Source organism: Triticum aestivum, chromosome 1D, assembly GCF_018294505.1.
Source record: "Triticum aestivum cultivar Chinese Spring chromosome 1D, IWGSC CS RefSeq v2.1, whole genome shotgun sequence".
In the NCBI taxonomy this organism is placed as follows: Eukaryota; Viridiplantae; Streptophyta; class Magnoliopsida; order Poales; family Poaceae; genus Triticum; species Triticum aestivum.
In genome coordinates, this window is record NC_057796.1 from 363334607 (window position 1) to 363406695 (window position 72089).

Below are 72089 nucleotides of genomic sequence, written 5' to 3' on the forward strand. Positions count from 1 at the left end.
CTCCACACCGCTCCAACGGAGACGTACTTCCCTTCAAAAGGAAGGAACTTCGGTAACACAACCTCGTCTTCACCGGCTCCACTCTTGGTTATCTCGTTCCTTTACTTTCGCAAGTTTACTCGGGTTATATCTCTTACTTGCTTGCGTGCTTGTTGTCATTGCATCATATAGGTTGTTCACTTAGTTGCATATCTAGACAACCTATTTTGATGCAAAGTTTAATTTGGTAAAGAAAAGCTAAAAATTGTTAGTTGCCTATTCACCCCCCCTCTAGTCAACTATATCGATCCTTTCAGCGCCGAATCAAGATAAGACTAGTAACGGCAAGTAAATTGACAAAATCGACGCCCACAACAACTTGTGTTCTACTCGTGCATAGAAACTACGCATAGACCTAGCTCTGATACCACTGTTGGGGATCGTTGCAGAAATTAAAAAATTTCTACGCATCACCAAGATCAATCTATGGAGAGACTAGCAACGAGAGAGAGGGGAGTGCATCTTCATACCCTTAAAGATCGCAATGCGGAAGCGTTACAAGAACACGGATGAAGGAGTCGTACTCGTAGAGATTCAGATCGCGGTTGATTCCGATCTAAGCGCCGAACAACGGCGCCTCCGCGTTCAACACACGTGCAACCCGGTGACGTCTCCCACGCCTTGATCTAGCAAGGAGAGAGGGAGAGGTTGGGGAAGACAACTCCAGCAGCAGCACGACGGCGTGGTGGTGTTGGAGCAGCGTGGTACTCCGGCAGGGCTTCGCCAAGCACCACAGAAGGAGGAGGAGGTGTTGGAGAGGGGGAGGGCTGCGCCTTGGATGTGTCTCGGCTGACCTCCCTTCTCCTCTCTATTTATAGGGCGAAGGGGGAAGGGGGCCGGCCCCTCTAGATGAGATCTAGAGGGGGGCGGCGGCCAAGGGGAGGGGGCTTGCCCCCCAAGCCAAGGGGGGCGCCCCCCTTAGGGTCCCCCCCCAGCCCTAGGCGCATGGGCCCTAGGGGGGATGGCACCCAGCCCACTTAGGGGCTGGTTCCCTTCCACATACAGCCCATAGGGCCCTCCGGGGCAGGTGGACCCCCGGAACCCCTTCGGTGGTCCCGGTACAATACTGGCACACCCCCGAACACTTCCGGCGACCGTATGATGACTTCCCATATATAAATCTTCACCTCCGGACAATTCCGGAACTCCTCATGACGTCCGGGATCTCATTCGGGACTCCGAACAACATTCGGTAACCACGTGCAAACTTTCCCTATAACCCTAGCGTCATCGAACCTTAAGTGTGTAGACCCTACGGGTTCGGGAGGCATGTAGACATGACCGAGACATCTCTCCGGCCAATAACCAACAGCGGGATCTGGATACCCATGTTGGCTCCCACATGCTCCATGATGATCTCATCGGATGAACCACGATGTCGGGGATTCAATCAATCCCGTACACAATTCCCTTTGTCTACCGGTATGATACTTGCCCGAGATTCGATCGTCGGTATCCCTATACCTTGTTCAATCTCGTTACCGGCAAGTCTCTTTACTCGTTCATAACACATCATCCCGTGATCAACTCCTTGGTCACATTGAGCTCATTATGATGATGTCCTACCGAGTGGGCCTAGAGATACCTCTCCGTCACACGGAGTGACAAATCCCAGTCTTGATTCGTGCCAACCCAACAGACACTTTCAGAGATACCCGTAGTGCACCTTTATAGCTACCCAGTTACGTTGTGACGTTTGGCACACCCAAAGAATTCCTACGGTATCTGGGAGTTGCACAATCTCATGGTCTAAGGAAATGATACTTGACATTAGAAAAGCTTTAGCAGACGAACTACACGATCTTGTGCTATGCTTAGGATTGGGTCTTGTCCATCACATCATTCTCCTAATGATGCGATCCTGTTATCAACGACATCCAATGTCCATGGTCAGGAAACCGTAACCATCTATTGATCAACGAGCTAGTCAACTAGAGGCTCACTACGGACATGTTGTGGTCTATGTATTCACACATGTATTACGATTTTCGGATAACACAATTATAGCATGAACAATAGAAAATAACATGAACAAGGAAATATAATAATAACCACTTTATTATGACTCTAGGGCATATTTCCAACACATAGGAGGGTCATAATCCTCCTGGTCCTCCTCAAGGCAGCAAGATCCTTCTGGAAATAACCAAAATGGCAAAAATAAAATGTCACGTAACACATTTAAATTCACTAGAAATTCTAAACAGCAAGCAAACATCTCAAAATTTACATGTTGATAGAGGAGCTTAAGACAAAACCAATGCAAAAATAATCAACTGATTTGGACTTATAGAATAAAAGTTATAGCTGGTCAAAGTTGGGTCAAATTTCTGAATTAAAATGAATTTACAGAAAGGATGACGTCGAAGGCTTATTTTGGGTTTACGCCTCCACTTATACCGCTTCGGGAGAGTGAGAGAGAGAGAGAGTGAGAGAGAGAGGGAGAGAGAGACTGACGGGTGGGTCCCGCTGTCAGGTTTAGAAGAGAGAGAGAGAGGGGGATACAAAGGACGGCAGCTCTGTCGCCGATGGTTCTCTGGTGAGGAGGCCACGGCGGCCGCCGATTAAGGGATGGCTAGACACGGCTCACAGAGAGGAGCACATATGTACCTGGGATGGACGGACGGTGTCGCGGCGATCTTCTCCAAAGACGGCGGGCAGCAGAGCTCATTGGAGTTGGCATTCCCGGCGAGCTAGCATTGGTCCAGCAGCTTCGTCTCGATCAGAAGGATCACACGAGCACAGGTAAGCAGATGGGAGGGTGAAAGGACATGCGGTGCCCCCATGTGTGGTTTTGGTAATTGATGACAATCTCTATGGACTAATGGTTGTCTTGAGTTATATTTGAAGGACTTGTCCATAGGCTTTTCTTGAGGTCCATTTGTTGGTTTCAAGGAGAGTATGTGATGACCAAGGTGCTATTCAAGGAATTATCTAAAGATTGGTCATGTGAGAGGTTGATCAAGACTAAGTCAAAGAGTGAATCAAGTTGATGAACTCACAAAGCGTGCAAGATGTACCAAGAGGGATCAAGTGATCCCATGGTATGGTAAGCATTGTCCATTACGCTTTGTGAACTAACCCATGGTCTATGTGAGAGTTCTGTGTAGGGTTAGGTATGTTTCCATGGGCTTGTGTCAAGAGGAAGATATCATACAATCCATGGAGAGGATGACATCAAGTGGTGATCGTCATCAAGATTGCGGTATGCAAGTTCAAGTAGAGCATCATGAAGAGATCACGTCCTTGATGCTTGCCATCCATTGTGGTGACAATGTACTTGTGAAGATGTGCTAAGGAGTGGCTCACCCATAGTGGAGTATGGGGGAGCAATCTACTAGTATTCATCAAGCTAGCGCAATCAAGAAAGGTGGTACAAGTTGAGGAGGTCAAGATATTCATCATCTAGCTCAAATGAATTATGCACAAGGCAAAGGTTTGTCCTTGATAGGTTTTTAGTTTACCGGTCTCATGGTGTTAGTTGGGAGACCGGATTATAGGATCGATAGTCGTACTATCAAGGGGGGCTCTCGAGTGAGTAGCTTATTCGTATCGTTCGTAGAGAGCTCAAACCTTTGCATCTTTGGCATCATATTTCTTGGTTCTTATTTGTCTTTTATCTTTGTGAGGTTTTAGAGCTTGTGGTTATCTTCGTGACAAGCTCTAGTTCATCGAAAACCGACTTCCTTTGCATCTTCTTTTGCGTTTTCGGTGTTGGAGTTTTTACCGGTCTTATTTGAGAAAGGGTTCTCACCATTTTATTTTGGGTATTTTCTTAATTACTATTTCTTGATATTTATATCAAGATTGTGTTAGCCCTTGTCTCTAGCTTTCCAACAAACTTGGTTTCATCAAATTCGGAGTTCGTTTGCAGAAGTTGTGGCCGTTTCAATTTTACCGGTTCCCACATCTCTCTGCCTAGTGCGGGTGCCCGGGGTCACCCGAGCCCCACCATTGTGACCTCTCTGGCCGGTCCGGGCGCCCGGGGTCTCGCCCCCCGGGTGCCCGGAGTCATCCGGGGCGCTCCCTTTCCTCCTCTGATCACCCCGGGTACCAGGGGTCTTGGACCCGGGTGCCCGGGCTCCTCCGCCTCCTCCTCTCGGCCCCCTCCGGGTGCCCGCCCCCCTGCCGCTGTGCTTCCCTTGTTCGTCCGGGTGCCCAGAGTTTAGTGGCTTTTTCTCTGGGTTGTCCGGGTGCCCGGACCCCTTTTGTCCGGGTGCCCGGGGTACAACGGTTATATTTTTCTTGGGGGTATTTATACCCCCTTCTTCCTCCTCCAACCTAAGAAAATCTGAGCAAGTTTTCCCCACCATTGTTGACCTCTTGGAGCTTGCTATCTCTCAATCCCTCCATGGATTCTTGCTAGTTTTGGGGGGAAAAGAGAGAGGAGATCTAGATCCACATTTCCACCAATCACTTTCTCCTCTATGTGAGGGGAACCCCTTGGATCTAGATCTTGGAGTTCTTTGTGTTCTCCTTCTTGTTCTTCCTCTCATTTTCCTCCCTAGCATTAGTTGCTTCGGTGGGATTTGAGAGAGAAGGACTTGGGCACTCCGTGTGCCCTTGCCATTGCATTTGGTGCATCGGTTTGAGTTCTCCACGGTGATACATGGAAGTTGCAAGTTGAGAAGCTCATTACTCTTGGGTGCTTGGTACCCTTGAGCTTGTTCATCTTGGGTGCCTTGGTGCCCTAGACGGTTGGTGGTGTTCGAAGCTCAATCATTGTGGTGTAAAGCTCCGGGCAAGCGTCGAGGTCTCCAATTAGGTTGTGGAGATCGCCCCGAGCAATTTGACGGGTTCTGGTGACTGCCCCCAAGGGTTGCCAAAGTGTACGGGTTCGGTGACCGCCCCCAAGGGTTGCCATTTGTACGGGTTCGGTGACCGCCCTCAAGGGTCCCTTAGTGGAATCACGGCATCTTGCATTGTGCGAGGGCGTGAGGAGATTACGGTGGCCCTAGTGGCTTCTTGGGGAGCATTGTGCCTTCACACCGCTCCAAACGCAGATTAGCATCCGCAAGGGTGTGAACTTCGGGATACATCATCGTCTCCGCGTGCCTCGATTATCTCTTACCCGAGCCTTTTACTTATGCACTTTACTTTGTGATAGCCATATTGTTTCTTGTCATATATCTTGCTATCATCTAGTTGTTTATCTTGCTTAGCATAAGTTGTTGGTGCACATAGGTGAGCCTAGTCATTTTAGGTTTTGTGCTTGACAAATTAAACGCTAGTTTTATTCCGCATTTGTTCAAGCCTAAACCATAATTATTTTAAAGCGCCTATTCACCCCCCCTCTAGGCGACATCCATGATCTTTCAGAGGGGTCGAAGAGCGCCGGAGGGAGTGGAATGTCGAGGGGAATCCGCGGCGAGCTCCGGTGAGGAACGGCGGCCAGAGGCCAGCCCGGCCTTGCCGCAGTGCTCTACTACTCGATTTGTGGCCTGTGGATGAGTTTGGGATAGTTGAAGAGGTTCGGGGAGTGCGATATTTATAGGAGGGTGAGGTGGCCGAGCTCGGCTCCACCGGGAGGTTCTGGAGACGGCGAGAGGCGCCGAGAGGAGCTCTGAGTGATGGGAGAGGTCATTGGTGATCATGCAGACACAGTGGAGGAGTGGCGCCAAGCACATGACGCGGGGGAGGGACAACACGGTCACGCGAGTGCACTGTGCTCTCTGCTCCGCCGTGTCCGCAGCGTGCCGCCGGCGTCGGGGAGCGCCAGGGAGTAGTCGGGAGAGACGAGTCGAGGCAGCAGAGGGTGAAAGACATGCTGGGTTGGCTTGGGGTGGGCGCACGGGCGGAGTAGGGGCGTTGCCGACGCGCAAAGTGCGCCGACCGCATGCGAGGCGCCCTGGACACACGCGGTCACCGCATGCACTTGTGCAACGCGATGCACCAGAGCTGCAAAACCTTGTCAAATCACAAGTCCTTGCAGAGCTAGGTCACATTGAGGTGTTGATCCATTGCGAGGTCGGCCAGAAGTGACTTGAGCTTCCTGACAAGTTTCTGGATAGGAATTGTAGCACTCCTTTGGGAGAAATCTAGAAGGAGTTAGGAGCTTAAACTTGGAGGTTAAGGCTTTGCTTGGAAGGTCATTAAGCAATAAAAACTTCAGCTAAAAAAGATCAGGCAAAAATACACTTCCTTCACATAGTGCTTTTCCTGATGAGAAGAGAAATGATTTCTACAGCAAAAATTCCCAACATCACCATAGGATATTTTTGCATAGGAAGTTGAGGCATGATTCAAAGAATATTCGTGAATTTCTCAGATTTTTAGGAGCAAGAAAAATAGGGGTTGCTTTGGAGCAAAAGTGAAAACCGTTCATTTTCAAAGAGAAAATGAATACTATGCCTTTGAGAGAAATATTCCCATGGCATTATTTTGGGAGATATGAGGGCAAGAGATGTTTTTGGGAGTGAGGGGAGTCACTTGGGTGAAAGCCAAAAGAATGTACAAGTGTTATGTCCAAATGAGTTAATTCAAAAACTCAAATTCAAACCAAATATGCAATAAACTCCAAAGAAAGAAAGTGGTAAAAACCAGGGTGTCACAAACCTCCCCCCTTAGGATGAATCTCGTACTCGAGATTCGGTTGCTTGGGAAACAATTCAGGGTATGCCGTCCTCAAAAAGTCATCTCTTTCCCAAGTGGCTTCATCCTCGGTATGGTGTTCCCACTGCACCTTGTAAAACTTAACTGACTTGCTGCTGGTGACTCTTTCCATCTCATCCAGTATTCGGAAAGGTTTCTCCTCATAAGTCGGATCCTTAGCAAGCTCTATCTCTGTCATATCAGTCCATTTCTCTGGCGGTGACATACACGTTCATAACTACGATACGTGGAAGTAATCGTGTACTTCCGACAACTCAGGTGGAAGTTCTAGTTGAGATGCCACTGCACCAACCTTGGACATGACAAGGAACGGGCCAATGTATCTTGGTGCAAGCTTTCCTCGAGTCTGAAATCTTTTATCTCCTTTCATGGGTGTGACTCGGAGGTAGGCATATTCCCCCGGTTCAAAGCTGATGTGTCGATGTTTGGAATCATAGTAGCTCTTTTGTCAGGACTTGGCCACTTGAAGTTTGTATCGATTTCTCTTACTTGTTTCTCAGCTTCCATCATCAAGTCAGTCCCGAAGATGCGGCTATCTCCGGTATGAGACCAGTTTAACGGAGTATGACACTTACGTCCATACAGGGCTTCATATGGTGACATCTTGAGACTGGTCTGATAGCTGTTGTTGTAGGAAAACTCCGCGTAAGGCAGACTGTCTTCCCATTTGGGTCCTTGAGCAAGGGCACATGCTCAGAGCATGTCTTTGAGTATCTGATTTACTCGCTCTGTCTGTCTGTCTGTCTGAGGGTGATAAGCCGTACTATACTTCAGGGCTGTTCCCAAGGCTTGATGAAGACGTGACCAGAATGCCGAGGTGAAAAGAGACCCTTGGCCAGAGGTGATGGTTCTCGGAACTCCGTGTAAACTGACAATTCTGGACACATAGAGTTGAGCTAGTTGATCTTCCTGGTACATGGTCCTGATAGGAATGAAATGGGCTACCTTGGTCAGCATGTCCACCACGACCCATACGACATTGTTTCCTTGAGGAGTTTTGGGGAGTTCAGTGATGAAATCCATGCAGATATCGTCCCATTTCCATTGAGGGACGGGTAAAGGTTGAAGTAGCCTGGCGGGTTTCTGATGTTCCGCCTTTACTTTGTTGCATATGTCACAGCAGCCAACAAAATATGCAATATCCTTCTTCATTCCATCCCACCAAAATACTTGCCTGAGGTCTTCATACATTTTGGTACCGCGTGGGTGAATCGAGTACGAGGATTCGTGGGCCTCCGTTAATATCTTCTTTCTCAGATCTTCTGTGTCTGGTATGCAGATTCGCCCTCGAAATCTTAGGGTACCTTGGTCATCCACTAGGAAATCTTGAGTCTTGCCAACTTGCATCCGTGTGACATGGTGTTGCAGAAATGGGTCCTCTACTTGGGCCTTGCGAATCTCTTCCTCAAGAGTGGGAGTGACATCTAGCATAGCGGTGCAGTCAGCCTCAACAATGACCAGGTTGAACTGGGCCATCTCTTCGTGTAGCTCGGCAAAGATTCCATTAGTGCGTTCAATGTGGCTGGTTTGTGGCTGAGAGCATCGGCAACCACATTAGCTTTACCCGGGTGGTAATTTATACCGAGGTCATAATCCTTGACCAACTCAAGCCATCTTCTTTGTCAGAGATTCAAGTCGAGTTCAGTGAATATGTACTTGAGGCTTTTGTGATCGGTGAATACTTGGCACCGCTTGCCGTTGAGATAGTGCCTCCAGGTTTTTTAGGCATGCACAACTGCCACTAACTCCAAGTCATAAGTAGGATAGTTCCCTTCATGTGGTCGTAGCTGTCTGGATGCATAGGCTACAACCTTGTTGTCTTGCATGAGCACACACCCTATACCTCTTCTGAATGCATCGCAATACACGTCAAAGCTTTGATAAATATCTGTAAGCGTCAACACAGGTGCTGAGGTTAAACGACTCTTCAATTCATTAAAGCTCTTCTCACAGTCTTCATACCATACGAACTTTTGGTCCTTCTTGAGCAGTTCTGTCATTGGTTTAGCAATCTTGGAAAAGCCTTCAATGAATCGACGATGGTAACCAACAATCCCCAGAAAACTCCTGATCTCGGTTACTGTCGTTGGTGCTGGCCATTTTAGCACATCCTTGACTTTACTTGGATCCACTCCTATCCCTTCAATGGATATAATATGCCCCAAGAATCCTACTTTCTTAAGCCAGAATTCACACTTGAATTTTGCATATAACTGGTGATCACGGAGCCTTTGCAATACTGCTAGGAGATGTTGTTTATGCTCTTCTTCTCCTTTAGGATATATAAGAATATCGTCGATGAAGACCACCACGAACTTGTCTAAGAAGTCCATGAACACTTTGTTCATCATATGCATGAAAAAGGCAGGGGCATTTGTCAGACCAAAAGACATGACTGTGTACTCATACAGACCATAGCGAGTGGTGAATGCGGTCTTAGGAATGTCTTCCTTCTTGATTTTGAACTGATGGTACCCGGTCCTTAAATCAATCTTGGAGAATATTTGGGCTGCATTCAGTTGATTGAACAAATCATCAATCCTGGGGAGCGGGTGCTTGTTCTTGATGGTGACATCATTAAGCTGGCGGTCGTCTACACACATTCGAAGACTACCATATTTCTTGTCCACAAATATGGCAGGTGATCCCAATGGCGAAGAACTAGGGCGGATGTACCCTTTCTTGAGCATCTCATCCAGCTCCTTCTTCAACTCAACTAGCTCGGATGAAGTCATCCAGTAATATTTCTTGTATATGGGTGTTGTCCCTAGCACGAGATCAATAGCAAACTCGAGCTCACGATCTGGTGGCATTCCTGGCAATTCTTCAGGGAATATGTCTGGAAACTCGCTGACCACTGGGATTAATTCCATGCCTGAGGTTACAACTATGAAAATCATATCCTTTTCAGGCATGGTTCTGCGAGCCACAAACTGCACTGCTTGTCCTGCCGGGTTTATTAATGTAACTTCTCTTGTTGCACAGCTGATACAAACTTGATGCCTTGTCAGCCAATCCATTCCCAGTATGACATCCAACTTTGCGGATTCAATGGATACCAGGGTGCCAGGGAAGATAACTCCATGGATATTTATCTCCAAGCCACGACATACCACATTTGTTTTGAGTAGGGATCCCGGGGATTGTATCACAATGAATTTCTCAAGAAGAGAGCAAGAAAACTGGTTTTGGGCAACAAAACTCCGCGAAATAAAAGAATGGGAAGCCCCAGGGTCAAATAAAATCGTTGCATGTATGTTGTTAACAGGGAACATACCAATGACCATTTCAGGGTTTTATTGGGCTTCTTCGGCGGAGAGGTGATGCACTTGCCCTTGGATAAGCTTCTACGCGGGGAAAGATCCCATGTTGTTGACTTGTGGCTTGAGCGGGGTGTTTGGCTTGCCGTTCTTGGGACACTACATTGCATAGTGCCCGGCTTGTCCACATGTGAAGCATGCGTTGCTACGCTGACGATCCTCTCGTACAAAGTTGGTTACAATATTCTTGACTCGGTTGTCGGTCTTGTTGGCATTCTGTTGCCATGTTGGCTTGAACTCAAACTGAGGTTGCTGTCAGGTATGAGCCTTCTGAACTGTCTGTCCGTCTTTCTTAGGCTCGAACTTGCATTTGCTGTCTTCATAAACTGGCTTGTTGTCATGGACGAGCTTGTGCTCCCTTTCTACGATAAGGGCCTTGTTCACCAAAGTCTAGAAATCCGGAAAGTCAAGCATGCTGAGCGTGCATCCGAGGTTCTAGTTGAGTCCTCCAAGGAATCGGTCTATCTTCCTTTCTTCGGTGGCCACATCATTAAGAGAATAACAAGCCAAGTGATTGAACTTGTTTAAATATTCACTTACTGACATATTCCTTTGTGTGAGGGCTAGATACTCACGCTGCTTGACCTTCATGAAACCGCGGGAATGTGGTACTTGCGGAACTTGTCCTTGAATTTATCCCAAGTGATTTCATCGTCCGCGGGCCACATGGATTTAGTATTATCCCACCATATAGCAGTGGCTCCTTCGAGATAGTGAGTGGCGAATGGAACCTTGTCAACATCTTCGGTACGAGCAATCTCTAGCTTCTTCTCAATGGTTCGCAGCCAATCGTCAGCTTCCATAGGGTCGACAACTTGGTTGAAGCTGGGAGGCTTAGTCCTCTGGAAATCTAATAGTTTGGAGTGATTACCATTTTGATTGCTATTCTGACCCACCATAGCCTGTACACTCTTCAATAGTTCAACCAAATCTTGGTTTCTTCTTTCTTCGAACATTTGCATAATCTCCTCTATGGTAGGTCGATGCGGTGGAGGAGGTGGTGGTGGTTGATAACGTTTTGGGGAATGTCCTGCTTGTCTTGCGGAACGACGCACAGGAACATCGTCACCACCATGGCTGCTACTACCGCATCGAGTCATCCTAATTTTTTCCCAATATGAAGCATCGAGATGGGCAACATCCATAAATAGGGAAGAAAAGCAAGCGACAAATCTTAAAGAAAAGCGATGAAAAACCAAGGTGAATAAAAAAGTTCCAACATAATTATACATAGACTCATACATGAATGGAAACACCATGATAAGTACGACTACACTCATACAACCAAGCATCATGACAACCTCGTCTACTCCTGAAGAATGTGACCGCACTAGTGCTCCGCAGATCCTGCTGGGGTCTCCTCCGACTCGGTCTCTGATCCTGAACTCACGATGTTAACAAAAACCTCCGGATCAAAGGAGATGCAATGACGCTGCATCGAGGAATCTCCCTCAGGGGCAGGTGCTGGGTGAGACTGAAGCATAGGGGCGACGGGAGTAGCGAGAAGTAAATCCCACTCGGTAGGAGACTCGTGGGGAGTCACTGTTGAGGTGTCCGAGTTACTCTGAGGGGTAACCGGAGTAGCTGGAGAAATAGTGGCTGACGAAATGAATGGGGTAAAACCGATACTAGGTGGAGCGAAAGCCGATCTAGCAGCAGCTAGAGCTGCACGCGCACGAGTCAGCTCCTGGGCCAAGTTGAAAATCAGAAGGTAGCTACCGGTTATGTAGCGAGAAAGGTGGTGGAGGTACGGTCGCACGCCGGATCAATGGAAGGGAAGCGAATGCGTCTATCATCGAACATAGGCGGGTAGAAGTGGAAACCTGGATGAGTCTGCATCCGGATCTCGTTGTAGCGCAGGTCAACGAGAGCCTCGAACGTAGCATACTGAACCACCTGATCGGGGTTAGAAGCAAAACCACTCCTAGAAGAATGAGTGTAGGTGTCGGTCAGAGAACTGTTGTGCATGGTGACCTCCACGTGGTACTCGTACACCGAGTCCGCCAGTCGCTCCCGATACACCTGGTACACCGGGTCATCACCGTCGGGGTAGAATCGACACCACATGTTCCAAAGAAGGTGCGGAGAAGTGAAGGGTGCTGGCTCAGACTGGTACGCGTACGTCACTGGAGCCATCTACACTCACAACTATTAGTCGGTTAGAAAAATAATCAGAATGCATGCAATGCAACAACCAGATGCAAACACACACTACCGACACTCAATACTACTAACTGCCGTTTAACTAGCATGTTGGCTGTCTAGGGCGTCCTACAGTCAGTGCGGCTCTAATACCAGGCGTTGTGGCACCTCGGCTCAGAGCAACCGGTTTATGTTGTATTGCCAGCCCAGAGATCATGTCTTCTGGCAACACATAACAACTTGGTATAGAAAGATAACCGCTTTATTGATCTCTTGCGGATACATGGGCCTGATGAAACATGAGTTACCGAGGCCAAGCGGCACACATGGTGCTGCTGCACATATGCATATTATTTAGTAGACATGTTGGGGGCCTCGACGATAGCTACCCGGCAGCGGAACGACGATGAAGAAGGACTCCATCTCACAGGGACACTGATGTGGACACGGCCTAGATTGCGATGCACGATGCAACTCCAACTTCGGTACGGCTTCTCCTGAAACTGACACACAAACAATGCAACAATGACAAACAACAACATGATATTTAAGCAAGTTATATGCAAGAACATGTCATACTACTCATGAAGTGAAAGTGCTTGTGGTACGTCTTCAACGTATCTATAATTTATGAAGTATTCATGCTGTTATATTATCTATCTTGGATGTTTAATGGGCTTTATTATACACTTTTATATGATTTTTGGGACTAACCTATTAACCTAGAGCCCAGTGCCAGTTTCTGTTTTCTCCTTGTTTTAGAGTATCGCAGAAAAGGAAAACCAAACGGAGTCCAATTGACGTGCAACTTGACGGAGATCATTTTTGGACCAGAAGAAGCCCACGGAGTACCGGAAGTAGGCCAGAAGAGTCCTGGGCTGCCCACGAGGGTGGGGGGGCGCGCCCCCTGCCTCGTGGACAGCCCGGAAACCCCCCTGACGTGAAATCAACGCCAACACCTCTCATATATACCCAAACTTCCAGAAAGAAACCTAGATCGGAAGTTCCGCCGCCTCAAGCCTCTGTAGCTACGAGAAATCAATCTAGGCTCTCTCCGGCACCCTACCGGAGGGGGCCATCATCACCGGTGGCCATGGAGGAGTATCCCGGAGAGGCTATCATCGCCATGAAAGCCAAGGACCAGAGGGAGAACCTTTCCCCATCTAGGGGGAGGCCATGGAGGAGGAAGCACAAGGGGGAGAACCTCTCCTCCTCTCTTCCGGTGGCGCCGGAGTGCCATCAGGAGGGGAATCATCGCCACGGTGATCGTCTTCATCAAAATCACCATCATCATCACCATCCTCATCTCTTTTACGCGGTCCACTCTCCTGCACCCCGCTGTAATCCCTACTTGAACATGGTGCTTTATGCTACATATTATGATCCAATGATGTGTTGCCATCCTATGATGTTTTGAGTAGATATCTTTTGTCCTTGGGTTGATTGATGATATAGATTGGCACGAGTTGTATGTTTTATTTTGGTGTTGTCCTATGGTGCCCTCCGTGTCGCGCAAGCGTGAGGGATTCCCGCTGTAGGGTGTTGCAATACGTTCATGATTCGCTTATAGTGGGTTGGTGAGTGACTGAAACACGAACCCGAGTAAGAGGGATTGTTGCGTATGGGAATAAAGAGGACTTGATGCTTTAATGCTATGGTTGGGTTTTACCTTAATGATCTTTAGTAGTTGCGGATGCTTGCTAGAGTTCCAATCATAAGTGCATATGATCCAAGTAGAGAAAGTATGTTAACTTTGTTGGGGAACGTAGTAATTTCAAAAAATTTCCTACGCACACGCAAGATCATGGTGATGCATAGCAACGAGAGGGGAGAGTGTTGTCCACGTACCCTCGTAGACCGAAAGCGGAAGCGTTAACACAACGCGGTTGATGTAGTCGTACGTCTTCACGATCCGACCGATCAAGTACCGAACGCACGGCACCTCCGAGTTCAGCACACATTCAGCTCGATGACGTCCCTCAAACTCCGATCCAGCCGAGTGTTGAGGGAGAGTTTCGTCAGCACGACGGCGTGGTGACGATGATGATGTTCTACCGACGCATGGCTTCGCCTAAGCACCGCTACGATATTATCGAGGTGTAATATGGTGGAGGGGGGCACCTCACACGGGTAAGAGATCAATGATCAATTGTTATGTCTATGGGGTGCCCCCTGCCCCCGTATATAAAGGATCAAAGGGGGGAGGTGCGGCCAGCCTTGGGGCGCGCCAGGAGGAGTCCTACTCCCGACTCCCCCCTTTTCCTAGTTGGATTAGGACTTGGGAGGGGGGAAAGAGGAGAGGGAGAAGAAGGAAGGGGGGTGCCGCTCCCATCTCCTTGTCCTATTCGGACTAGGGGGGAGGGGCGCGCGGCCCAGCCCTAGCCGCCTCTCCTCTCTTCCACCTAGGCCCACTAAGGCCCATTATGTTGCGGGGGGGGGGGGTTCCGGTAACCTCCCGGTACTCCGGTAAAATCCCGATTTCACCTGGAACACTTCCGATATCCAAACATAGGCTTCCAATATATCAATCTTTATGTCTCGACCATTTCGAGACTCCTCGTCATGTCCGTGATCACATCCGGGACTCCGAACAACCTTTGGTACATCAAAACATATAAACTCATAATATAACTGTCATCGAAACGTTAAGCGTGCGGACCCTACGGGTTCTAGAACTATGTAGACATGACCGAGACACGTCTCCGGTCAATAACCAATAGCAGAACCTGGATGCTCATATTGGCTCCCACATATTCTACGAAGATCTTTATCGGTCAGACCGCATAACAACATACGTTGTTCCCTTTGTCATCGGTATGTTACTTGTTCGAGATTCGATCGTCGGTATCTCAATACCTAGTTCAATCTCGTTACCGGCAAGTCTCTTTACTCGTTCTGTAATACATCATCTCGCAACAAACTCATTAGTTGCAATGCTTGCAAGGCTTAAGTGATGTGTATTACCGAGAGGGCCCAGAGATACGCCAACCCAACAAGTACCTTCGGAGACACCTGTAGAGCACCTTTATAATCACCCAGTTATGTTGTGACGTTTGGTAGCACACAAAGTGTTCCTCCGGTAAATGGGAGTTGCATAATCTCATAGTCATAGGAACATGTATAAGTCATGAAGAAAGCAATAGCAACATACTAAACGATCGAGTGCTAAGCTAACGGAATGGGTCAAGTCAATCACATCATTCTCCTAATGATGTGATCCCGTTAATCAAATGACAACTCATGTCAATGGCTAGGAAACATAACCATCTTTGATCAACGAGCTAGTCAAGTAGAGGCATACTAGTGACACTTTGTTTGTCTATGTATTCACACAAGTATTATGTTTCCGGTTAATACAATTCTAGCATGAATAATAAACATTTATCATGATATAAGGAAATAAATAATAACTTTATTATTGCCTCTACGGCATATTTCCTTCAGTCTCCCACTTGCACTAGAGTCAATAATCTAGATTACACAGTAATGATTCTTACACCCATGGAGCCTTGGTGCTGATCATGTTTTGCTCGTGGAAGAGGCTTAGTCAACGGGTCTGCAACATTCAGATCCGTATGTATCTTGCAAATTTCTATGTCTCCCACCTGGACTAAATCCCGGATGGAATTGAAGCATCTTTTGATGTGCTTGGTTCTCTTGTGAAATCTGGATTCCTTTGCTAAGGCAATTGCACCAGTATTGTCACAAAAGATTTTCATTGGACCCGATGCACTAGGTATGACACCTAGATCGGATATGAACTCCTTCATCCAGACTCCTTCATTTGCTGCTTCCGAAGCAGCTATGTACTCCGCTTCACACGTAGATCCCGCCACGACGCTTTGTTTAGAACTGCACCAACTGACAGCTCCACCGTTCAATGTAAACACGTACCCGGTTTGCGATTTACAATCGTCCGGATCAGTGTCAAAGCTTGCATCGACGTAACCATTTACGATGAGCTCTTTGTCACCTCCATAAACGAGAAACATATCCTTAGTCCTTTTCAGGTATTTCAGGATGTTCTTGACCGCTGTCCAGTGATCCACTCCTGGATTACTTTGGTACCTTCCTGCTAGACTTATAGCAAGGCATACATCAGGTCTGGTACACAGCATTGCATACATGATAGAGCCTATGGCTGAAGCATAGGGAACATCTTTCATCTTCTCTCTATCTTCTGCAGTGGTCGGGCATTGAGTCTTACTCAACTTCACACCTTGTAACACAGGCAAGAACCCTTTCTTTGCTTGATCCATTTTGAACTTCTTCAAAAGTTTGTCAAGGTATGTGCTCTGTGAAAGTACAATCAAGCGTCTTGATCTATCTCTATAGATCTTGATGCCCAATATATACGCAGCTTCACCGAGGTCTTTCATTGAAAAACTCTTATTCAAGTATCCCTTTATGCTATCCAGAAATTCTATATCATTTCCAATCAGCAATATGTCATCCACATATAATATCAGAAATGCTACAGAGCTCCCACTCACTTTCTTGTAAATACAGGCTTCTCCAAAAGTCTGTACAAAACCAAATGCTTTGATCACGCTATCAAAGCATTTATTCCAACTCCGAGAGGCTTGCACCAGTCCATAAATGGATCGCTGGAGCTTGCACACTTTGTTAGCTCCCTTTGGATCGATAAAACCTTCCGGTTGCATCATATACAACTCTTCTTCCAGAAATCCATTCAGGAATGCAGTTTTGACATCCATTTGCCAAATTTCATAATCATAAAATGCGGCAATTGCTAACATGATTCGGACAGACTTAAGCATCGCTACGGGTGAGAAGGTCTCATCGTAGTCAATCCCTTGAACTTGTCGAAAACCTTTCGCAACAAGTCGAGCTTTATAGATAGTAACATTACCGTCAGCGTCAGTCTTCTTCTTGAAGATCCATTTATTTTCAATGGCTTGCCGATCATCGGGCAAGTCAACCAAAGTCCATAATTTGTTCTCATACATGGATCCCATCTCGGATTTCATGGCCTCAAGCCATTTTGCGGAATCTGGGCTCACCATCGCTTCTTCATAGTTCGTAGGTTCGTCATGGTCTAGTAACATAACCTCCAGAACAGGATTACCGTACCACTCTGGAGCGGATCTTACTCTGGTTGACCTACGAGGTTCAGTAACAACTTGATCTGAAGTTCCATGATCATCATCATTAACTTCCTCACTAATTGGTGTAGGCATCACAGGAACCTGTTTCTATGATGAACTATTTTCCAATAAGGGAGCAGGTACTGTTACCTCATCAAGTTCTACTTTCCTCCCACTCACTTCTTTCGAGAGAAACTCCTTCTCTAGAAAGGATCAATTCTTAGCAACGAATGTCTTGCCTTCGGATCTGTGATAGAAGGTGTACCCAACAGTCTCCTTTGGGTATCCTATGAAGACACATTTCTCCGATTTAGGTTCGAGCTTATCAGGTTGAAGCTTCTTCACATAAGCATCGCAGCCCCAAACTTTAAGAAACGACAACTTTGGTTTCTTGCCAAACCACAGTTCATAAGGTGTCGTCTCAACGGATTTCGATGGTGCCCTATTTAACGTGAATGCAGCCGTCTCTAAAGCATAACCCCAAAACGATAGCGGTAAATCAGTAAGAGACATCATAGATCGCACCATATCTAGTAAAGTACGATTACGACGTTCGGACACACCATTACGTTGTGGTGTTCCGGGTGGCGTGAGTTGTGAAACTATTCCGCATTGTTTTAAATGTAGACCAAACTCGTAACTCAAATATTCTCCTCCACAATCTGATCGTAGAAACTTTATTTTCTTGTTACGATGATTTTCAACTTCACTCTGAAATTCTTTGAACTTTTCAAATGTTTCAGACTTATGTTTCATTAAGTAGATATACCCATATCTGCTCAAATCATCTGTGAAGGTGAGAAAATAACGATATCCGCCACGAGCCTCAATATTCATCGGACCACAAACATCTGTATGTATGATTTCCAACAAATCTGTTGCTCTCTCCATAGTTCCGGAGAACGGCGTTTTAGTCATCTTGCCCATGAGGCACGGTTCACAAGTACCAAGTGATTCATAATCAAGTGATTCCAAAAGTCCATCAGTATGGAGTTTCTTCATGCGCTTTACACCGATATGACCTAAACGGCAGTGCCACAAATAAGTTGCACTATCATTATCAACTCTGCATCTTTTTGGCTTCGACATTATGAATATGTGTATCACTACTATCGAGATTCATTAAAAATAGACCACTCTTCAAGGGTGCATGACCATAAAAGATATTACTCATATAAATAGAACAACCATTATTCTCTGATTTAAATGAATAACCGTCTCGCATCAAACAAGATCCAGATATAATGTTCATGCTCAACGCTGGCACCAAATAACAATTATTTAGGTCTAATACTAATCCCGAAGGTAGATGTAGAGGTAGCGTGCCAACGGCAATCACATCGACTTTGGAACCGTTTCCCACGCGCATCGTCACCTCGTCCTTGGCCAGTGTTCGCTTAATCTGTAGTCCCTGTTTCGAGTTGCAAATATTAGCAACAGAACCAGTATCAAATAACCAGGTGCTACTGCGAGCTCTAGTAAGGTACACATCAATAACATGTATATCACATATACCTTTGTTCACCTTGCCATCCTTCTTATCCGCCAAATACTTGGGGCAGTTCCGCTTCCAGTGACCAGTCTGCTTGCAGTAGAAGCACTCAGTCTCAGGCTTAGGTCCAGACTTGGGTTTCTTCTCCTGAACAGTAACTTGCTTGCTGTTCTTTTTGAAGTTCCCCTTCTTCTTCCCTTTGCCCTTTTTCTTGAAACTAGTGGTCTTATTGACCATCAACACTTGATGCTCCTTTTTGATTTCTACCTCTGCAGCTTTTAGCATTGCGAAGAGCTCGGGAATCGTCTTATCCATCCCTTGCTTGTTATAGTTCATCACGAAGCTCTTGTAGCTTGGTGGCAGTGATTGAAGAATTCTGTCAATGATGCTATCATCCGGAAGATTAACTCCCAGTTGAATCAAGTGATTGTTATACCCAGACATTTTGAGTATATGCTCACTGACAGAACTATTCTCTTCCATCTTGCAGCTGTAGAACTTATTGGAGACTTCATATCTCTCAATCCGGGCATTTGCTTGAAATATTAACTTCAACTCCTGGAACATCTCATATGCTCCATGACGTTCAAAACGTCGTTGAAGACCCGGTTCTAAGCCGTAAAGCATGGCACACTAAACTATCGAGTAGTCATCAGCTTTGCTCTGCCAGACGTTCATAACATCTGGTGTTGCTCCTGCAGCAGGCCTGGCACCCAGCGGTGCTTCCAGGACATAATTCTTCTGTGCAGCAATGAGGATAATCCTGAAGTTACGGACCCAGTCCGTGTAATTGCTACCATCATCTTTCAACTTTGCTTTCTCAAGGAACGCATTAAAGTTCAACGGAACAACAGCACGGGCCATCTATCTACAATCAATATAGTCAAGCAAGATACTATCAGGTACTAAGTTCATGATAAATTTAAGTTCAATTAATCATATTACTTGAGAACTCCCACTTAGATAGACATCCCTCTAATCATCTAAGTGATCACGTGATCCAAATCAACTAAACCATAACCGATCATCACGTGAAATGGAGTAGTTTTCAATGGTGAACATCTCTATGTTGATCATATCTATTATATGATTCACGCTCGACCTTTCGGTCTCAGTGTTCCGAGGCCATATCTGCATATGCTAGGCTCGTCAAGTTTAACCTGAGTATTCTGCGTGTGCAAAACTGGCTTGCACCCGTTGTAGATGGACGTAGAGCTTATCACACCCGATCATCACGTGGTGTCTGGGCACGACGAACTTTGGCAACGGTGCATACTCAGGGAGAACACTTTTATCTTGAAATTTAGTGAGAGATCATCTTATAATGCTACCGTCAATCAAAGCAAGATAAGATGCATAAAAGATAAACATCACATGCAATCAATATAAGTGATATGATATGGCCATCATCATCTTGTGCTTGTGATCTCCATCTCCGAAGCACCGTCATGATCCCCATCGTCACCGGCGCGACACCTTGATCTCCATCGTAGCATCGTTGTCGTCTCGCCAACTATTGCTTCTATGACTATCACTACCGCTTAGTGATAAAGTAAAACAATTACATGGCGATTGCATTGCATACAATAAAGCGACAACCATATGGCTCCTGCCAGTTGCCGATAACTCGGTTACAAAAAATGATCATCTCATACAATAAAATATAGCATCATGCCTTGACCATATCACATCACAACATGCCCTGCAAAAACAAGTTAGACGTCCTCTACTTTGTTGTTGCAAGTTTTACGTGGCTGCTACGGGCTGAGCAAGAACCGTTCTTACCTACGCATCAAAACCACAATGATAGTTTGTCAAGTTGGTGCTGTTTTAACCTTCGCAAGGACCGGGCGTAGCCACACTCGGTTCAACTAAAGTTGGAGAAACTGACACCCGCCAGCCACCTCTGTGCAAAGCACGTCGGAAGAACCAGTCTCGCGTAAGCGTATGCGTAATGTCGGTCCCGGCCACTTCATCCAACAATACAACCGAACCAAAGTATGACATGCTGGTAAGCAGTATGACTTATATCGCCCACAACTCACTTGTGTTCTACTCGTGCATATAACATCAACGCATAAAACCAGGCTCGGATGCCACTGTAGGGGAACGTAGTAATTTCAAAAAATTTCCTACGCACACGCAAGATCATGGTGATGCATAGCAACGAGAGGGGAGAGTGTTGTCCACGTACCCTCGTAGACTGAAAGCGGAAGCGTTAACACAACATGGTTGATGTAGTCGTATGTCTTCACGATCCGACCGATCAAGTACCGAACGCACGACACCTCCGAGTTCGGCACACGTTCAGCTCGACGACGTCCCTCGAACTCCGATCCAGCCAAGTGTTGAGGGAGAGTTTCGTCAGCACGACGGCGTGGTGACGATGATGATGTTCTACCGACGCAGGGCTTCGCCTAAGCACCGCTACGATATTATCGACGTGTAATATGGTGGAGGGGGGCACCGCACACGGCTAAGAGATCAATGATCAATTGTTATGTCTATGGGGTGCCCCCCTGCCCCCGTATATAAAGGATCAAAGGGGGGAGGTGCGGCCAGCCTCGGGGCGCGCCAGGAGGAGTCCTACTCCCACCGGGAGTAGGACTCCCCCCCCCTTTTCCTAGTTGGATTAGGACTTGGGAGGGGGAAAGAGGAGAGGGAGAAGAAGGAAGGGGGGCGCCGCCCCCTTCTCCTTGTCCTATTCGGACTAGGGGGGAGGGGCGCACGGCCCAGCCCTAGCCGCCTCTCCTCTCTTCCACCTAGGCCCACTAAGGCCCATTATGTTGCCGGGGGGTTCCGGTAACCTCCCGGTACTCCGGTAAAATCCCGATTTCACCCGGAACACTTCCGATATCCAAACATAGGCTTCCAATATATCAATCTTCATGTCTCGACCATTTCGAGACTCCTCGTCGTGTCCGTGATCATATCCGGGACTCCAAACAACCTTCGGTACATCAAAATATATAAACTCATAATATAACTGTCATCGAAACGTTAAGCGTGCGAACCCTACGGGTTCGAGAACTATGTAGACATGAGCGAGACACATCTCCGGTCAATAACCAATAGCGGAACCTGGATGCTCATATTGGCTCCCACATATTCTACGAAGATCTTTATCGGTCAGACCGCATAACAACATACGTTGTTCCCTTTGTCATCGGTATGTTACTTGCCCGAGATTCGATCGTCGGTATCTCAATACCTAGTTCAATCTCGTTACCGGCAAGTCTCTTTACTCGTTCCGTAATACATCATCCCACAACTAACTCATTAGTTGCAATGCTTGCAAGGCTTAAGTGATGTGCATTACCGAGAGGGCCCAGAGATACCTCTCCGACAATCGGAGTGACAAATCCTAATCTCGAAATATGCCAACCCAACAAGTACCTTGGGAGACACCTGTAGAGCACCTTTATAATCACCCAGTTACGTTGTGACGTTTGGTAGCACACAAAGTGTTCCTCCGGTAAACGGGAGTTGCATAATCTCATAGTCATAGGAACATGTATAAGTCATGAAGAAAGCAATAGCAACATACTAAACGATCGAGTGCTAAGCTAACGGAATGGGTCAAGTCAATCACATCATTCTCCTAATGATGTGATCCCGTTAATCAAATGACAACTCATGTCTATGGCTAGGAAACATAACCATCTTTGATCAACGAGCTAGTCAAGTAGAGGCATACTAGTGACACTCTGTTTGTTTATGTATTCACACAAGTATTATGTTTCCAGTTAATACAATTCTAGCATGAATAATAAACATTTATCATGATATAAGGAAATAAATAATAACTTTATTATTGCCTCTAGGGCATATTTCCTTCAAGCTTATGCCTCTCCCTTATATGAAATTGCAATGACGACTACCGGTCTTGTTAATAATTGCCTAGGACAATTCCGCACACCGATCCACCATTATTACACACTTGCTATTTATAATATTTAGTAATATATTCTAACTTTATGATAACAGCACCTACTTTTATATTTTAGCTCTCCGATATCATAAAAAGTTATCCTCTTCATACCCACAACATAGTTTTATTTCTCGTTGCTAGTTGGAAGCAAACGTTCGGTGTACGTAGAGTCGTATCAGTGGCAGATAGGGCTTGAGAGAATATTGATCTTACCTTTAGCTTCTTGTGGGTTCGACAGTCCATACTTATCACTTCCACCTTTGGAAATTGCTACGATGATTCCTTGCACTTGGGGATTATCAGCTTGCAACCAGGGTCTCTCGGACCAACTTACCATCTTGGTCACCTTGTAACCATGAACATCATCTTACCACGGTGATCACCTCCGGATCACAAGAGAAACCAACTCGATGGTTCCGACAGCTCATCATTATATCTAGTGCTACAAGTATAATGTGCAGGTTAGTTATTTCTGTTGACCCACGGTGTGACCTACTACGAACTGTGTCCATGACCGAGGACGCGGCTATCAATAGATTAAACACACTCTGCAGAGGTTAGTACACTGTACCCCACCACAGAAACCATGGCATCGTGCTCCCATTCGGGTGGACCAACGGCATTCCGACAAAACCGATCTTATTGCATGACACTCTCCCGGCCACTCCGAGCAACTCCCCTTTGGGCTAAGTCATGGGTGGCCCCGATGCCACTCCGGACATTCAACGGCCACCGTCGTGGCAAAAAAAAGATGGTCCCAAATGGGGACAATGGTACCAAAACAACTACGGGCACACAAGGCTATGCCTGCCTACCGGGCCAGGGCAGTGTGATAACCCACAAGTATAGGGGATCGCAACAGTTTTCGAGGGTAGAGTATTCAACCCAAATTTATAGATTCGACACAAGGGGAGCCAAAGAATATTTAAAGATATTAGCAGCTAAGTTGTCAATTCAACCACACCTGTAGATTAATTATCTGCAGCAAAGTGATCAGTAGCAAAGTAGTTTGATAGTTTTGGTGATAGTAGCAGCAGTAACAGTAACGGTAACAATGATAGCAATAATTTTGTAGCAAGTGTAACAGTGATGATAGCAGTAGTAACTTAGCAAGAACAATATAAGATAAATTCGTAGGCATGATCGGTGACTTGTTGGATGATATTCATCATGAGACAGTTATAACTTAGGGCAATACGGCACTAGCTCCAGTTCGTCAATATAATGTTTGCACGTCAGATGAAGCTCACGCTACAACGGTCTCTGATCGACCTTGGGCTGCCACCGATGTCTCCTCTGCACAACCGCGATATCCAAATCAAAAGCCGCGTGAAGATTGAGTTATCCTCACAGCCGCACAACCGTGGCGTCTAGATCAAACCCCGCGTGAAGGACGAGACACCACACCCGCCGTGTCGCCAATCAGCATCTATTCTTGGCCAGTCCACCCCACCGTCAAGAAGGAGGAGCCCGCATCCCAGTCCCATCGCGAGCCACACCTCCACTACTACCTCAAAGGCGCCGACGCCTCATCATCCAGGAGCAAGGCCGAGGCGGAGGCGGTATACCGGGAGCATCGCAATGCGGCATTCATGAAGAGCGAGGTCGCTCCGGCCTGAGTGCTCACGAAAGCGTAGGTCGTCAACCAATCCATGACCACCGTCGAGTTGGACACCCACTGCCGGCGCCGGCTCAACGAGCAACTCCTCAAAGCTGGGCTGGCGGAGTCCGATCGCGCCGCCGCCGAAGAAAAGCGATGCAAAGCGGTAGAGGATGCTGAGGAGTATCTCAAGCGCTAGCACACCGTGGTAGCCGCGACGCCTAGTGGGCCTGCATGCTGCGGCGCAAATGACGACGGAGGCCCCTGTGACCAATGAGGCTTTGTGTACAAGGTCATTGCCCCGTACATCGCTAAGTTCAGTTTAATTTGGGTTAAAATTAGTTTTAACTTGTTAGCTTCCATCCATTTGGTTGTGAATATATCGAAATATAACAGTTTTGTTCGTGTAGCGTTAATTTTGGCAATGTGTGTGTTTGAGCCCTTGATTCTAAAAAAAAAAAGTGTTTGAGCCCTTTCACATGGCCCCGACATTTGAATCCTACATTTGGACGGCCAACGCCTGTCCACAGTTTGTGGATATGTTCGGATATTTAGTGCCATTCATTCCAGGATAAAGTCTGAAATAAACCCCCCATAAAAAAAGTCTGAAATAAACCCCGAGATTGTAGATGCCGACGCGAATAAACCCTCACTTCTAAATCCCCAAAGTTGGTATCCTATATTTACATATCCCGGTCAATCCAAACCTTGTATGAGTAAAATCTTGTTTGTTGCAATAGGAAGGCACGATCCCAGCCAGGGTTGATTTCTACTGTCACTTACAATATGGGCCCATCTGTCATATGCATCTCCTCAACGGCGAGCACGGCCGCGGTGCCAGTGTCCATCGACGGATTGTTGGCACTGTCGAGATTAACCACGAACTACACCTCAATTATTATGAAAAGACAAGAAAAATATCATGCATCACAAGGCCTGTTGCAATCCATCCGTGTCGGCGTCTTGCGTGCGTGTATCCAGAAGAGATCATCTAAGAGCATCTCCAGCCGTTGGCCCCTCAGGGGGCGCCTAAAATCGCCGCCTGGGGGTGAGCCGACGCAAAAAATGGGCCTGGGGCCGAGTTGGTCCCCAGCCGCCGGCCCCAGGGCCGCCCCCAGGCGCGTTCAAAAAATAAAAGTATATATCAAATTTTGGCAAAGTTCGGCGAAGTTCGGCTAAACACGACAAATTTCGGCCAACTTGGGCATATATTTCGACAAAGTTCGCGGATTTTCATTACATAGCAAATATATAAACTAATCTAAAAAAGAAACTGGCTGAACACCGAGTAGTCGTCGTCGTCGTCGCCGCCATCCTCACCGCCGTCGTCATCGTCGGCCTTCTCCTCCTTGACGCCGGCGCCCCTGCTGGACCCGGCGTCGCCATCGTGGACTGGTCGCGGCGGCGGTGGCGCATCGTCGTCGTCGCTGTCGTCGATGACGACGACTCCTCCTTCGTCGCGGCCCCGTCGGCGCTCCGCGAAGCGCCGCGGGACGGCGCACTGGCGCTCCCTCGCCATCTTCAGGGAGTCCTGGCGTGCCCATTCAAGGGCCACGTCGTCGTCAAGCTCGACCTCGCCGTGCTCCGTCTTCACGGCGGGGAGACCCGGCTCCGCCTTCACCGACGCGAGCCCCGGCTCCGTCTTTGGCTTGACGAAGCGCGGAGGAGGAGCCGACGAGGAGGCGCGCCGGCCGCCCTCGTTGATGACGATGCGGGCGCGGCGAGTGCGCCGGCCGAGCGGCGACTCTGCCGCGGGCTCGGCCTTGACGCCAAGCAGGGCCGGAGTGCTGGAGGAGTGCGAGGAAGAGCGCGAGGATGAGGAAGAAGAGGAGGAGCCGAACCTCCTTGGCGCCCATGGCCCGTCGCGTCGGTGGTGCGCCGGGGCGGCCGCCCTCGCCGGGGGGTACGCCAACGGCGGGTCGTTGCCGCCCTCGAGTGTGCGGCCGGGGACGCCCCACCACAGGTGACGTCCCTCGCTGTTCTTCAGGCCGTCGACCACCGCCGCGCCGTTGGTGGACGCCTCCTTGGCGCCCATGGCCCGTCGCGTCGGTGGTGCGCCGGGGCGGCCGCCCTCGCCGGGGGGTACGCCAACGGCGGGTCGTTGCCGCCCTCGAGTGTGCGGCCGGGGACGCCCCACCACAGGTGACGTCCCTCGCTGTTCTTCAGGCCGTCGACCACCGCCGCGCCGTTGGTGGACGCCATCCGCTGCTGCTGACGGCACTCGAAGTACGCCGCCCAAGCCGCGTGGTTGTCGGCGGCGTACTGGGGGAGGGAGAGCTGGGCGTCGGTGAGGGAGGCGCGCACGACCTCGACCTCGTCGGCGAAGTAGGAGGGTTTGGCCACGGCGTCGGGCAACGGGGGAATGGGCACTCCCCCGTTGCTGAGCCTCCAGCCCGTCGGCCCGGCGCGCATGTCCGGCGGCGCCGGGATGTTCGCCTGGAACAGGAGCCAGGACTCCTGTTCGCGGAGCGTGCGGCGGCCGAAGCCGTTGTCCGCCGCCTCGTCTCCGGGGAAACGCTCGGCCATCGGGAGAGGGGGAGGGAGGGAGAGATGGAGGGGCTGGGCGGCGGCGCTCGGGAGAGGTAGAGGGAGAGGGAGGGCTCAGCGGCGGCGCTGGGGAGAGGTAGAGCTCGGCGGCGAGGGCGGGGCTGGTGTGGCCACAGGCGAGCGAGGCCACCGGCTTATATAGCCGCGCCGCACCCGTGTGTACGCGTGCGAGGGAGGGGAGGCATCGGCGCGTCGTCCCGTGACGCGCCGCCCATGAGGAATCAATGGCAAGGCTGACCGGCGGCAGCCTTGCCATTGATTCACCGCGGGAACCGAGGCATTGGGGGAAGACGAGGCGCGGTGTCGCTGACGCGGCTGGCCCGCGGCTTTTTCGCGCCAAAACTGCTCGCCCCGGCACCCCGGGCGTCCCAGCGCGCCGGGTTCGGCCTGGGTCCGCCGGCGCTGATTTCGGCCCAGGGCGGCGAAAATCGAACTCCTGAAGGCGCGACTAGGCCGTTTTTTCAGCGCTGACGTGAAAAAATCGTCTAGAAAGGCCTTCCTGAAAGCGCGGCTGGAGATGCTCTAATCAACCAAACCAGACTCGTGTGCTAGTTCAGGAATAAATCAAGCCATCCCTGTACGTGTGTGTCTTCCGGCGGAACTTTGATCCTCAGTCGGTGCTCGTCCACATCGTCGTGAATACAGAGAACTAGGTGGCTGTGGTCATTGTCCCCCTTGCCGCGCGTGCACACAGACCACGCCTGCTGAGCTGCAGCGGGAGGCGGCCATGGCCAGATGCTCAAGCCAGTGCGGCGTCGGGAGCAGGGATAGCGGCGCTGCAGCGAGATGGGGTCCTTTGACGTAGCTCGAGACGGATGTGGATTTTTAGAGCACCTGCACCCCTGCTATCCTAACTCTTCAATATCGCTTTAAAATCCGTACGACACAACTAATTTTTTATATGAAATTTTCTCTTTTTTGTTTCTCTCATATAAAACATATCTTGAAGTTCAAACCTTTGCAGCGTGACAAAGCTTTCTAACTAGAATCTAGGATAAATCTTTTAGAATTTTTTGTCCGACATAAATAGTAAAAATCTGATTTTTTTTAATCAAACAAAACGTATTTTGTATATTTATGTTTGACAAAAATATCTGAAAGATTATCCTGGATTCTACTTAAAAAGCTTTGTCACGCTGCATAGGTTTGAACTTCAAGATATGTTCTGTGTGGGAGAAACAAAAAAAAATGTACTTGCACGAATCACGATGCGGGATTTTTTTTGAAACAAGGCAAAAGATTTGCCATTTCATTGATTAAGAAGGAAGATGCAGACAAAAGCCGCAAGGCGGCTACAAGAAAAAAAATTAGAGGTCTACTCTCGCGGCATTACAATACTCATGTGCTTCGCGCCGGCCATCGCCCAAAGAGACACCTCCGCTTTGATCTTACTGATTAGAACCGTGAAAGGGATGGCCGTGTTTCTGAAGACTCTGGCATTGCGCTCCGTCCATATCTCCTATGAGATAAGCATCATTAGGGAGGTGAGTGCCTTAGGGGATCCAAGGCGAATCTGAAGGTTGTCGTTCCACCATGCTCTCACCGAAGTCATTGCCTGCCAAGCCGCCGTAGTGATGTGATGCATTCCAAGCCACGGAAGAATATTGTTCCAAATGCGGGTGGTGTAGCGACATTGGAAAAGCAGATGGGCGGCCGACTCTTGGCATTGCTGACATAGAGGGCGGAGGCCACAGTTTGGCCAGCCGCGACGTATCAGCCGATCCGAAGTCCAAATCCTATTTGAAGGACAAGCTAGGCAAAGAACTTGCACCTTGGGGGTGCCCAAACCTTCCAAACTGAGTGAACAAGATCTGACTTAGTGAGTCCCTCAAACTGAGCCCTGTAGGCTGAGGAAGTAGAGTACACCCCATCCTTGGTGAACTTCCAAATGATGGAATCTTCTATGTCATCAGTCAAAAAGGTCATGGAAACCTTCTCCTAAAGGTTAGCAAACTGCTGGACGCGTGCGAGCGACAGGCCATTGGAGGTGTCAATGAGAGAGATCCAGTTGTTGTTGGTGAGGGCGTGCTGGACAGATGAATTCTTGTTGCATGAAATGGCAAAGATGCCCGGTGCTAAGTCACGGGGACACAAGCCGTTTAACCATGGTGAGTTCCAGAATCTGGCTGTGCGCCCGTTGCCCACATTAACCGTTGTAGCAGCAGCAAAAAAGATACGATCGTCTCTGGTGCATGTAGATCCCATGCCTATCCAAGGCTTGCTTTTGTCCACCCACTCAAACCATAGCCATCGAAGACGGAGGGCCTTAGCGAATTTGTCCAGATTGAGCACGCCTAGTCTGCCAAACTGTTTAGGCTTGCAGACGAGATCCCAATTAATCTTGCATTTCCCTCCCGAAACTTTGTTCGTTCCAGCCCAAAGGTATGCACGCCGAAGGCTGTCAATTGCGTTTAGCACCTCCACGGGGATGTCGAGAGGCGTGAGGTGATAAATCGCGATGGCCGTGAGGACCGCTTTAACGAGAACCACACGCCCATCACTGGCAACGTGTCTTCCCTGCCAAGGAGGGATCTTGCTGGCGACCTTGTCAATGAGAGGTTGAAAGTGAATATTTTTGAGGCGTTTGACTGACAGCGGAAGACCAAGGTATCGCACCGGGAAAGCGGAGCGCACCGCCGGGAAGGCTTGTAGAATGTCGTCCAGATTTATGTTTTCACACCGAATGGGAGCCACCATACTTTTAGCACAGTTAGTAACCAGGCCAGTCACTTCTTCGAAAGCGGTTAAGGAGGAAGCAAGAAATTGGACGTCCTCTCTCGTGGGTCTGACAAAGATGGCAGCATCGTCTGCGTATAAAGACGTCCTAATGGTCGGTGCTCTTCCACCTATAGGGTGGAGATGCCCTTGTGAGGTGGCCTTGTTGAGAAGGTGGTGCAGGGGGTCGATAGACAGAACAAAGAGGAGAGGGGATAGCGAATCTCCCTGCCGGAGACCACAACCGTGCTTCATCGGGTCGCCCATCACCCCATTGATCAAAACCCTCAAGGTGGCTGTGGAGAGGAGTGCAGAAATCCAATCTCGAAATCTGGTCGGGAACCCGAGGTGTCTCAACAGGTCCATAAGGAATTCCCATTGCACTGAGTCGAAAGCCTTCTTGATGTCAAGTTTGAATAGCAGGGTCGGTGTACGGTTTCTGTGGAGCTTCCTTGCCAAGTTTCTGACATACATGAAGTTGTCGTGGATACTTCTTTTCTTTATGAATGCGCTTTGGGCAGTGGATACAAGATTGTTCATATGAGGAGCTAGGCGCGTAGCCAACACCTTGGTGAGGATCTTCGCAATGGCATGAATGAGGCTGATGGGACGAAAGTCCGAGATGCTCTCCGCCCCTCTTTCTTAGGTATGAGAGGAATGTTGGCTGAGTTGAGCCAATGAAGATTGGACGTGTGCAAGTTTGAAAAGTGGCTCATAGCAGCCATGATGTCATCTTTGATGATCTCCCAACATTCCTTGAAGAAGCCACCAGAGAAGCCATCGGGGCCCGGGGCTTTATCACGGGGTAGATCGAAAATCGCCTTCCTGATCTCCTCCTCCGCGAAGGCCACCCCAAGGTCAGAAAGGTCCCTAGCAGGCACCGGAATGTTATCCCAGTTGATGTCCTTGCGTCGTGGCGGGGAACGCTTTGTGGCCTCGACAGAGTGGTTTTGGATGATGGACTTTTTGTGATCATGATCAACTACCCAGCCGTTGTTGTGCTTCAGACGGTGGATGAAGTTCTTCCTTCTTCCGTGGTTGACTCGCAAGTGAAAGAAGCGAGTGTTTGCATCACCCTCTTTGAGGTTGGTGACTCTCGAATTTTGCCTCTTTCGAGCACGCTCCATGACGGCCAGGGCGACAACCTTTCTCTTGAGCCTTGCACGAATAACACGTTCTTCCACACTAAGAGGCCTGAGCTCTTGTGCCACATCCAGACGAAGAATGACCTACAGAGCCATGTGTAACTGCACCTTGGAGTGTGAAAAAATTGTCTTGCTCCATTTTCTCAGGGCTTGGCTAGTCTTTTTCAACTTGTGAAATAAAATATGATACGGGTCTACATGGTTCACATTTTGGTTCCAAGCACCTTGCACGATCTCCTTGAAGCCAGGCATTTTGATCCAAAAAATTTCAAAGCGGAAACACTTAGTCTTCGGCGGCCCTTGGTCATTAGCAAGTAGGAGAGGGCAGTGGTCAGAAAGGGACGAGGAGAGGGCATGCAGCAAATGATTGCCAAAATCGATGTCTCACTCTTCATTGCAGGAAAATAGTCCTATTTGCTTAGCGTTGGAGCGCCTTGCTCATTACTCTAAGTGAATTTCCTGTTTTGCAAGTGTATTTCTTTGAGCTCACAAGTATTGAGGGTGTTGCGAAGGCGTTTCATGCAGCTCCGGTCACTGTTAGCTCTATTCTTGTCGCTTGCCCGATAAATCTGATTAAAATCACCAGCAAGCAGCCATCTAGTACAAGGGGTTGGCTTCTCGCTGATCAGCTCTTGGAAAAAAGAGTCTTTGAGGTTACTTCGGGTTGGCCCATAGACGGTTGTGAACTTGAAAGAAGTGTTGTTACAGGCAATGGTGATTGTAGAGGACAGGAAAAAAGATCCAGTGCTAATGTCCTTAACCTCGACGATGTTTTCGTCCCACAGCAACAAGATGCCACCTCGAGTACCAATGGCAGGTCGTTGTGCAAAACTTTTGAGCCTCGGACCACCGAGTGAGGAAGCCATGAAGAGATCGACCTGTTCGAGCTTGGTCTCCTGCAAACAGACTAAATGGCAAGGCGTGGCAGCGATGGTCTCTCAGGTGGTCGATCGGCGGTTGGGGCAGTTTAGTCCACGAACATTTCAGTTCAGGATACTCAGATTTTGATCAATCATATTGAAACTTGGAACACATCAATTTAGCATCAGCGAGTTGGGACATAGAAAGCAGAGGTTGCCTGGGACTGATATAGCACAATCCATATAACATCATCAGGTTGCATAAACTATAGCGGTTGCAGTACATCAGCAGATAACAACAGTAGTCACAACGACTACAAAGCACACACACGTTTGCCTTGCCAGGGCTACAAGGATCAACTATCTTCAACGATAGCAGGAAACAGGCACACACCCACACAAACAGAAAGTAGTAGTTGACCTTGGCTAACATGGAGAATTGAGCTACATCATGAGGGGCCTTGGCAGCCCAGTCACGCCGCCTCACCGGCGACCTCTCCATTTGCGGTCTGTAGTTCTGTTCCAGCCGCGCCTCCATGTTCCACCAGTGCACCCTCCACGGCCTTCGCAAGATCGCAATCAAGATTGAAGAGGCCCCGAAGGGCCGAAACTGTGATGTCAGGAAGTTGTCCCTGGAACATGGCAACAAATTTGCTAATGGCTTCTAGTAACTTCTTTCCCTTCATTGATGATGCCCAGGCGCTGGCAGAGGAGCTTCTCTACCATCTGCGCCACTGGCATAGTCCTCTTCTTTGCTTGAAGACGTGGGCTGCAGCGGTTGAGGTTGAAGCCCGACACACCAGCGAGCGTCTTCCTCCTCGTCTTGGGCGGCCTAGGTGGCGTAGAGCTCGACGCTGACAGCAGGGGAGGGGCACAAGGCACAAACAGCGGGGACTGCGTGGGAGGATCAATAGAGTTGGTAGCAGGGCTGACTGGCGGGGTGGACATCGGGATGAAAATCGGTGTGGTCGGCTCCACAGCAGAAGGCGAGCCATGGGATGCTAAAGCAGCCAACATCAGGGGTGGCGTAGCAGCGCCACAGGGACGCACTAGAGCTGGCGTGGGATGTAGCTGGATGATGTCGAGCACCGTTGTACGAGGGGAGGCATCCTGATGCAGCGTTGCAGGGCACACCACTTCCGGCCTCACCTGAGCACCAAAGCAGGGGGCGATCCAGCTGAACCAGGAAGCGTCGCCAGGTGAGGAAGAGACTTGCACGACGTCGCAGGATGTGGTTCTAAGTGAGGCCGGAGGAGAACGACCACGGTTGTCCTTGCAGACAGGGCTGGCCACTCCGCCCGGGCGCGCCAAGCGCGAGCCACGATCTTTAGGGCGACGACGGCAACGCCTGCCTGAGGCCGGTATGACAGCATCGTCTAGAAGGCGTTGGACTTGCTTCCAATCAATCTTGCGAGCGTCAGGGGCGCCAGAGGTCCTGCGGCGTCCGTCCCTGCCATCGCGGTTGTCGCGGCGGCCTCCCCTGTCTTCACGGCGGCCGTCCTTGGAGCCACGGCGGTCTTCGTCCTCGCGGCCCGCTGGAGCGCGCGACCGGCTACGGAAGAACCGCTCACGCCAAGAGGAGGAGCGATCCTCCCGGCCCCGACGTCCGTGGTCATCATCGTCATCACGGCGGTCGCGGTCTTGGTCATCATCCCTTCTCCGCCCGGCCACCTCCGAGCGGTCTCGCATTCTTGACTCGCCGTCGACCACACCGTAGTAAAAGGTGAACAGGCGTGTGGAGTGAGGGCGGCGTGGGATAACTCCATTGACGTTGGGAGTGAAGTCTTCCGCCGTTTCCAGGTGCAGCAGGACGTGCCGCTTGAGGCCGCGCCGGCCCACCACGGCGCTCGGGCCGCTGTTGTAGCCCGCCGCTTGGTTGCCGGCGAGCGTCAGCCGGAGAACCTTAGGGATGGCCGAAGGGTTGGCAGACCATGCCCACAGGTTGAAGGAGGAAGAATCTTCTCGCTTCACGGTGGCAACATCAAAGTAGTGGAGGAACGTGTCTGGTCCAAGCACCTGCGTAGCAACCTCATCACACCAGGCATTGAGAGGCAGATTCTCGATGCAAAGATGCACATGGTAGTACGCCTCCACCGAGTCGGCGTTAGCTTCGGGCCTCAAGTTGGCGGCATGAATGTCAAGGCCGTTGCGGTTGAAGCGGCCTGGGGACGCCGTGACTTGGTCGTGATGATGCGGATGAGTGAAGAGCACAAAGAAGTCTTCTGGATAGTGCGGGACCACCTTGATGTAGTTGCGGTTGATGCAGAATTCGTTGGCGATGACGTCCCTGATCTCCGCGGCGTTGACGCGCGGGCGGTTGCCCCCAAGCCACACAAAGGCGCCCAGGGAGGCAAGGGAGGCAGTGGCCTCCTCCATTGCCGGCGTGGAGGCGGTGACGACATGGCCCTCTTCCGGGCGCAGGGACGGGTCGCCAACGCGAGGAGGCATTGTAGCAGCCCCAGTCGGCAGCGGCGACATAGAAGCGCCTGCAGCCGACGCAGACCACGGCATTGGAGTCAGCAAGGCAGAGGGTGGTGAGAAGGACGGCGAGGAAGTGCAGTCACGGGCGCGGTGTCCGCAGCGCCGACAGGCACGACATCTGAGAGGGTTCCGGCAGGCGGCCTTGCAGTGGCCTTTGTCCAGGCAGCGGTGGCATATACGGTGGCGATGCTTGATGAAAGCCTGGCGCGCAGAAGGGGAATAAGAAGGTGCTGCCCTCCTCTGTCTTGAATTTTGGTAGCTGGGAAGTGCCCTCCACCAGTACGCCGGCTTAACTATGTGCCAACCATCTTCAGAGTTGACTCCGAGAGAAGCGGTCGGCTCGGGGCTCGAGCGCGGGACGCCCACGCCGCACGCCAGCGGGTCTTGAAGGCGCCTGTAGAGGCCGTCTTAAGGCAAGGCAGGTGCGCGTCTTGAATGGCTGGCGGAGGGGTGGAATCCAGCACTTCCACATTAATGGCAAAGCTGACCGAGCGAGGCTGCCCTGCATCCGCGCCAGCCACAACCTCGGGGGTCTCTGGCTGGGGGGCATCGATGAACGGGGGATCCAAACCGGCCGGCGCCCCAGGCGGCGGAGCCAGATCCGGTAGACCGGACACTTGCTGCAGCGAGATGGGGGTTGCAGAGGCACCCAGAGACACCTGAGAGCAGGGGAAACCCGGGGGGAACATCGGTGATGGAGGAGGGCTGGCCTGAGCTTGAATCTGGGCAGGGGCTGCGGCGGAGGCTGCGGGCGGCGGAGCGCCGCGCCGCTGGAGCGTGGGCATGGATCGGTTCATTTTTGTGCTTATCACTATGCGGGAAATGGATGGCTAGATAGAGAGGGCCTGGGTGCAGGTGCTCTATTATATATTTCCCAGCTCGAGACCCATCTCAGAGCGCCGCCGTCGCTGCGGCTTGGCACATGCCTCCAGGGCCACGCGTCAGCCGCAATGCTCTGACGCGAGCGCGCCCACCTCCGCTATTTGTGGCAGGAGCTCATCGTGCGGCAGGAGCTTCTCCTCGCTTACGGCGGCAGCCCACCGAGACATGACGTCAATGAAGCCGAGGGAGATGTCGAGCCTCGTCCGGTGATCCCTGATGGCGGCCTTCGTCCTCCTAATGGCAAACTTCGTTGGCGTCCTAGCTCCTCAGTTGCCTTGGTTGTCATGCACATGGCTGCTATCTCCATCATCGGCTCCTTGCTCACCATATGGTAGCAGGCTCGCCCCGGCTGCATCTACCCTCGCCGATGCATCCTGCAGGCTATAGCTCGTCAACTTGCCGCCACCTTCCTAAGAGCATCTACCCGATAGACATAGATGGATCTGTGAGGAAAGGGAACGGGAGGAGAGAGGTGGGAGCGAGGAAGAAGATGGCTTGACCCGCGCAACCGTGAGAAAAAGTGAGTTCCCGGTCAGGATTGTGCTTTCCCAGTGTGCCAAACATATCTAGGGTCAAAATAGACCGGGATCAAAGAGTTTAGGGTATCAACTTCAGGGATTTAAAGGTGGAGGTTTATTCATGTCGACCTCTACAACCTCAGGGTTTATTTCAGACTTCATGATCCGTGTTGAGGTTCGCTTTAAATCGAGTGACCAAATTAAATTTCTCCATGTCTACCGACCTCCTGTGTATTTTACTCCCAAATCACATGAAAGAGCCCCCGTGTCTCGCTTCGTGGAATCCTTTTCCAAAAAAGCGAAAGCGGTTTCCGGTGAACACTCCACGTCTGAGACGTCTCTCTCTCTCCACTGATCGCCTCACTCCACCCTCTCTACTTTACTTTCTCGTCTCCCTACCGTTCGCCCCTCCCCGCCCCCGTCCCCTCTCTGCTCCATTACGGGAAAAAAAGCCGACACCATAGACGGAAAGGCACGGAGCGCGGCACGAAAGCCCGCGCAAGATCCTCACCCTTTCCGGCGGATTTGACGGGCCGCATTCCCCTCCCCCGGGAGCCGGCCGTTCGTACTACGCGCCGTAGCGGGCGGTTACACGAGTGTATATCACGCCAGGCTCCCGGGCCGTCAAACGGCCACCCGCGCCCGCCCCTCCCTCCCATGGAACAGGGGGCAGCGCGGCAAGACGAGGCACGCAAGGAGCGGGAGGCGCCGCCGCCGGTCCCTTTCCCCAGGGTGAGCTCGCTCGCTCGCTTCTCCCCGTTTCTTGCTTCGTCTCGCGACGGATCCGGCGCGTTCTGGGTGGTTCTTGGCGTGGGATTTGGGGGCCGCCTGGGGCCTCCGTTCCGGGAATGCTAATGCGCTTCGGGGATTGGGCTGGATTGAACAGCCAAGAATCCCAAATGCGCCTTCTTTAATCGTAGGGTAGTCTATATGTCGGCACCTCCTGAACGAATCTAGGCAGAAATTATGCCTATTTGGGTTTTTCTTTAATTATTAGTCTCGGTCAGTCTGTAGCTTTCAATTACTCTACCGAGTTGAACTTGGGTAGGAGCCGTGCCGAAAATTTGGGGAACTTTCAATGCAACACCGGGAGAACGAAAATTGCAACTGTTCTAGTCATGTTAGTGTTAGACCGACACTCTTGCACGATTGTACTATTTGTCAATTCAGAGAAGCGCATTACCTGGTTCATTTTTAGAAAGAACCGGCCTGGTTTTTGTTCCTCATCTGTCTTTCTTTATTGCAATGCTATCATACTCATCAGTCACGAACATGCTGGTGAACTATGCTACCAAGATGCTTCAAATGTTTATTTTCACTGCGGACAAAACAGTTAAACATAAGAAACTTAACATTTCTTGTAGGAAAACGAGGAGGAGAGAAATCTGAAGCTACCCTCTCGTGTACGTGCTTCCGTTTGCAGTATTCAGTTGTGATTTCCAGTTTCCTGGTTTTCCTTACTGAAAAAACCTGAAGACCACAATCGTTTGGATTTTCTAATTTCTACTTCTGTGTATAGGTGGTTTCTTTGTTCTTTGGGGGTGATATCTCAACAACGGCACAGTCATTCGAGAAATGGGTGTCGCTGGTACGTTTGCGGAGCGGGACATTTCGCCCATCTGGGTTCCCACGTCGCAATTCAAAGATTGAAGTGATGCCAAGTGGAAGCTTCTCACTTTTTGGCAGCGCAGACTTAAGGTTGCTTGCCTAATTCATCTACATCCTAGTCATGATTATTTCTCAATTGATTATCTGGTGTCGCTAAACTAAACAAGTGACCTTAATCTACTTGTTGGATAAAGCTACTGTAGAAACATTATGCTGATTTATCCAAAGAACCTTCTGATGCAAATCTCGTATATGCAAATAGGTTATGGAACCTTACTTGAATACTCACCTGGGGAACAAGATTGAATCCTCTTTTCAGTTTCTCTGCTTTCCAGAGTTAACTAGAGAACATGCTAAATACCAACACATTGATACCTCGACTTCATTTTGGTGTAATGTTAGGTTAGATTGTATATTTAACTGTATATGTTTTCCTCTCCACAAAAATACTCTCTGCTATACTCATCCTTTAAAACCTAACTGGATATAATGGTACATAATGATTACTGTTTAGTTCTAACCTTATGCCAGCATGCATATGTATACTATGTGTTGATCTGCATTATATTGATATATTCCAACCAAGGAACCTTTTTATACAAAAGAACGATGGCAGTACAGGCAAGACTCCATTAGTAGAATAATAATCTGCCTACGGTTTGTAGAAAACCAATTACCCATGATGGCATCTTCTACATTTTTATTTGTTTAGCGTCCCTACACTATATATATTTGTTTAAATAGAAATCTAAATGTTACCTTGTGATTTTGTTTAGTAGTAGTATGTAGGGATTTGTTTCCTTAGGCCACATAAATGATCATAAGCTTGCAAATCAACGTTCTATGCTCGTTGTGCTAATGCTCTATCATTGTTTTGCTACTGTGCTCTGCTCTGCTCACTATAGGGAGGAAGTGGCTAAAGCAGAAGCAGCGAGCAGAGAAAAGAATCCTACGCTTGATCAGCCTCCTGAAATAAGCTTGTGGGAGAGGCTTGGGAATGCTTCTGCTTTGGACATTGAATCATCCGGCTTTTCATGGAATATGCTGTCATCTCTGCACCATACAGAACACAGTAGTAGTTCAGAACACTCTGAAGATGAGATGACTAAAGCTCTTGAGGTTTGTTGCTGTCTGTTGTCATGCCGATTTGTATTCTTCCTAGGTTGCTAACGAGAAAAATAAGTTTAGTTTATACTCTCTTTTCCACATCTGAGATCAACTTTCAAGGCAGTTGGCGGGCCTCCAACATGGATTAGCATTTTGTAGATCAAGCCTAATCATATTATTGTTCTGTAGTTTCATATTTGTTTACTCGTTCAATTGACATGCTGCTTTCTTCTTCCTCCCTTTATAGATGACTGTGAACTCTGGTGGCGTTGTATTCTTTGCTCTATTTAGTGCGGGTAACAATGGTTTACCAAAAGAAGAAGCAGCTGTTATAAAGTTTGCAGCGTCAAAGATGGCAACACAGGCAGAACTTTTGGGATATGAATTTGCACGGTTGCTTGGAGTTCAGACACCACAAGTATATGCGAACACCCAGTGAATACTTTAAACTTATTTTATGTGAACAATTATCATTGGATTTCTAATTCAGTTTCCTCTAAAACTGCAGGCTAGGATAGTGCATAATTCTAGTCTGGAGTGGCAGGCGATAAAACATGCCGCAGAAAAAGCACGAGCAATAGCGGTTTCAAATAATGATGAGATTGGTGAGATGACTTGCTCAGAGTTGTTGGAAGCTCTTGAGCTAAGCCGATGCCTTCTTCTAATGAGGTACTGCTAGCCCCTTAGGAAAAATATGATCATGTATGCATTTTCTCACTCTGAACTGCATATAAGATGTTAATTCTCACCTTGTCTGCCAGTTATTTTCATGGCTCACCCCTGCTAGAGAGTTCAAAGGCATTCAGTTCACGGCAAGCTGCGTGCGTTACTTCTTCATCCCTTGGAAGGGTCTTGATGTTAGATCTGATACTCAGGAATGAGGATAGGCTCCCATGCCGCCAGCTTGGCTGGCGTGGCAATCCGGCAAACTTGATGATTTCGGATAGATCATCCTTGCCCAGTATGGACAGATTTGAGGAGTCTAAGGGCACTTTGGAAAACTCCAACCCACTGTTTTCTAATATTTTCCAAAAAGAAAAACAGTTCCACTCTGCAAACGGAAGATTAGATTCTCCGGAGGTGGATCTCATGTCAGGAAAAGCAGATGCATTGAAAAGTGTACAAGAAAATGCTGAAAGTGCGAGCGGGACTTTCCACATTGTAGCAATTGACACTGGGGTGCCCCGTCGCCCACCTGCAGGGAGACGTGTCAAAGATCATGAACGGTATCCCAAAGTTGTAGAACTCATTTTGAATAACTCGGACCACTCCGCGAATATCTTATATGAAATTTCCGGTGGTAGGCTTGGGATTCCTGGACCTGATGAGGCAATCACTTCCACTGATTCTTGCTGCTCTCTTTCTGATGAAGACAATGCTGCTGCGATTCACGAATTCCGAGTGGCATTTCGTGCAGCTCTTAGGGATCTGGAGGGTTTCCATCTATTTCTTCTCCAGCTATACCAAAAATTGGATGGTGTTCTGCGAGTTTTCTCGTCCATAATTACTAAAAGCTCTGAGGAATCTGACCATAATGATATTGCAATTTCTGATTTCCCATCTCCGGGAGCCAGCTACAGTACCCCTTGTCCACCTAATAAGCACGTGAACAGTGAGCCTCATAGTGACTCTGGAACGCAAAAAAATGCCACAAAGACATCTTCTGCGGGATCCCGCGGAAGCTCAGATTCTCCTATGTCCAGGGACAGTTGGAGTGGTAAACACTTGAAGGGGAGTGCAGATGCTCCCCGAAGTAGAATGACAATGAGACTTCGTGATTTTTATAAGACTCCGAAGGTAAGCGCTTCTTTTGATTTAAAATTTCCTAAGGATTCCTTTGCATTACATTCCCTAGGAATTTTTTCATCCACTCAAAACTCTTGTAAAGAATCTTCTTTTCCCGCGGTAGCGATCAAACAAACGTCGTTGCAAATAAAATCCTGTAGGATTCAAGTCGGCATGACATCACAAATTTACAATCTTATGTTATTCCTATTCTTGCGCTTTTAGAATCCCGCGAATCGGAGTTTGAGATTTCTAACTAAAAAGTGAGGATCTAGTTGTGTTCGAAACACCCTGAACGATGGTGTTGTCATATTTAAGCTGTGGGGTCAACTAAGCCCGCAACTTTGCAAAACCATCCCATACAAGTAAAAGTTCACGTGAAAACCCCAGAAGCAATGCAATTTTATTTTCTCGAACTCAGTGCAATTTTTTCAATCGTGCATTTGACCCCCCACAAGTTGCAGCTCTGGTACCGGCATTGGCAATAAATATTACTTATCTGATTGTGTTGTGTAGTCAAGTTGATTTTTTCAGTGTATAGCATATTATATTTGGGGCTGTCTTCTCTAAATTCATACAAGTACAGCATTGACATTCAACCTCATATTTTGCCGAAAGGTTGCCCTTCAACTGACCAGCACTGACTGGTTCATGGGTATGAGGTTGACTTGTGTTTGGCAATAAAAATAATGCTGAACTTAAGTTAGGAATTTCTGTTGTGATGCAATAGGTTGATGTCGATCCTGAATTGCTCAAGGAGATAGAACAATGGAATGAAGCGTTTAAGACCGACGTGATCAGATTTTGTCAGGAGAACAATTTTCATTCTGGATTCTTTGATGGAACTGAGAACAACATGGCGGCAGATGCCTACGAGTTAAAGGTGGGTGCCATTATCTGAATTAGAACATATATGAAGCCCTTTTCTCAAGCAACTAGTGAGTCTGATGATGAATAACTTGCAGGTGCGCCTTGAACACATCATTGAAAGGACATCGTTGGTCTCTGATGCTGCAAATACTGAGCGACCTTCTCTCGTGGTCAACAACTTATTTATAGGTGGGGCTCTCGCTGCAAGGTCTAAGTACACCCTCCAGCATTTGGGCATTACCCATATACTATGTTTGTGTTCGAATGAGATTGGTCAATCTGATACCCAGTTTCCTGATCTTTTTCAGTACAAGAACTTTTCAGTAAGAGCGTCAACTTACGGTTTTAGTACTCTATTATATATTTCTGATATTTTTTGTGTTGATGAAAACTAACCGTGTTATCTCGTGCAGATTAGTGATGATGATGATGCAAACATCAGCGATCTTTTTGAAGAAGCATCAGATTTTATTGACCAGGTCGACCGTGTTGGGGGTAAGGTCCTCATCCATTGCTTTGAAGGGAAAAGCCGGAGCGCCACGGTCGTCCTTGCCTACTTGATGCTCAGAAAGTAAGAATCTTATCTAGCCACATCCGCATTTGGTTGAATCACATCCTCATTGGTGCCTTGTACTTTCCCACTTCCAAGACAAAAACTGAGATGACACTTTGTTCAGGGGCTTCACACTTGCGAAAGCCTGGAACTTACTAAAGAAAGTACACCGCCGTGCGCAACCGAACGACGGCTTCGCCAAGGCCCTGCTAGCTCTGGACAAGAAACTGCACGGCAAGGCGTCGATGGACTGGCAGCAGAAGCGGCCGGAGATGAAGGTGTGCCCGATATGCGGCAAGAACGTGGGGCTGAGCACCAGCTCGCTGAAGCTGCACCTGCAGAAGGCACACAGGCGGCTGTCGCAGGGCAGCGTGGACAGCGCCATGACCATGGAGATCCAGAAGTCGATCGAGTCGCTCCGGATCAGCCGCGGCGGGAGCCTCAGCCCTTCCCAGAAGCTGGCCAAGGCGTTCGCCGACGAGCTCAGTTTCTGATCTGTTGTTCTTTTGTTGTATGTACACAGGTTGGCACACTTGTACTGTAGTGAATACATGCACCAAGAGGAACCCAACTTTAGGGCACAGGGAGTGATACTTACGTGTAATATATCAAACAAGAAATGTTCATGTTTCAAGTGCAAGCGCACAAATGTTCGGGATTCGGCTCAAAGCCTACAAATAAATTTACAGAAAGCATTGGAAAAACATGTAGAGTTTTGAATTTAAAAACCAGAATAACACGCAGTACGAATCAAAGACCACGAAGCAAATTATGGTTGCTAGTGGAGGACGTAGGCGTCGTACTCGAGGACGAGCTGGTTGTCGGGGTCCGCGGACTTGACCATCCGGCTGTGCGTGTACCCGCGCGCCATCCGGAACGCGCCGGTGCCCCCCACGATCGGCCGCTCCATCACCGTGCCCAGCAGCGCGCGGCCGAACATCGCCAGCGTGCTGCCATTGTACGGCCCGTCCGTGAACACGAAGTTGAGCAGCGTCGTGATCGCCACCTCCGAGAGCGAGGCGGCGGCGGTGAGCCCCTGCGCGCGGCCGATGAGGCGGGACGCCGGGTCGGCGCCCTCGCGGAGCATGTCGTCGACCACGGTCACGGAGCCGAACCCGAAGGACGAGCCGCCGGCGCCCGCCGGCGGGGACGCCACAGCCGCCGTCGTGCCGTTCGGCCCGGCGGTGTATATCTCGTGGAAGTAGAAGTGGAGGTGCGTCATGCCGCCGTTGCCGGCGGCGGTGGGGACACCGTCTGCGGCCGCTGTTGCCGTGGTGGTTGCCGCCGCGAGGAAGAGTAAGGCGACGAGCGGCGCGAGAAGTGGCAGCGGCCGGGCTGCGCTTGCACGATGAGGCGCCGCCATGAGCAGGCGAGAAGATGTGGTGATAACGCTGAGTTGCTGGATGCATCCATCATCCATGGTGTGTGTTCTTGTAGTTGTAGGAATGAACTACAGCTTGGATGATTGTCTGTTGAAAAATGAGAGTCAACCGTCGGAAGGAAAATAAAAAGGGAAGTCAATGTTCAAAATCCCATCGTGACACCAACTACTAGTAATTTATGCTGTTTTGCAAAACCAAAAATAGTATTTTCTCGGCAGCACCTTGTAGGTGCAGCTTCAATTCTGAGCAACAACTTGAATGATTATGTGTTGAAAATCTGAAAATCGATGACAACTGTTCAAAACGGAAGGAAAATGGGAGCCAACGTGCAATCCTTTCTGACACCAACCCCTCCAAGCTGTAAGGCCATCAATTTCCCCTTTTCCGCGAAAAAGATTAGATCTATTGTAAAAGTTCATTGGAAGTACTCAATACTTCGAGACCACTGAATGACCACTACTGCAGTACTGCCGCCAGAACAAGCCGCCGACGCCGCTGTCACCGCTCCCCTACCGGAGTCGGCTTAACCTTGTCGATGGCATACGAGAAGTCTACATGCATGTGCTTAGAACCAACGCCCTGGAGCCGCAGTTGTCGTTGTTGAACCCTTGCATAGGTCCGAAGAACCTGACACCAAACCTTGTCACATGACAAGAAACCATAACCTGACTGCCCAAGTAAACGGCATGAATCTACGCCGATACTCCGTTGACTATATCCAGACGGACGAACTTGAGAAGGACCGGAGCCCGGAAGACAAACTCAAAGAAGAAGAGTCTCCATCTGCCCAAGCGTCGCACCGGCGAGGACTAAAAAACCCTAACCCATAATAACCGAAGATTCCCTTGCCCTGGTCGCTCCATGGAGTCGCACGACAATGCATCCAGTTATCAATCCTAAAACAAATAGGAGTACATCTATTTTTTCAGCAACAACTTGTGGTTGTAGTTTCAATTCTAAGCAAACCTACAATTATCCTCCACGTCAAAAAAACATGCAATTATCCGTTGAATAGTGGACGTCAATTGTTCAAAAAAGAAAAGAGAGATTCATTGTGCAATCCTTCATGTCCCCTCCAATCTGTAAAGCCACCCGAATTCTCTTGCCCTTGCGTCAGCAACACTTCAGACAACAACACAAGAGCAAAGGAGAGGGAAATGCCAACTGTAACTTGTGGGCCTGCAGGTCGGACCACCCATCTATGTTGTCCTAGTGGCTTGCAAGCCCAAACTTGGCCCGTTAACCGAGTGTAACGACTATCGACTTTATAACCTGGGAGGTGTGCTTCGTCTAGACTTGTTTAGGAAGAAAGGAAGGCTTCTACCTAGATTTGAATTACTATGCCCATTGTAATCGTGACTCATTGTGAGGGTGAATGGGAGGAAATTCAGTGCGAAACACCATTTCTATGTAGATCGAGAGCTAGATCCTTACATTTGGTATCAGCAGCCATTTTGTCATGGAGCTTCCTCGAAATTCACATTAGATGCAGTATAAGGATCGGTGTCAGCAGCAAGCTATGAAGGAGCTCTCACCGAAGGCACTCAAGGACTATGAACTACTGAAGACTGACTTCGCTGGCTCCTTGGATTGGCGCTTCAAGGATCAACCCAATAACATGCTCACGGTTGTCCACAAGGTGCTCGAAGAATCTACCGAGACGCTCGTCAACATCATCACTGTGCTCGTTGATGACGTGCATGAGGAACTAGGCGATGACATCGCTCAGATCCGCATAGATTTGGGTAGGGTGAACGTGCCAACTCCTAAGGTGCGACCAGTTCATATACCCAGGCGTTGTCGGTGGATAAGGCCGCTCCGCGTCAGCCTTTCTCCAGTGGATATGCACAGCTAGTCGAGGGAAGGCACATAACATTTATGTCCCTCCTCCTATCAAGGGTATGTACTCATCCAACCCTTCTTCATCCTCTATGTTATGAGACACTATTCATTCTGAGTTTGCTCACTCGGGTGGTATTGGATTTTGTGTGGAATTTTCACGGTTCGATGGATCTGGACTGCAATTATGGCAAACACGATGGGAGGATCAATTCCGGTTATGGTGTACACCGCAGAATATATGGATTTCACCGGCGTCAATGAAGGAAATATGCCCTAGAGGCAATAATAAAGTTATTATTTATTTCCTTATATCATGATAAATGTTTATTATTCATGCTAGAATTGTATTAACTGGAAACATAATACTTGTGTGAATACATAAACAAGCAGAGTGTCACTAGTATGCCTCTACTTGACTAGCTCGTTGATCAAAGATGGTTATGTTTCCTAGCCATAGACATGAGTTGTCATTTGATTAACGGGATCACATCATTAGGAGAATGATGTGATTGACTTGACCCATTCCGTTAGCTTAGCACTCGATCGTTTAGTATGTTGCTATTGCTTTCTTCATGACTTATACATGTTCCTATGACTATGAGATTATGCAACTCCCGTTTACCGGAGGAACACTTTGTGTGCTACCAAACGTCACAACGTAACTGGGTGATTATAAAGGTGCTCTACAGGTGTCTCCAAAGGTACTTGTTGGGTTGACGTATTTCGAGATTAGGATTTGTCACTCCGATTGTCGGAGAGGTATCTCTGGGCCCTCTCGGTAATGCACATCACTTAAGCCTTGCAAGCATTGCAACTAATGAGTTAGTTGTGGGATGATGTATTACGGAACGAGTAAAGAGACTTGCCGGTAACGAGATTGAACTAGGTATTGAGATACCGACGATCGAATCTCGGGCAAGTAACATACCGATGACAAAGGGAACAACGTATGTTGTTATGCGGTCTGACCGATAAAGATCTTCGTAGAATATGTGGGAGCCAATATGAGCATCCAGGTTCCGCTATTGGTTATTGACCGGAGACGTGTCTCGCTCATGTCTACATAGTTCTCGAACCCGTAGGGTTCGCACGCTTAACGTTTCGATGACAGTTATATTATGAGTTTATATATTTTGATGTACCGAAGGTTGTTTGGAGTCCCGGATATGATCACGGACACGACGAGGAGTCTCGAAATGGTCGAGACATGAAGATTGATATATTGGATGACTATATTCGGACACCGAAATGGTTCCGGGGGTTATCGGATATATACCGGAGTACCGGGGGGTTACCGGAACCCCCCGGAGGCTATTGGGCCTCATGGGCCCAATTGGTGGAAGAGGAGAGGCGGCCAAGGGGCAGCCGCACGCCCCTCCCCCCATGTCCGAATTGGAGAAGGAGGGGGGGGGGCGGCGCCCCCCTTTCCTTTCTCCCTCCCTCCTTCCCTCTCCACTCCTAGTCCAACAAGGAAGGGAGGGGGTCCTACTCCCGGTGGGAGTAGGACTCCTCCTGGCGCGCCTCCTCCTGGCCGGCCGCACCTCCCCCCTTGCTCCTTTATATACGGGGGCAGGGGGCACCCTAGACACAACAATTGATCGTTTGATCTTCTAGCCGTGTGCGGTGCCCAAAGTTTTAAATCGCGGGCGAAACTCGAGCGATCGCGGCGCAATCGCTGGCTGGGAGCCTTCCCGCGACGCTATCGCTGAAAAAACGCTATCTGCGGTAATCACGCGATCGCTGCGCGAAACGGCGCTAAACCCTTCGCTGTTGAAACGCCCACGATGCGGCTATATCTCCCACGTGTCGAGACACGACTTAGAGGCATAACCGCATAGTGGTTTTGTCGCAAGAAGGGTCATCTTCACACAATCCCATGTAATGAACAAGAGTGGGGTAAAGAGTTGGCTTACAATCGCCACTTCACACAATACATAAATATCATTCATACATCATCCAAAATACAATCATTTAGACCGACTACGGTCAAAATCCAGATGAAAATAAGACAACCCCAAATGCTAGATCCCCGATCGTTCCAACTGGGCTCCACTACTGATCATCAGGAAAAGACACATAGTAACGACCACGTTCCTCGTCGAACTCCCACTTGAGATCGACGCCATCATCTGCACTGGCATCGTCGGCACCTGTAACTGGTTTTGGAAGTATCTGTGAGTCACGGGGACTCAGCAATCTCACACCCGCGAGATCAAAACTATTTAAGCTTATAGGACAAGAGGTGCAAAGAGGTGGAGCTGCAGCGGCAAAACATATATGGTGGCTAACTTGCGCAAATGAGAGCGAGAAGAGAAGCAAAGGAACGGACGTCATCTAGCAATGACCAAGAAGAGGTCCTGAACACCTACTTAAGTCACACATAACACAGACCGTGTTCACTTCCCGGACTCCGCCGAGAAGAGACCATCACGGCTACACACGCAGTTGATGTATTTTAATTGGGTCAAGTGACAAGTTATCTACAACCGGACATTAACAAATTCCCATCTGCCTCATAACCGCGGGCACGGCTTTCGAAAGATAATACCCTGCAGGGGTGTCCCAACTTAGCCCATCATAAGCTCTCACGGTCAACGAAGAATAAACCTTCTCCCGGAAAGACCCGATCAGTCTCGGAATCCCGGTTTACAAGACATCTCGACAATGGTAAAACAAGACCAGCAAAGCCACCCGAGTGTGCCGACAAATCCCGATAGGAGCTGCACATATCTCGTTCTCAGGGCACACCGGATGAGACATCCTACGAGTAAAACCAGACCTCGAGTTTCCAGGAGGGGGCCCCGCAGTCTGCTCAGTTCGGACCAACACTCGAAGGAGCACTGGCCGGGGGGGGGGGGGGGTTAAAATAAGATGACCCTCGGGCTCGCGAAAACCCGGGGGAAAAAGGTATAGGTCGCAAATGGTAAAACCAAGGTTGGGCCTTGCTGGAGGAGTTTTATTCAAGGCGAACTGTCAAGGGGGTCCCATAAATCACCCGACCGTGTAAGGAACGCAAACTCAAGGAACATAATCCCGGTATAACAGTAACTAGGGCGGCAAGAGTGGAACAAAACACCAGGCATAAGGCTGAGCCTTCCACCCTTTACCAAAAATATAGATGCATTAATTAAATAAGAGATATTGTGATATCCCAACATATCCATGTTCCGACATGGATCGAACTTCAACTTCACCTGCAACTAGCAACGCTATAAGAGGGGCTGAGCAAAAGCGGTAACATAGCCAAACAACGGTTTGCTAGGAAAGGATGGTTAGAGGCTGACATGGCTAAAATTAGGAGACATGATATAGCAAGTGATAGGTAGCGAGCATGGCAAAAGAGCGAACAACTAGCATAGCAAAGATAGAAGTGATTTCGAGGGGTGGTCATCTTGCCTGCAAGGTTCTCAGAGTTGTCGAAAGCTTGATCCTCGTAAGCGTACTCGACAGGTTCCTCGTTCACGAACTCGTCTCCCGGCTCTACCCAAGACAAGAACACAAACAAACGGAACCACAATCAACAACGAGAAATGCGCAAGCAACATGATGCAAAACATGTATGATATGCAAGATATGATATGCGATGCGAATGCGTGCTCCGGAAGGAAAATGATGAACAAGGCAGTAACTTGGCAAACCAAGCATGCCACTGGAAAGATGAGATGATTTCGGTCGAAATCGATATAAAGATCACCGGAATCGGATGCACGGTTTGCAAATGGCAAGCAAAACAAGAATGACACTAATCTGCGATAAACAGCAAGATAGCACTTAAAATGCAACAAGTAACAATGCTACAGCACCCCAACATAGCAACAAAGCACATGGCAGTAATCTACAGGAGATGCTTGACAAAAGATGAACACTGAGCTACGGCTAGTTCACAACATATCAAGCTCAAACAAGCATGGCAAAAGTGCAAAAGATTACAGGTTCACAGACTTGGTGAAAAACTGGACATGGCAGAAATTAGCATCAGGTAGCAATGTTCAGAGCACGAAACCAACATGCTACAGGAACTTAACATAGCAAAACAAGGCATGGCAGTGTTCTACTAAATGCACATGAAAAAAGTCCCTTACTGACCATAAGCCAAAAAGGACCAGAAGATATGGTGGCAAGCATGTAAACATAGCAAGTTTCGTTATCAGGTTTCAGACTTAGCAGAAAACAGAGCATGGCAGAAATATTAATATGTAGGCCTCTTTGTGAGCTTGATGCACTCACTACAGAGCAATGCATGACAAACCAATCATACCTACAGCAATATGGCATGTTTATGAAGCTATCCATGGCAAGAACAATTGCATAGCATGTATGGATCAACTACAATAAGCTTGGCAAAAATGCACCTCATGTTAAGAATCTGCCAGAAATATTTTATAGCAAAAGTAGAGCAGGATTGAGTCATGCTATGGTACTCTAAAATTGCAAACAATTGCAGGAATGGATCAGTTACAACTATAGCTACAAAACATCCTTCCTGAACATCTCCAAAATATGCATGGATCTCTCTGTAGCATCAAGTTTACATGGCAACAAAATTACAGCAGACAAAGACTTAGAGAAATCACTAAGTCCCTGAAATCAGAAATATTACGGGGCCTACTTTGCATGCTTGTGCTAGTCACCACAGAGATCACAAAAATACATGGACTATACCACTGGAAAGATGGCATGGCATAATTCAAAACACATGTAGAGCTCATGCTTAAAAGATGCACAGAATAAATGATTCAAAAATGACAAATCTCCAAGTTCTGATAAGAACCAGAGATTAACAGCAACTAGCCCTCTTCCAACGAAGATTTGGGTATCAAGATGACCTCTAATAAAAATGGTGCAATTGAACAAAATGTAGAGCATCATGAGGCGAACAATTAGACATATTATACGCGTGAATCGGAGCTACATGCACAAAGTTACGGCATCGGAAACAGAGCAAGATATTAAGAAAAATTAAGACTTAGAAGAATTTTTGAGGCGAGAAAAGTCAACGTACGCAGAGATCTGGATCGAACGAGCTCTTCCAGCCCGAGCTCGCTCGCCGGCGGAGGAAGGAGGGAGAGGGAGCGGCGGCGCCGGTCGCCGGAGGAGCGGCGGGGCCGGGGGCGGCGGTCCGCCGGCGGGGGCGGCGCCGGCGGCGGCCCAAGGCGCGGCGGCGTCGGCGATGGCGATGGCCGGCGGCGGCGGCGCACTGGCCGGCGGCGGGGAAGGCGCGCGGGCGCGGGGGCCGGCGGCGGGGCGAGGCCGGAGGCGGGCCACGTGGCGCTCGCGGGTTGGCCGGGCGGCGCGGCGGACGTGTCCGGCGCGGGCGGACGCATCCGGCGCGGCGCGGAGGGAGAGGGTTAGGGTTCGTCTGAGATTTCGTTTTTCGGGATGCCCACATATAAATAGGTAGAGGGAGCTAGGAGACTCCAAATGAGGTGCGGTTTTCGCCCACACGATCGTGATCGAACGACCTAGAGCATGGAAGAGAGTTTGGTGGGCTTTGGGCTGGTTTTAGAGGGGGTTTTTGCTGGATACTCAAATGGACATTGCGGAGGCCCGGTTAACCGTTGGAGTACCAAACGACCTCCGAATGGAACGAAACTTGACCGGTAGTCTCCAGATGGTATATAAAGACCACTTGACAAGCCTCGGTCCATTCCGAGAAAGTTTGACACACGCAACCGAAAGAAAACTAGAGGGGTGCACCGGAGGAGATAGGAGCGCCGGATTGGAAAACGGACAACGGGGAAAATGCTCGGATGCATGAGACGAACACGTATGCGAATGCAATGCACATGATGACATGATATGAAAATGCATGACATGACAAAATACAAAACAAGACAACGGAGGGAAAAACATATCACATAGCCGGAAATGGCAAGAGTCGGAGTTACAAATATGGCAAGTTGCACGCGGGGTGTTACAGCTATCGCTGCAATTTAGCTGGGACAGGCCGAAAGAGAGGCCCAAAAAGGGCTCGGCCCAATTTTTGCCCTGATAAGCCAGAGGAGCTCTTCTAGAAACCAAGCATCATCTCCCTCTCTTCCCGTTCCCTTCCTTCCCTCCACCGAAAACGTTGTGGCGGCTGCGCGGTTACTCACAGGTGCGCTCGGCAGGCCGGCCGTTGCTTGGCCGGAAGCAGTGACGGCAAGGCGACGCCCAAGACTCCGGGCAGTTTCTGCAACAGTGGGCTGCGACCACGTTCCGCCCCATAGCTTCACACCACGGTCAGGAAGGCTGCGACCGGCGATGAGGGACCTCTGCACAACGACGTCTATGAGTCCTCCAATCCTCTCTATCCTTCATTCATTTGTTGATTCAATACAGGAAGAATATGTTTGCTGCCTTCACTCGTTTGGCATTTGGTTCAGTAGCAGAACAGCTAGTAGATCTAGACTGCAGCCGATTTGTGAACACTTGTTTTCTGAACTTATACCCTGTTTTCTACCGAAAATCCTCTGTTTTCTGAGACAAATATGCAGATGTACTACTTGAGACTTGAGAATGACAAGCACGTGCACTGTTCCCGCGAAAGTGCTTAGCGGCCGCTATTGCGGGCTATAGCGGCTGGCCGAGCCAGCCGCGAAATGACTTTGCCCGCGATTTGAAACTTTGGCGGTGCCCCCCTCCACCATAGTCCACCTCGATAATACTGTAGCGGTGCTTAGGCGAAGCCCTGCGTCGGTAGAACATCATCATCGTCACCACGCCGTCGTGCTGACGAAACTCTCCCTCAACACTCGGCTGGATCGGAGTTCGAGGGACGTCATCGGGCTAAACGTGTGCTGAACTCGGAGGTGCCGTGCGTTCGGTACTTGATTGGTCGGATCGTGAAGACGTACGACTACATCAACCGCGTTGTGCTAACGCTTCCGCTTTCGGTCTACGAGGGTACGTGGACAACACTCTCCCCTCTCGTTGCTATGCATCACCATGATCTTGCGTGTGCGTAGGATTTTTTTTGAAATTACTACGTTCCCCAACAGTCAACACAATTCAAGGGAGAAGTAGTGAGATGGCTAGAATCACCTTAGAGGAAAGTTCCCAAGGCAACATGGAACAAGTTTTGTGGTTTGTTACAAGGTTGGTTAGGCAAAATCAACATCAACAGTTGATCTGCCATATATTCCATATTGCTTAGACTTCCACACTGGAAGATTATGTGGAAAGTTTCTCTATATTGTATGATCAATTGACAGCTTATGAAGAAGCTCATGATCCTTTGCACTACATCACATGTTTCATGGACGAACTGTATTCTTCAGTTTGGATGTTAGTATCCATAAAAAAGCTGGGAGATTTGGGCTATGCTTATGAGTTGGCTTTATTATCTGAAGAATTGCGTGCAATGCAAACTCCACAACATTCAGTGCAAGCCAGAGCAAAAGTTGCATTACCTCTGCCACCTCCACCGCGTAGCAAAATGACAGAAGAGCGCAAGAGTGCTGATGTGGTCAGAACTATTCCATAGGATAAATGGACAACTCTTAGTAATTTCAGGAAATCTAAGGGCCTTTATGTTGTGTGTGGAGAGAAATGGTCTTGAGATCACTAGTGTAAGTGCATCTAGTGCCCGCTTTGTTGTTTTGGAGTATTCCCGACAAGCTTGGTTAAGGGATTAATGTGTTTGTGAGTATACACATGAGAAAATCCCTAAAAATATCTGAAGACATTGAAGACTTTGGTGTCCCTACATGAAGAATTATCTTGAAGACTTGGAACATTAAGACTTAGAATTTTGCTAGCTTCGTTTCTCCTTACTTGAGTCATAGGGAACACTGTACTGTTAAGAGGGGTTAAGGTGATATTACAAAGTGATGCTCAACCCAAATCTATGTCTTCGAGCGAAGACTTGAGAGAAATCTCTTCCGAAGTGGCTGAGTCAGCTTTACTTGTGCCTCAAGTAAAGTTTCCGCATGTGTTTGAAATCCGACCGTTGGACACGTGTCGGTTGGCAAATGATGGTCAGAGCACACTGGCTAGTGGCTTATTTATGATGTCACGAGTTCAAGACCCTACACTGTCGGTTTGAGCGAGGGAGGACAACGTCGAAGAAAAGCGCAACTACGACGAAGATGCCCACATCGACGAAGTTGGCAATGCAGGGATCAACAAATCGGGGGTTCCTCTAAGTCCCTTGCAGATGGAAAAACCTTGGGGAGGCGGCTAGTCTCTTGGGTTTATTCTTTGCGGACGTTGAACCGGTAGTTCTGAGAGCTTGCAGGTGGTCAGTGGTTTTTATGGTGTGCTCACCAAGACCATTGAATATTCATGCATTCGAGAAGGCTATGCAGATGGCATGGGGTATACACCAAAGGCTGAATTCAGGGATATTGGGGGCAATTTCTTTGTTGTCCGCCTTGGTAGCGAAGGTGATTGGAAACATGCACTCAACAATGGTCTGTGGCAGTTTGATTTCAATGTTATTGTCATGAAAGATTATAATGGTGACATCAGACCATTGAAGATGTTTTTTTGATACGATTGAAGCCTGGGTTAGAGTGGCAGATCTTCTACTAGATAAAAGATCAGAAGATTCTGGTAAGGCTCTAGTCAACTAGCTAGAGAGGTGGTCAGAGTTGACGTGGAGAAAGATAGGTTTGCAGAAGGGAAACACCTCTGTGTTCGCGAAAAAATTCCAATTCATGAACCCTTGGTCCGTGGTTTTTTCCTTAAATCTTCTCCAAAGGATAAGATGGGCACATGTTACGATTCTAGCTATGAGAAAATGTCACACTTCTGCTTTCATGTGGATGGCGTTTATGAAACATCGGTGTATAAAAACTCTTACTGGGGCGAGTTAGGTCGTCACGGGGACAAAACTCATCTCAGAAGGATGCTCCGCCCTAACAGAAGTTGCTATTCGAACCAATCGGTTTCTGTGGTGCATCCTTCCGAAATTAGCTCCGCCCCGGTGACGACTTCAGGTCTAACGAGTACTAAACGAAATATAGTGCAATGTAGGCAACATATGACAAGAAACAAACCACATTGATTGTAAAACAAAATTTATGAACCACTTTTCTTTATTCTACAACTACACACACCGAAGTGACCATCCATGACAAGTTCAAGTACCGATGGTGCATTTACCTCCTAATTCTTTTACTCCTACATTGAGTACCAAGATCTCCTTGATACAAGGATCGAATGGAGTTCCTTTTTTAATAAAAACGATGATTACCAAGGTAGAAACGTAACAAACTTACAAAGGTAGAAACGCAATGAGCTTTTACGACTAGTAGATTCTCTAATCAAGATTCGAGCCGCAGCGTCCTTCTCCTGCTCATCCCTCTCCCTGCACGCGAAGTAGTACCCGGTCACATTGCCAACAGAGAGCACCTCCTTCGCACTTAGCAACAAGAACGTGAAGCTCGCATCCATCACACCACCCGCCGGCGGCGAGCCCACCATGGCGACGACGAGGACGCACACCAGCAAAATCGATATTCTGGTCACCAACACCCCTGCCAAGTAAAGCACGTACTGACTGTAGTACTTCCTCTGCATGAGCCGGCACGCGCGCCACAGGGCGGTGCCCTTGCCAGGCTCCTCCGCCACGGACGCAACGACGGTCACTGAACAGACGAATTCCAAGAGCAGGTAGAGGTGCCTCGCGGGGTAGCGGACTGTAGGATGCATCTCAAGCGCTTCACCGACGAGGAGCAGCAGCGCCACCCTCAGGACGCTGCTCAAGACGAGGATCTTGGCGGGTCGCGCGAGGTTGCTCTTCACCTTGCGCAGGAAGGAGGGCAGGTGTGGTGCTTCTGCTGCTCGCCGCCGGAATCGGAGCGTGCCATGACGGCGGCGATGTAGGTCGCTGATCCGACGGCGATGCCGGCGACGAGGTGCGCCGGTGCGAGCAACCGGTGGTAATCGCTCGGCCGCCAGGTTGCGATGAAGTGTGAGACCCCGGCGATGTCCATGTCGTGCGGGCTGAGAAAGTAGGACTCGAGATCTGCATCTGCTGCGGCGCCCGCGAGAGCGAGGCACTTGAAGAGGTAGAGCGCCACGGAGAGGACGACGGACAGTGTGAAGAGCTCCAGGAACAGGCGGCATCTACGCGCCGGGAGAAAGGTACCGTCCCTCAGGAAGGCGGCGACGGACCGTTGGCCGGTGTCCGCCATGGCTGGCAAAGCTTCAAGATCGGAAAGGTGTGCTTGGTCCCGGTTCCACCCACACTTTATCATGGCCGTCGGCTCCCGGGATCGGGAATTACGGGACCAAAAATCCATTTCCCAGTATAAACGGGACAAGAAAATCAACAGACCCTTCAAAGATGCATCTGCATACGATGTGTTCAATCAGTTATATACACGCAAAATCTGCAGAAATTAGGGCAATCCCTATTAAACGCTCGCGAGCGTCAAAACGACGCGGCTTCGCTGAAGCTTGACTCCCGACGGTCCACGAACGTGAGGCTGTTTCATCTCTTTTCTGTTTCCTTTTCCTTTTCCTTTTCCTTTTTATGTTTCTGTTACTATTTTTTCTTTTGTTTTCCATTTTTTCATTTGTCTTTTTTTATTTTTTGAGCATTTTTCAAAGTTCAATGCGTGTTTATATACAACAATAGTCATAGTATATTTAAGAAAATGTTCACCCTATATTACGAAAATGTTCAACATGTTTTTGTAAATATCCATTATGTATTTTAAATTTGTTCAGCACATATCACAAAAATGTTGAATGTGTATTTAAATATTTGTTCAGCGTATATCACGAAAATATTCAATGACTATTTAAGTATTGTTCAGCCTACATCACAAAAATGTCCAGTGTGTATTTTAAAGATTGTTCAGCATATATTTAAAAAATTCAATATATATTTAAAAATGGTTCATCGTACATAAAAAATTCAATAAATGTTAAGAATTTCAAAAGTCTGTTCATGCTTTAAAAGTTTTTTATAATTTCAAATTTTATTCACAATTTTCAAACATTATTCATATTTTTAAAGAAAACTTGTTCACATTTTTCCAAAAAATGTTGAAAATTAAAAAAAATAACAGACCTGCTCTCAACTTAGTACTTTAAAATTACTGCTTCGCTATTAAGAAACCTTAGTTGCTAGTTTGACTAGCTAGTGTCACTGCTCTCCAACTTGAGGTTGGGAGTTCGATTCCCTGCCCGCATCATTCGAAATTTCATAAGAGAAGGGCCGAATGTAGATAAGTTGTCCGAATGTAAGATTAGGCTTAGTAAAAAAAATTAGCCCTCGGGTTCTAGATCGAGTGGCTATAGATATATTTTTTGGAGCCCGAGAGTTTTCACTCCTTGAGAAAAAAAACCACCACCCCGCATTGCTCCAGCATCAGGCACTTAGGCGGACCATCGAATCCTAGCTGTCGGGGGCGCCACACCTCCCATTCCTCCCTCTGTCGTCGCTGGAGGAAGCCGTCGGGGGAAGCCCGGGCAGCTGACGGCGGTGTCAGAGGTTCTCTCCCCTACCTCGTCGAGTTTGGGTTGACGCGAGGCACCACGTGCAAGGGGCACCCACGAGGGGGGGTCACCTCTACGAATGTGGGTCGCCGTCGGTGCGGCGTCTCGCCTTCGGTGACGGCGCGTGGCGGTGACATGGTGGTGGGCGGTAGCGGCAGTGTTGCAGGGACGCATGGGAATGGCTGATGGTGCGGCTGGTGATGGCCTGCAAGACACAGAGGATGGCGTAGCACCTTCGAGTATCCCGATAGTTATGGTCGAGCGGAGAGCAGAGGAGAGTATTGTGAGTGGCACTTCGTTCAGACGCAAGTTGTCACAAGTTTTTTGTGAATTAATTGTTTGAAAATCTACAGATTGTATTATTGTCCCATGAAACGAATATATCAGGGCGGTAAAAATCATTGATTGTTGCAGCGAGAATAATAGTGACTATAAAGTAAAGAACATAAATTTGAAAAATGATATAAAAGTGTTTCCTGTAATAGAGAGATTAGGTGCGGAGAAACTTCGGATCATAGTGTACATCACGTGTGTCAGTCGATTGTAATACCAGTTAACTTGTATCGTGATTCTATTACATTGATTTTATTCGGTAGGCGGGTCGCCGTTCGAGTGGTCGAACTCATAGACGTTGGATTCGTTCTCCCCTATAGTCCTACTTCAATGTTGCCATAACACGGTCGTCTTCCACAAGACCAGAAAATGCATTAGGTTATATGGATCACCGTTATCTCATACTGTCTTGGCTCATCGTAGATATCTCCAACTGTCACCTGAAGGTCACGGATTCACTAAAAAATATGTGTTACCTGCGTAGGTCTCCGTATCATGTTGCTTGGGCCCATAAATTGGAAAACACACATTACGGTCACCACAAATAAACAACTTAGTAAACAATCATAAAACTATAACCACAAATGACGACATATAGAATGGGAACAAATGAATCTTACCCATCACTGAAATCTCCCATGACTGGGGAATAGCACATGCATAGGGGGGAATCACTAAACATCTCAAAGAATAATTTAAGAGAAATCATATCAATAATATCATGAAGATCCGTAATAAGATGAACGATTAAACAAGTCTCAATCTCAAGATGAATACAAATATAGTTATAAACCCTAATCTTACAACTTGGAATTCCTCTCCCTATGGTGATGATGTGATGAATGGGAATGGAGACGGGAAAAGAGAAGGAATGGATATCCGGTGAGTCTTCCTATCTGGATCTCTTCTCCCTCTGTTTTGGATGGTGTGGCGGCGGCTATGTCTCTTCTGATGCATCCTCACCTTCACGATAGTTGTTCATGTAGATGAGGGGGAGCTGGCGGTTCCTGCTACGAGCGCTTGAGCTCGTACTAGAGGTCGTCTTGTGCTCTGGATGTGCTTGTGCAAATCTGTTCGATATAGAAGTTGCTCCATTTGGCTTCAGTTGATGGGATCTCAATTGGTTTTCTTCCAAAGTATATTTTTCTGCACAACAATGGAAAAAACAAATTTTCTTCTTTCTCGAATGGTTAACGTTAGAAAGATGCGAGAAATATCAAAAACCCGGCGAAAACCATATCAAAGCCCTATACTAAAAGTGGCAAAATCTCGAGCCATCAGCTGGCGGCGGCGGTGTGCGGCTTGGCTCCCGAGAAGGCTCGTCCGACTCTGGACCTCGTGGCCGGTGTATGGTAGGCTAGTGTATGGCGGGCTGGTGTGATGGCAGCCCGGCGTGGCCGTCGTTCTAGGTGGTAGACATGAGGGTGGTTCCTGGGTGCGTGTGTGAGGCTGTGATGAATGTGTGGCTCCGGCAGGCTACCTCCCCTGGCTGTGGGCGTGTGGAGGCGGGACTAGTGGGTGTTCGGCAGAGCTTGAGAGGGCCTAGAGGTGGTGGCGAGCTAAGTTCCATTGGAGGGCACGATTGGCTTGTTACGGCTGCCCTGGTGGTCGGAGTTGCCGGCTACCTTGGCTCGTATGGATTTGAACGGCAGATATGATGTGACCGTCTTTGCTCCTCCTGGTGGCGTTGTACTCTATCAGTTGGCCGTTGGCGCTACCTGACCCTTGGCCATCTCTGGCAATGTCAAGTTGGGGTCTGTGGGTTGTTCGTGGTGGCGTCCACATGTTATGATGTTAGTGTAGGGGTGGTGGTGGGGTTATTGGTCCTTGTTGGTGGACGATGTCCGGTGAAGCACATGTATTGGGGGTCTGTCTTGGTCTGTACTAGTGCAAGCATTCGCGTTATGGTCCACTTTCTTGCTACTTGTTTGTGGCGTCAGTCCAATTTGTGCTCTGTGGGCACTGCTGCGCCAATGGACGGAACGACACCGAGGACCCCGGATTGGCGGCGCTCAAGTGTGCTTGTCGGAGGCCGTCGGTACTCATTTGGTTGTATCCCCCCGGTCCACTGAGACCGGCTGGAGACACGGGTGTGGGTACTTCCTATGATGAGGGCGCCGACCTAGGCCCAGTGGCTGATGCCGGTCTAGGAGTGAAAGGAGACGCCTTTCGCTTCGACTACCATGGTTGGGTTGTCATGATGTGGATGGTTGGTGGTCCCTAGGGGCATGGTGCCGGGGTGGCCGTCCTGGATGGCAGGCTCCATGGTTGGCTTTCCTGTAGGCTCCATGGTGGTAGTGGTGGCTTCACCCCTTCTTTGTGTGGGTGGTAAGGGGTGCAGCGGCGGGAGGCTCTGGCCTGCTTTGGCAGGGCCTAGATCTAGTGTGGATGGGCTGACCCTCGTTGTGGTGGTGACCGAAGTCCCTCCAGTTGTGTACATCATTTGCCGAGAAAAAGCTTTGCGTTTCTGGCACCAGCAACGGCGGCACCGGTGGGTGCCGCTTGCTTCTTGAAGACGTCGTCGTGGGGCTAGTCCTTGTGCCAGGGCTCCGGGTGAAAACTCTAGTATGTTTGTTTGGACTTGGTAGTGACGACGCTTTGCGCCATGACCCTCTTGTTGGCGTTGTCGTGGAGCTCGGGAGACTTTTATGGATCCTCAACTAGGTGTTAGGCTTGTTCTAGATTCATGGTTATCTCTTGATCTACCTTGTAAGGGGGTCTCTCCACCATATTTTATCATTTGTCCATGTACTTTGTTGTGATGTTGCTTTATATATAAAGCGGGGAAAAATTCTGTTTCGAGAGAAATAGAATTGTTGTGGTGCTTTTTCTACCTCCACCTCCTTCCTTCGTTCCATCTTCCAATGCTTTTTGGGCCTCCGGCTGCCACCACCCATGGTCAGCGCCGCTCTTGCGTGCACCTCATCGTCTTTCCTTCCTCTGGCCACCTCTAACCTGACCATCTCTATAAAGTCACATCTCTTTTTCTTCTCCGACACTGATAGTACCCCCTACCCCGACACCCGGACCATTAATCTCTGACTCCCCTCCATAGGCAGTGGTGTCTCTGGCTCTGGTTTGTTCCCATTTGAGGCACCACCGACATCCCCACGCCTCGCGGCGCCGCTGTCTTCGGCCTCGAAACTACGCTTCCCCTCTCCCGGATGGACTGTCCCCAATCACAAATTGAGGCAACTTATAAATAATTGTTACCCAGAAATCAAGTCGAAGAAATAGTTGGTCTGTATATCTGAACTGGATACACATGCACATTTTTTTGTTTTGGGGTTGCGCTGCTACTTCTACGAGCATTGCATTAATAGATTCCAAACTCCTTCACAGTTGACTCTATGTACCGTCTGCTCTTGCACTTAGGAACTCTAGTGGACAATAATAAGCTAATCCGGAAAACCGAACTTGCCACTAAAAGTTAAGATTTACATGTGGTATCTTCGGAGAGGAGTTGTGCTAATCAAAGACAAACTCGCTCGACGCAACTGGCAAGGAAGTAAGAAGGGTACCTTTTATACTCACGAAGTGACAATCAAACACCTATTCTTTTAGTGCAAGTTTGCGCAATCTATATGACCAGTCATTGAAATAGCGTCTAATTTATATCCGCACACAAGTGTTGCTAATATATATGGTCATTGGATTGACGGAATACCAAATATGTTTAGTACGCCAATATGGTTGGGAGCATCTGCCTTACTATGTTGTTGTGGCTATGTAGAAATAAGTGTGTTTTTAATGGAAAAATCTCTTCTCATATGCAGATTATTTACCGTGTACGTACTAGCTTCATATGTGGTATATGCAACACCAAATGGAGTACTAATCGTTGTTCAAGGTGGCGTGCATGCGGTTGGAGTCAGTGGCCAAGGAGGTTTTTACCTAACATGGATGGCAGTATAACCTCTGGATTGGTCCACCTCCTCCATGAACATTCGCATAGTTTTGGCATAATATGGCTTTACTCTTGCCAACTTGTCGATTTTTATATACATTTTTAGATGGTTTGTTTGTGGATGTGTGCATTAGCTATGAGAAAATTTCCTTGAGTAGGAAAGCTCTATCTCAAGCAAACAACAACTTTCTTGTTCGCTTGAAATAGAGTTCGCCTACTCAAATAACTTTTATAAATTAAAATTTTCCAGACCCGCTCTTCATTTAAGGGTGGTGAAGTAGGTCCCCAATTCATTGTTGACTTAAACACAAACCTTTACCATTACCCATAACACTTAAGGTCATGCTAATAACTAGAACAGAAAAACCTTTAAGCTTCGTTAATTTACACAAAGGACGGGTGAATACTATCATATGCCTTTGCACAATCAACTATTGAAATCACCCAGATTGTTTATTAACATGTGCACGATGTAAGATTTCATGCATGATGAGTATGCCTGCTATAATATTTCTACCTCTCATAAATGCAGTTTAGGATAGATAAATGATCTCACTTGCACATGCAATTGTATATTATTAACAACGATAGTTAGTAACTCAAACTAGAATTGAGAGTAAACATATGGGCCTATACTATTAGATATTATCAACACTTGATACTTTAGGGATCAAGGAAATATAACCATATTTCAATCTATGTACATCAAGCTTACTTTGACAAAAATCAAGTAACAATCTTTTCAAAGAAATTAATGATGTCCGAGAAATTTCGATAGAACTCAATTGGGAATGTACCAGCGCTAGGTGCTTTAGTGTGATCTACAAAAACATTATATATTTGGTTTTATCCTAGGAATACTTAACAATAAATGATATATCCATATCAATGTCAATGGCGCGATCTAACCGAAATTAGCATCCATGCCATTCCTATCTATATGGCCAACAATTATTATAAAAATAAATTATATTCACCATAAGCCCATCCCACTCTTTAATTATGTTTGCATTATTTTTGAGGAAGAATATGAAATTTTGTCTCATCCAACAACTAGCTTTGCAATGAAGTATTTGGTGTTACAATCACCAAACTTTAACACTTTCCTTTTGCTCTCTCATCTATCTATGCCATCTTCTTTCATATGTATCTCAACTCATTTTTTACAGATTTTTCTGCAGGACTTTATAAGCATATAAGCCATAAATCTCTCCCAGTCAAGGGTCACAAACTTGTCATTCAACACTGGATTCCTACACTCATATTCTCTTGAGATATTAGCATGTCATACTTTTAATTTCCTTCTCAAATTCATCAACCTCCATTGCCACTCATCCAGAGAGCTACTCCCATACAAATGCAAGTCCTAAACATCATGTACCATTCCTCTGATGCTATCTCTCTCAAGCCAGCAAAGTTCAAACTTAAAAGGTTGAGATTTAGCTCCCTAGTTACCAGTATCAATCAATTGGGAGGTTTGATCAATAAAGACCTTTCAATAGCCCTGTCAGTACTCATATGGAACTGCATTCCCTACTCGGTGCTAATTAGTATCCTTTCAAGTTTCTCATATAGGGCCCATCATGGTCGCTAGACTAAGTGTACCTCCTATTAGATAGATTTAATTCTAAGAGATTATTGTTCTCAATAATTACATTGAACAACATTGACCACTTTACACAATAACATTTGAAGATTTATCTTCACTTCTTCTAACAATATCAAAACCACCCCGAGAAAAATAGAGTTTCATTCAAAAGACTAAAACTATCATTCCTATTATGTAGAAAGATTCCCAAATAAAAAGAATTTCTCATGCTTGCATAATATTAGAAAAATCATTGTCAACACCACACCAAAGTCCTCGTGATATATATATATATATATATATATATATATATATATATATATATATATATATATATATATATATATATATGCCTAATACAACACTCCAGAACCATCTCGAGTTATTAGGTCCGCGATCATCATCTAACCATCCAGAAATAATTTTTTGCACCTGGGTTTCTTGAATACCAATTAAATTTAGTTTGTGTCCACAAATAGTTTCTCCCATAAACATTTTCTTAATGGATCCCCCAATCCCGGGGAAATTCCAAATAAGACCTATCACTAAATAACCATTTTTTGTTTGGCCCTCTATTTTTAAGCTTCACACTACCACTTGTAGGTGAGTTTCTTTTTTCCTTTCTAGCCATTGGAACTTTGACAAACATTTTTTGAAGGTGTTCCAACGCATCATGTTCATCATCAATCATTTTTTTTCATATCAACTAGAGGATTGACTTCAATAGGAGGACTGAAAATGACTTGATTGTTCTTCACATCAGAGCTAATTCACATACTGATACACGCTTAGTCTGTTACAAACCTTCAATTAGTAATATGTTTCTACCATTTTCAATACTAGTGGAACCAATCGACTGAAGGAAATATGCCCTAGAGGCAATAATAAAGTTGTTATTTATATTTCCTTATATCATGATAAATGTTTATTATTCATGCTACAATTGTATTAACCGGAAACTTAGTACATGTGTGAATACATAGACAAACAGAGTGTCACTAGTATGCCTCTACTTGACTAGCTCGTTAATCAAAGATGGTTAAGTTTCCTAGCCATAGACATGAGTTGTCATTTGATGAACGGGATCACATCATTAGAGAATGATGTGATTGACAAGACCCATCTGTTAGCTTAGCACAATGATCGTTTAGTTTGTTGCTATTGCTTTCTTCATGACCTATACATGTTCCTATGACTATGAGATTATGCAACTCCCGAATACCGGAGGAACACTTAGTGTGCTATCAAATGTCACAACGTAACTGGGTGATTATAAAGATGCTCTACAAGTGTCTCCGATGGTGTTTGTTGAGTTGGCATAGATCGAGATTAGGATTTGTCACTCCGATTGTCGGAGAGGTATCTCTGGGCCCTCTCGGTAATGCACATCACTATAAGCCTGGCAAGCAATGTGACTAATGAGTTAGTTGCGGGATGATGCATTATGGAACGAGTAAAGAGACTTGCCGGTAACTAGATTGAACTAGGTATAGTGATACCGACGACCGAATCTCGGGCAAGTAACATACCGATGACAAAGGGAACAACGTATGTTGTTATGCGGTTTGAATGGTAAAGATCTTCGTAGAATATGTGGGAGCCAATATGAGCATCCAGGTTCCGCTTTTGGTTATTGACCGGAAATGAGTCTCGGTCATGTCTACATAGTTCTCGAGACCGTAGGGTCGGCACGCTTAACGTTCGATGACGATCGGTATTATGAGTTTATGTGTTTTGATGTACCAAAGGTAGTTCGGAGTCCCGGAAGTGATCACGGACATGACGAGGAGTCTTGAAATGGTCGAGACATGAAGATTGATATATTGGAAGGTTATGTTTGGACACCGGAAAGGTTTCGGATAGGTTCGGGCATTTCCGAAGTACGTGGGGGTTACCGGAACCCCCCCGGGGGTTAATGGGCCTTCATGGGCCTTAGTGGAAAAGAGGAGGAGGCGGCCAGGTGGAGGCGCGCGCCCCCCAGTCCCAATCCGAATTGGGGATGGGGGCCGGCCGCCCTTTCTTCTCTCCTTCTTCCCCTTCCTTTCCCTCCTAGTTGGACTAGGAAAGGGGGGAACCTACTCCTAGTAGGAGTAGGATTCCCCCCTTGAGGTGCGCCCCATGAGGCCGGCCGCCCCCCTCCTCCACTCCTTTATATACGGGGGAGGGGGGCACCCCATAGACACACAAGTTGATTTCTTAGCCGTGTGCGGTGCCCCCCTCCACAGATTTCCACCTCGGTCATATTGTCGTAGTGCTTAGGCGAAGCCCTGCGTCGGTAACTTCATCATCACCGTCACCACGCCATCGTGCTGACGAAACTCTCCCTCGGCCTCAACTGGATCTAGAGTTCGAGGGACGTCACTGAGCTGTACGTGTGCAGATCGCGGAGGTGCCGTGCGTTCGGTACTTGATCGGTCAGATCGTGAAGACGTACGACTACATCAACTGCGTTGTCATAACGCTTCCGCTTTCGGTCTACGAGGGTACGTAGACAGCACTCTCCCCTCTCGTTGCTATGCATCACCTAGATGGATCTTGCATCTGTGTAGGATTTTTTTTGAAATTACTGCGTTCCCGAACAGTGGCATCCGAGCCAGGTCTATGCATAGATGTTATATGCACGAGTAGAACACAAAGAGTTGTGGGCGATAATAGTCATACTGCTTACTAGTATGTCATAATTTGATTCGGCGGTATTGTTGGATGAAGCGGCCCAGACCGACATTACATGATCGTGTTCATGAGACTGGTTCGACCGCCGTGCTTCGCACACATGTGGCTAGTGGGTGTCTGTTTCTCCAACTTTATTTGAATCGAGTGTGACTACGCCCGGTCCTTGTTGAATGTTAAAACAGCAGACTTGACGAAAAATCGTTGTGGTTTTGATGCGTAGGTAAGAACGGTTCTTGCTAAGCCCGTAGCAGCCACGGAAAACTTGCAACAACAAAGTAGAGGACGTTTAACTTGTTTTTGCAGGGCATGTTGTGATGTGATATGGTCAAGACGTGATGATATATAAATTGTTGTATGAGATGATCATATTTTGTAAAAGTTATCGGCAACTGGCAGGAGCCTTATGGTTGTCGCTTTATTGTATGAAATGCAATCGCCATGTAATTGCTTTACTTTATCACTAAGCGGTAGCGATAGTCGTGATAGCAATAGTTGCCGACACGACAACGGTGCTTCGATGGTGATCAAGGTGTCAAGCCGGTGACGATGGTGATCATGACGGTGCTTTGGAGATGGAGAGCAAAGGCACAAGATGATGATGGCCATATCATATCACTTATATTGATTGCATGTGATGTTTATCCTTTATGCATCTTATTTTGCTTAGTTCGACGGTAGCACTATAAGATGATCTCTCACTAAATTTTAAGGTATAAGTGTTCTCCCTGAGTATGCATAGTTGCGACAGTTCGTCGTGCCGAGACACCACGTGATGATCGGGTGTGATAAGCTCTACGTTCACATACAACGGGTGCAAGCCAGTTTTGCACACGCAGAATACTCGGGTTAAACTTGATGAGCCTAGCATATGCAGATATGGCCTCGAAACACTGAGACCGAAAGGTCGAGCGTGAATCATATAGTAGATATGATCAACATAGTGATGTTCACTATTGAAAACTACTCCATCTCACGTGATGATCGGACATGGTTTAGTTGATTTGGATCACGTGATCACTTAGATGATTAGACGGATGTCTATCTAAGTGGGAGTTCTTAAATAATATGATTAATTGAACTTTAATTTATCATGAACTTAGTACCTGATAGTATTTTGCATGTCTATGTTGTTGTAGATCAATGGCCCATGCTACTGTTCCTTTGAATTTTAATGCGTTCCCAGAGAAAGCTAAGTTGAAAGATGATGGTAGCAACTACACGGACTGGATCCGTAACTTGAGGATTATCCTCATTGCTGCACAGAAGAATTACGTTTTGGAAGCACCGCTAGGTGCCAGGCCTGCTGCAGATGCTTCTGATGACATTAAGAACGTCTGGCAGAGCAAAGCTGATGACTACTCAATAGTTCAGTGTGCCATGCTTTACGGCTTAGAACCAGGACTTCAACGACGTTTTGAACGTTATGGAGCATATGAGATGTTCCAGGAGTTGAAGTTAATTTCAAGCAAATGCCCGGATTGAGAGATATGAAGTCTCCAATAAGTTCTACAGCTGCAAAATGGAGGAGAATAATTCTGTCAGTGAACATATACTCAGAATGTCTGGGTACCAAACCACTTGACTCAACTGGGAGTTAATCTTCTTGATGATAGTGTCATTGACAAAGTTCTTCAATCACTGTCACCAAGCTACAAAAGCTTCGTAATGAACTATAATATGCAAGGGATGGATAAGATGATTCCCGAGCTCTTCGCGATGCTAAAGGCTACGGAGGTAGAAATCAAGAAGGAGCATCAAGTGTTGATGGTCAAGAAGACCACCAGTTTCAAGAAAAAGGGTAAAGAGAAGAAGGGGAACTTCAAGAAGAACGGCAAGCAAGTTGCTGCTCAAGTGAAGAAGCCCAAGTCTGGACCTAAGCCTGAGACTGAGTGCTTCTACTGCAAAGGGACTGGTCACTGGAAGCGGAACTGCCCCAAGTATTTGGCGGATAAGAAGGATGGCAAAGTGAAAGGTATATTTGATACACATGTTATTGATGTGTACCTTACTAATGCTCGCAGTAGTGCCTGGGTATTTGATACTGGTTCTGTTGCTCATATTTGCAACTCGAAACAAGGACTACAGATTAAGCGAAGATTGGCTAAGGACGAGGTGACGATGCACGCGGGAAATAGTTCCCAAGTCGATGTGATCGCCGTCGGCACGCTACCTCTACATCTACCTTCGGAATTAATTTTAGACCTGAATAATTGTTATTTGGTGCCAGCGTTAAGCATGAACATTATATCTGGATCTTGTTTGATGCGAGATGGTTATTCATTTAAATCAGAGAATAATGGTTGTTCTATTTATATGAGTAATATCTTTTATGGTCATGCACCCTTGATGAGTGGTCTATTTTTACTAAATCTCGATAGTAGTGACACACATATTCATAGTATTAAAGCCAAAAGATATAAGTTTAATAATGATAGTGCAACTTATTTGTGGCACTGCCGTTTAGGCCATATTGGTGTAAAGCGCATGAAAAAACTCCATGCTGATGGGCTTTTGGAATCACTTGATGCTTGCGAACCATGCCTCATGGGCAAGATGACTAAGACTCCGTTCTCCGGAACAATGGAGCGAGCAACACACTTGTCGGAAATAATATATACTGATGTATGCGGTCCGATGAGTGTTGAGGCTCGCGGCGGGTATCGTTATTTTCTTACCTTCACAGATGATTTGAGCAGATATGGGTATATCTACTTGATGAAACATAAGTCTGAAACATTTGAAAAGTTCAAAGAATTTCAGAGTGAAGTGGAAAATCATCGTAACAAGAAAATGAAATTTCTACGATCTGATCATGGAGGAGAATATTTGAGTTACGAGTTTGGTGTTCATTTGAAACAATGCAGAGTAGTTTCGCAACTCACGCTACCCGGAACACCACGACGCAATGGTGTGTTCGAACGTCGTAACCACACTTTATTAGATATGGTGCGATCTATGATGTCTCTTACTGATTTACCGCTATCGTTTTGGGGTTATGCTTTAGAGACGGCTGCATTCACGTTAAATAGGGCTCCATCTAAATCCGTTGAGATGACACCATATGAATTGTGGTTTGGCAAGAAACCCAAGTTGTTGTTTCTTAAGTTTGGGGCTGCGATGCTTATGTGAAAAAGCTTCAACCTGATAAGCTCGAACCCAAATCGGAGAAATGTGTCTTCATAGGATACCCAAAGGAGACTGTTGGGTACACCTTCTATCATAGATCCGAAGGCAAGATATTCGTTTCTAAGAATGGATCCTTTCTAGAGAAGGAGTTCCTCTCGAAAGAAGTGAGTGGGAGGAAAGTAGAACTTGATGAGGTAACTGTACATGCTCCCTTATTAGAAAGTAGTTCATCACAGAAATCAGTTCCTGTGATTCCTACACCAATTAGTGAGGAAGCTAATGATAATGATCATGAAACTTCTGATCAAGTTACTACCAAACCTCGTAGGTCAACCAGAGTAAGATCCGCTCCAGAGTGGTACGGTAATCCTGTTCTGGAGGTCATGTTAGTTGACCATGACGAACCTACGAACTATGAGGAAGCGATGATGAGCCTAGATTCCGTGAAATGGCTTGAGGCCATGAAATCTGAGATGGGATCCATGTATGAGAACAAAGTGTGGACTTTGGTTGACTTGCCCGATGATCGGTAAGCCATAGAGAATAAATGGATCTTCAATAAGAAGACTGACGCTGACCGCAATGTTACTGTCCACAAAGCACGACTTGTTGCGAAAGGTTTTCGACAAGTTCAAGTAGTTGACTACGATGAGACCTTCTCACCCGCAGCGATGCTTAAGTCCGTCCGAATCATGTTAGCAATTGCCGCATTTTATGATTATGAAATTAGGCAAATAGATGTCAAAACTGCATTCCTGAATGGATTTCTGGAAGAAGAGTTGTATATGATGCAACCCGAAGGTTTTATCGATCCAAAGGATGCTAACAAAGTGTGCAAGCTCCAGTGATCCATTTATGGACTGGTGCAAGCACCTCGGAGTTGGAATAAATGTTTTGATAGTGTGATCAAAGCATATGATTTTATATAGACTTTTGGAGAAGCCTGTATTTACAAGAAAGTGAGTGGGAGCTCTGTAGTTTCTAATATTATATGTGGATGACATATTATTGATTGGAAATGATATAGAATTTCTGGATAGCATAAAAGGATACTTGAATAAGAGTATTTTCAATGAAAGACCTCGGTGAAGCTGCTTATATATTGGGCATCAAGATCTATAGAGATAGATCAAGACGCTTAATTGGACTTTCACAAAGCATATACCTTGATAAAGTTTTGAAGAAGTTCAAAATGGATCAAGCAAAGAAAGGGTTCTTTCCTGTGTTACAAGGTGTGAAGTTGAGTCAGACTCAATGCCCGACCACTGCAGAAGATAGAGAGAAAATGAAAGTCATTCCCTATGCTTCAGCCATAGGTTCTATCATGTATGCAATGCTGTGTACCAGACCTGATGTGTGCCTTGCTATTAGTTTAGCAGGGAGGTACCAAAGTAATCCAGGAGAGGATCACTGGACAGCGGTCAAGAACATCCTGAAATACCTGAAAAGGACTAAGGATATGTTTCTTATTTATGGAGGTGACAAAGAGCTCGTCGTAAATGGTTACATCAATGCAAGCTTTGACACTGATCCGGATGACTCTAAGTCGCAACCCGGATACGTATTTATATTGAACGGTGGAGCTGTCAGTTGGTGCAGTTCTAAGCGAAGGGTCGTGGCGGGATCTACGTGTGAAGCGGAGTACATAGCTACTTTGGAAGCAGCAAATGAAGGATTCTGGATGGAGTTCATATCCGATCTAGGTGTCATACCTAGTGCATCGGGTCCAATGAATTTTTTTTGTGACAATACTGGTGCAATTGCCTTGGCAAAGGAATCCTGATTTCACAAGAGAACCAAGCACATCAAGAGACGCTTCAATTCCATCCGCGATCAAGTCAAGGAGGGAGACATAGAGATTTGCAATATACATACAGATCAGAATGTTGCAGACCCGTTGACTAAGCCTCTCTCACGAGCAAAACATGATCAACACCAAGACTCCATGGGTGTTAGAATCATTACTATGTAATCTAGATTATTGACTCTAGTGCAAGTGGGAGACTGAAGGAAATATGCCCTAGAGGCAATAATAAAGTTGTTATTTATATTTCCTTATATCATGATAAATGTTTATTATTCATGCTAGAATTGTATTAACCGGAAACTTAGTACATGTGCGAATACATAGACAAACAGAGTGTCACTAGTATGCCTCTGCCTGACTAGCTCGTTAATCAAAGATGGTTAAGTTTCCTAGCCATAGACATGAGTTGTCATTTGAACATGAGTTGTCATTTGATGAACGGGATCACATCATTAGAGAATGATGTGATTGACAAGACCCATCTGTTAGCTTAGCACGATGATCGTTTAGTTTGTTGCTATTGCTTTCTTCATGACTTATACATGTTCCTATGACTATGAGATTATGCAACTCCCGAATACCGGAGGAACACTTAGTGTGCTATCAAACGTCACAACGTAACTGGGTGATTATAAAGATGCTCTACAGGTGTCTCCGATGATGTTTGTTGAGTTGGCATAGATCGAGATTAGGATTTGTCACTCCGATTGTCGGAGAGTTATCTCTGGGCCCTCTCGGTAATGCACATCACTATAAGCCTTGCAAGCAATGTGACTAATGAGTTAGTTGCGGGATGATGCATTACGGAACGAGTAAAGAGACTTGTCGGCAACAAGACTGAACTAGGTATAGTGATACCAACGATCGAATCTCGGGCAAGTAGCATACCGAAGACAAAGGGAACAACGTATGTTGTTATGCGGTTTGACCGATAAAGATCTTCGTAGAATATGTGGGAGCCAATATGAGCATCCAGGTTCTGCTATTGGTTATTGACCGGAAATGAGTCTCGGTCATGTCTACATAGTTCTCGAACCCGTAGAGTCCGCACGCTTAACGTTCGATGACGATCGGTATTATGAGTTTATGTGTTTTGATGTACTGAAGGTAGTTCGGAGTCCCGGATGTGATCACAGACATAACGAGGAGTCTCGTCGAGACATGAAGATTGATATATTGGAAGGTTATGTTTGGACACCGGAAATGTTTCGGATAGGTTCTGGCATTTTCCGGAGTACCGGGGGGTTACCGGAACCCCCCCGGGGGTTAATGCGCCTTCATGGGCCTTAGTGGAAGAGAGGAGGAGGCGGCCAGGTGGAGGCGCCCCCCCAAGCCCAATCCGAATTGGGGAGGGGGGGGGGGCCCTTTCCTTCTCTCCCTCTTCCCCTTCCTTCCCCTCCTAGTTGGACTAGGAAAGGGGGGAACCTACTCCTAGTAGGAGTAGGATTCCCCCCTTGGGGCGCGCCCCATGAGGCCGGCCGGCCCCCTCCTCCACTCCTTTATATACGGGGGAGGGGGGCACCCCATAGACACACAAGTTGATTTCTTAGCCGTGTGCGGTGGCCCCCTCCACAGATTTCCACCTCGGTCATATTGTCGCAGTGCTTAGGCGAAGCCCTGCGTCGGTAACTTCATCATCACCGTCACCACGCCGTCGTGCTGACGAAACTCTCCCTCGGCCTCAGCTGGATATAGAGTTCGAGGGACATCACCGAGCTGTACGTGTGCAGATCGCGGAGGTGCCGTGCGTTCGGTACTTGATCGGTTGGATCGCGAAGACGTTCGACTACATCAACCGCGTTACTTAATGCTTCCGCTTTCGGTCTACGAGGGTACGTGGACACACTCTCCCTGCTCGTTGCTATGCTTCTCCTATATAGATCTTGCGTGATCGTAGGATTTTTTTTTGAAATACTACGTTCCCCAACACCGACACCCCAAGCTTGTTTGGCATCCCTAGCAAGACAATCTTTAGAGCTTTCAAAGAAATTTTATACGGGAGCCAAGGGAAGCAAAACTAGGATTTTGAGGAAGAATATAGAACAATTAGGTACAAAAGCTGGCGACTAGGAAGGTCAAGGTTGGGATTCTAGGTTTACTCCATTCTTACATCCCAAAATTTCCAAATTTGGAATGTGCATTTAGAAATATTCCATCACATGATTTCAGTGCATATTTGGAGTTTGGAAATCAAAATGAATATTTATGAAATCCTAAAGCCTTTTTTTGGAGTTTAATTAATAGCTATATGAATTTCATTTTGCATAAAATCCTTTCTGAAAATTACATAAGGTCAAGTAATTTAGAAATCCTCAAAATATATTTGCACTAGTTTACTATAAAATAGTTTTATATCCAAAGGATTTGAAATTATTTGAATTTGGGCCAATTCAGACCATATTTAAATCCTGGGATTACAAGAAAAATAGAAAAGAAAAGAAAAATAAAAAGAAAAAGGCCCAATGCACAGCCAGCCAGGCTAGCCTAGCAGGCCGGCCCAACTAGCCAGCCCAGCGCACGCGCCCGTCAAGCCAAAAAAAAACAAATTTGTACGCCTCCATCTAATCTAAGTAGCCCATGTGAGACTCGAGGTCAACCGCCTCGTCCAAAAGCTCTCTTTCTCTCACGCACTTACATGTGGGGCCCACCTGTTAGGCCGTCGTCCTCAATGCCCGCATAAATC

At 47.5% G+C, this 72089-nt stretch overlaps 2 protein-coding genes across 3 annotated transcripts; one reads left to right on the forward strand and one right to left on the reverse strand.

Moving 5' to 3' along the window:
• The first annotated feature begins 35801 nt into the window (after nt 1-35801).
• Nucleotides 35802-41955, forward strand: LOC123182090 (dual specificity protein phosphatase PHS1). 2 transcript variants are annotated; one of them, XM_044594551.1, is made up of 11 exons: nt 35802-36124; nt 36757-36795; nt 36912-37090; nt 37906-38119; nt 38355-38525; nt 38616-38776; nt 38869-39904; nt 40623-40775; nt 40858-41085; nt 41176-41333; nt 41440-41955. In XM_044594551.1, the coding sequence occupies exons 1-11, from the start codon at nt 36050-36052 to the stop codon at nt 41807-41809; spliced, it is 2784 nt and encodes a 927-aa protein (XP_044450486.1). In that variant the 5' UTR covers nt 35802-36049; the 3' UTR covers nt 41810-41955. The 2 variants fall into 2 exon arrangements, with proteins under 2 accessions (XP_044450486.1, XP_044450487.1); XM_044594552.1 differs by lacking the exon at nt 36757-36795 and having other exon boundaries at nt 35803-36124.
• On the reverse strand, nt 41915-42766 carry LOC123182091 (dirigent protein 2). The gene has a single exon (XM_044594553.1). It carries the CDS (start codon nt 42733-42735, stop codon nt 42094-42096), a length of 642 nt encoding a protein of 213 aa, XP_044450488.1. The 5' UTR covers nt 42736-42766; the 3' UTR covers nt 41915-42093.
• Nucleotides 42767-72089: the final 29323 nt, after the last annotated feature.

Bases quoted from the DNA above. Each gene is read 5' to 3' on its own strand.
- LOC123182090 (XM_044594551.1), top strand. From the start codon at position 36,050: ATGGAACAGGGGGCAGCGCGGCAAGACGAGGCACGCAAGGAGCGGGAG. The intron at 38,120-38,354 runs GTTTGTTGCTGT...CTCCCTTTATAG, and splicing joins AGATGACTAAAGCTCTTGAG to ATGACTGTGAACTCTGGTGG. The intron at 41,334-41,439 runs GTAAGAATCTTA...CACTTTGTTCAG, and splicing joins GCCTACTTGATGCTCAGAAA to GGGCTTCACACTTGCGAAAG.
- LOC123182091 (XM_044594553.1), bottom strand. From the start codon at position 42,735: ATGGATGATGGATGCATCCAGCAACTCAGCGTTATCACCACATCTTCT.